We start from the raw sequence: 72,089 nt of genomic DNA, 5'->3' as shown, positions 1-72,089 counted from the left end.
TATATTATTTGCCATGACTACAAGGTCCGGTAGGAATTCAGGGAACTCAGTGAGGAACGCTGTATACGGCCCAGGAGGCCTATAAACAGTAACTATAAAAAGTGATTGAGTAGTAGGCTACATAGATTTCATGACTAGAAGCTCAAAAGACGAAAACGCAGCCATTTTTTTTGTAAATTGAAATTTGCTATCGTAAATGTTAGCAACACCTCCGCCTTTGCGGGATGCGCAGGGGGTATGGTCACTAGTGTAACCAGGAGGAGAGGCCTCATTTAAAACAGTAAATTCATCAGGATTAAGCCATGTTTCAGTCAGGCCAATCACATCAAGATTATGATCAGCGATTAGTTCATTGACTATAACTGCCTTGGAAGTGAGGGATCTAACATTAAGTAGCCCTATTTTGAGATGTGAGATATCACAATCTCTCTCAATAATGACATTAATGGAGGTGGTTTCTATTCCAGTGAGATTGCTAAAGCGAACACCGCCATGTAAAGTTTTTCCCAACCAGACACTATCTCAATGGGGATAGCTGAGCTGACTACACTGACAATGCTGGTGGCAGACTCCACTAAACTGGCAGGGTGGCTAACAGCCTGCTGCCTGGCCTGCACCCTATTTCATTGTGGAGCTAGAGGAGTTAGAGCCCTGTCTATGTTGGTAGATAAGATGAGAGCACCCTTCCAGCTAGGATGGAGTCCGTCACTCCTCAGCACACCAGGCTTGGTCCTGTTTGTCGGTGAGTCCCAGAAAGACGGCCAATTATCTACAAATTCTATCTTTGGGGGCAGAAAACGGTTTTCAACCAGCGATTGAGTTGTGAGACTTTACTGTAGAGCACATCACCCCCCCCAGAGACAATTACTCGATGCCGACACATCTTTCTAGCTGATTTACACGCTGAAGCTATGTTGCGCTTGGTGACCTCTGACTGTTTCATCCTAACATCGTTGGTGCCGACATGGATAACAATATCTCTATACTCTCTACACTCGCCAGTTTTAGCTTTAGCCAGCACCACCTTCAGATTAGCCTTAACGTCGGTAGCCCTGCCCCTAGTAAACACTGTATGATCGCTGGATGATTCTTTTTAAGTCTAATACTATGGGTAATGGAGTAGCCAATGACTAGGGTGTTCAATTTGTCAGAGCTAATGGTGCGAGGCTTCGGCATCTCAGACCCCGTAATGGGAAGAGTAGAAACCAGAGAAGACTCTGATTCTGACTAGTTGCTTAATGGGGAGAACCGTTTGAAAGTTTCTGTCGGCTGAATGAGCGACAAGCATTCCTACAGCATATCCTTCCAGAAGCCATGAGAAAATTGCCCTGCTGCAGGGACTGTGTGAGAGGATTTATACTATCTGTACTTACTGGTGGCACAGACGCTGTTTCATCCTTTTCTACACTTAAATTACCCTTGCCTAACGTTTTCGTCTGAAGCTGGGCTTGCAGCACAGCTATCCTCGCCGTAAGGCGATCATTCTCCTGTATATTATAGAGTACAGCGACTGCAATTAGAAGGCATCATGTTAATGTTACTTCTTAGCTTCGGCTGGTGGAGGTCATGTAGAACCATGTCCAGATAAAGTGTCCGGGGTGAAAAAGTTGAATGAATAAAGTTGAGCGAGGGAAAAATAAAAAATATAAAATGGTCATTAAAGTTGGCAGGTAGCAAAGAACGTTAGCAACAAACCCCACAGCAGCACGTCAACAAGTTTCCCACCCAAACCGGATATTGAATGCGTTACTGTCTGTTACCTTGATTACTACAATTTTTCTCTTGTCCTGTGCACCTATGTTGTAAACTTGTATTATTATTGTAGCAACCTCATGATGGGTATAGGGAAAAATAGAGTATCATGTAGTAGCCTAAACCTATTAATGTTAGATTGACCTGGGTGAATGGAATATGAATGACAGTCATTCAATATGCTGTAATAGAAATGTGTGTGTGTGTGTGCGCGTGTGTGTGTCATCAGTCACTGATTCTTGCGAGACTAGAGACTGCCATTTTACCTTATATTTATATTATCAGCATGCCTTGTTATTTTGCCATCATCTCTATTTACATGAGCCTTTCACTCAAGTGAGCTGTGTGTTACAATGATTGCATCCACCTAATTTCTGACATCCTCACGTGTGAAATTGAATTGCATTAACTACTTGCTCACTCTCATGGTGTACTGTAATCTCCCAGATAGACATGAACTACATTGACTGGAGACAGCTTGTGCCAATTCCCTACGACCTCCTCCCTCCCCAAACAAATTGCTATACGGGCTCAGAACTAGAGTTAAAAGGAACTGGAACTTACCTTATGGCTACCAAGAGCTCCTCTTAACGCTCTCCATAGCACTACTAAAGGAGAGTGCATGTTTCCAGTGGCCAGTAAGTCCTCTAATTGTATGTTTTGTGTCCCCGCGACTACACACTACATGCCCGACGCAGCTGCGAGAGGTTACACCCAACGCTACCACGCAGCCGGGCTAGTGTTGAGCGAGAGACAGCCGGCGACCTGCCATTGACCACCGAACTTAATGACCCCTGTTCGGAAGGAAGAACCGAACCCTGTTCGGGTAGAGCTGAACAAACGAACCCTGCTCAGAAAGAGACAAATGAACGAACATTGGCCTCCGCTCTGTGAGTGAATTGACAACTATTGCATCAATTTTCCCCCAGTGCTCATAGTTACCCTATAGCCCTAAATCCTAGCCCTTCGCCGACGCAACACAGAGTGCCTGGATACAGCCCTTAGCCGTGGTATATTGGCCATATACCACAAACCCCCGAGGTACCTTATTGCTATTATAAAGTGGTTACCAACGTAATTAGAGCAGTAAAAAGAAAAGTTGTCATATCCGTGGTATATGGTCTGATATACCACGGCTGTCAGCCAATCAGAGTTCAGGGCTCGAACCCCCCAGTTTACAATTGTATACAGTGCCTTCACAAAGTATGCACACTCCTTGACTATTTCCACTTTTTGTTGTTACAACCAGAATTTAAAATTGATTACATTTGGAATTGTGTTTGTTCGTAGAAATGTTTATAAATTCTGCTGAAATGTCTTGAGTCAATAGGTATTCAACCCCTTTGTTAAGGCAAAATAAGTTAAGGAGTAAAAAGTCACATAAGTTGCATGTGCAATAATAGTGTTTAACATGATTTTTGAAAGACTACCTCATCCCTGTACACCACACATACAATTATCTGTAAGCTACCTCAGTCGAGCAGTGAATTTCAAACACAGATTCAACCACAAAGACCAGGGAGGTTTTCATATGCCTTGCAAAGAAGGGCACCTATTGGGAGATGGGTAAAAAAAAAAGCAGACATTGAATATCCCTTGCATGGTGAAGTTATTAATTACACTTTGGATGGTGTATCAATACACCCAGTCACTACAAAGCTAAAGGTGTCCTTCATAACTCAGTTGCCGGAGAGAAAGGAAACCGCTCCGAGATTTCACCATGAGGCCAATGGTGACTTTAAAACAGTTAGAGTTTAATGGCTGTGATAGCAAAACTGAGGATGGATCAACAACATTGTAGTTACTCCATAATACTAACCTTATTGACAGTTAAAAGAAGGAAGGCATTAAAGTAATACTGCAAAAAAATTGACAAAGCAATTCACTTTTTGTCCTGAATACAAAGTGTTATGTTTGGCGCAAAGCCAATACAACACATTACTGAGTACCCCTTTCCATATTTTCAAGTATAGTGGTGGCTGCATCATGTTATGTGTATGCTTGTAATCGTTAAGGACTGGGGAGTTTTTCAGGATTAAAAAGAAATGGTGTAAGGGGTGTGTACTGGCGGCAGAGAAGTCAGACGCAGGAGAACAAACACTGTGTTTCCAACGGCACAGTTTAATAATAAAAGCCCACCGGAAAACAGAACAATCAATAAATGGGTACATAACCCGACGCACACCAGACATAACGTGCACAAGCACTTACAATAAATAATACCGGACAAGGACATGGGGGGGAACAGAGGGTTAAATACACAACATGTAATGATGGAATTGAAACCAGGTGTGTGGGAAGACAAAAACAAATGGAAAATGAAAGGTGGATCGGCGATGGCTAGAAGACCGGTGACGTCGACCGCCGAACGTTGCCACAACAAGGAGAGGGACCGACTTCGGAGGAAGTCGTGACAAATGGAATGGAGCTAAGCGCAGGCAAACCTGGTTTAATGTGCTTTCCACTAGACAGTTAAATTCACCTTTCAGCAAGACAGTAAACTAAAACACGAGGCCAAATCTAGACAAGTTGCTTACCAAAAAGACAGTGGATGTTCCTGGGAGGCCGAGTAACATTTTTGACTTAAATCTACCTCAATCTATGGCAAGATCTGAAAATGGTTGTCTAGCAATGATCAACAACCAATTTGACAGAGTTTGATGAACTTGGAAGAGAATAATGGGCAAATGTAGGAAAGTTCTTACCCAGAAAGACTCAAAGAAGGTGCTTCTACAAAGCATTGACTTAGGGGTGTGAATAATTATGTAAATGAGATTTCTGTATATAATTTTCAATAAATGTGCTAAAATTATTATGGGGTATTGTGAAAAGAAATCCTCTATTTAATCCATTTTGAATTCAGACCGTAACACAATGTGGAATAAGTCTAGGTGTGTGAATACTTTCTGAAGGCACTGTAAGTGTGTGGCTGCCTGCATGCTGAAATGGGGAGACAGAAGACAGTTTGGGGGTCAGTGCACACCGCTCCCATCTCGCTGCAGGGCAGGTGGAGGGGGCAGCGAGCGGCTTTTTGGGGTTGACAGTTGCCAGCGAGCGTGAGCCTAATCTCCTCCATCAGCTGTCAGAGCACGGGACGTCAGGGCCAGGGAGGCTCCACTCCTCGCCTCCTCTCCTCGCTCTCTCACTCCACCGGCAATGTCATGTTGTCATCCCACATATGCTCATCTGCACTGGGGGAGATGTGGGGGAGACATGGGGACACGGGCAGCTTCCGTCTTTTTCCTGTCGCTCCGAACTCATCTCCTCTATGCTCCAACGCGGCTGCTCGCGCTCGCCTTTAACCCCTACTACTCTCCCCTCTCATGTTCTATCTCTCCCTCTTTCCCTCTCTATTTGTCCAAAAACACTTAAATTCATGCTAGAATAGTTCCTCTGCCATTCAGTTTACAGTACTTAGGTAAAAAAAAAACATTTCAAAATCACACTGATACCAGCTTTTCTGATATTAGTCCTAGGTTTTTAAAACAACGTGAATAAATGGTAAGTCTGTGTCCTAAATAACAGGAAGACCCATATACCAATGACAGCTGAAGGGCATATGTCTGAGTTATTTAACTAAGGCTGAGGCTGCCCCAGTGAACTGTCCCCCAGCACCAACCACAGGGGGGTAAAGGAAGCAGTGTCCATCATACAGAACACATGCAGAGCCCGTCCTTCAGTGTACAGGGCATTGGTAACTCATTACATATGAGCCTGGGATAGAGACACACATATGCCCTGATAATGTGTTTGTAGCCGCATGTAGCATATATGTGCCTACCGGAGCGCACAACATCTCTGTCTCAACATGCATGTTGAAATAAATGAGCCCATGCATCATGCATGTTGGAAAGGTGCAGTGTAGCGTGTCACTGTACATGCTGTTATCATGCTCCTCTGCAGCAATGCATGGGTCACGTCCTTGTCTAGGACAATTCACATTCATGTGGTGTTTTAGATGTTAACCAATATTTGGTCAACTATCACACCACCAAGCCTAGACAGCTCAGGGTATTCTGTGGCAGAAATGTGCATCTTCTGGAAAGGAGGGGAGGAGAGGTCTTCATTCTAGACCTCATTCTACTGCGTCTACCCATCTAACTTTCATATTGTGATATGGTTGACAGAGGGTTTATTCATGTACTGTTAATCTCATACAGCTTTTCATCAATAACCACACACACACACACACACACACACACACACACACACACACACACACACACACACACACACACACCACACACACACACACACACACACACACACACACACACACACACACACACACACACACACACACACACACACACACAAAGCAAGGTTATTATTTTAATATTTATATATATTTTTTCTTCTTATAGTTTGAAGATTTGTATTGGAAACGTATCATTATTATTTATTTTTTGGTATATATTACGAATCCAATTCATACAAAATGTTACAAGTTTTTTGTGCCTAAGATGCCAGACGTCATCTTAAAAGGATCGCCCACCTCAAAGGAAGTTACTGCCACTATTTCAACATAATTTCCTGTCCTAGAGATGAAATGCACATTTAGGTTCTGCCTCTCTGATGAATGACAAAGGCTACTTATACATATTCACCAATTGGGTCTAAGAATTTCCACATGGCGTTGATAAACATCAACAAATAGGGCGCTGTCAGTACAGCTAGCTATCTTGCTAACCTTATCTAACTAGCAAATGTTATCTGCAGTTGCTGTTGTACACCGCATTCAAAAAGATTAGCCAGCTGGCTATGGCTGATTCTGGAGCTGGATTTGTCATAAGCATTGATTTGGGGAAAACTTCGACACAGATGTATAAGGGCACAAGGCCAGACCCAAATGCAGACACAGGAGGCAGATGGTTGAGCTCCCAATATTTATTACACCAACAAAAGGTGTAGGCAAAAGGCAGGTTGGGGACAGGCGAGAGTTCATAAACCAGGTCAGAGTCCAAACAGTGCCAGGCGATAGGCAGGCTCGAGGTCAGAACAGGTAGAGTGGGCAGGCAGGCATATTCAGCGTCAGGACAGACAAGGGTCAAAACCAGGAGGGCTAAGAAAAAAACTGAGACTGGGAAAATAGGAGCTAGGAGAAACACTGGTTGACTTGGCAAAACAAGACGAACTGGCAAAGAGAGACAGGGAACACAGGGATAAATGCACCGGGGACTAATGGGGAAAACAGGAGACACTTGGAGGTGGGTGGAGACAATCACCAAGACAGGTGAAACAGATCAGGGCATGACATGATGGAAACCACTGGCCTATCTTTGACTTCGCCATCTATTGTTATCTCAAGTTTTGGAATCTTCCATAAATTGCGGCCGCAAATCCGGCATAGAAATAGTTAGAAAGAATAAGGTGAAGCTCCGCTAATGTGGATAAGAATAACTATTGAAAGATGGCTGGTATGTGTTTTTTTACATTGTAATGGGCAGGGTGCAACCTTTGGTAGGCTGCTGGCAGGCTTCGGCTGCTGTACAGCAAAGCCAAGTCAGCCCGTGCTCATGGTTTTCATAGGGGAAGTGAAATGATAGACTACAATGACTTTGCTCATGATCATGACATAAGCAGTGGTGTAAAGAACTTAAGTAAAAATACTTTAAAGTACTACTTAAGTCGTTTTGGGGGTGTCTGTACTTTACTTTACTATTTATATTGTTGGCAACTTTTTACTTCACTACATTCCTAAAGAAAATAAATAATGTACTTTCTACTCCATACATTTTCCCTGACACCCAAAAGTACTCATTACATTTTGACAGGAAAATGGTCCAATTCACATACTTATCAAGAGAACATCCCTGGTCATCCCTACTGCCTCTGATCTGGCGGACTCACGAAACACAAATGCTTCATTTGTAAGTGTGCCCCTGGCTATCCTTAAATTAAATTAAAAACAATAAAATTGTACCGTCTGGTTTGCGATATATAAGGAAGTTGAAATGATTTTTACTTTTGATACTTAAGTATATTTAAAACCAAATACTTTTAGACTTACTCAAGTAGTATTTTACTGGGTGACTTTCACTCTTGAGTCATTTTCTATTAATCTTTACTTTTACTCAAGTATGACAAGTTCCTTGAATTTACGCAGTACTTTTTCTTTATCAGGTTTCTAACTAACGTATTCACACGGAGTTACACGGAGTGGGCAGTTCGGATTTGTCAGTTCGAGCCCAAATATATCATACTTTGACGAAAACGATGACTTATTGACTTAAAGCAACATCATGGGTAAACTCTGGCCATCGTCTTTCAACTTGAAAAAGTGGTTTTCTACTGGCGTGTGCATTTAAGTTTAATAAAACATTTCAGTTGTTTTTATATTATTTACATTAGTTTCAGTTTTACAACCATGTTGTTGTCATGTTGTGTTGCTACCATGCTGTGTGGTCATGTGTCGTTCTGTCCATCAACAAGGCAGTTAACCCACTGTTCTTAGGTCGTCATTGAAAATAAGAATTTGTTCTTAACTGACTTGCCTAGTTATATAAAGGTAAAATAAATGTAGCGATGTGTGTTTTGTCCTATATTTTTTTATTTTTTTAAAAACCCTAGACCCCATCCCCGCTGGAGGCCTTTTTGCCTTTGGGTAGGTCGTCATTGTAAATAAGAATTTGTTCTTAACTGACTTGCCTAGTTAAATAAAGGTTAGATTAAAATAAAATTAAAATAAATTCAGTTTTATACTGAACAAAAATATAAATGCAACAATTTCAAAGATTTTGCTGAGTTACAGTCCATATAAGGAAATGTCATTTGAAATAAATTCATTAGGCCCTAATCTATGGATTTCACATGACTGGGCAGAGGCGCAGCGATGGGTGGGCCTGGGTGGGCATAGGCTCACCCACTTGGAGCCAGGCCCCACATCTGTGGTATTGTGTTGTGACAAAACTGCAAATTTTAGAGTGGCCTTTAATTGTCCCCAGCACAAGGTGCTTCTTGATATGTCACACCTGTCGGGTGGATGGATTATCTTGACAAATAATAAAATGCTCACAAACAGGGATGTAATCAAATGTGCAGTGGTGGAAAAAGTACCCAATTGTGATACTTGAGTGAAAGTATAGATTACATAATAGAAAGTTAAGTAAAAGTCAAAGTCACCCAGTAAAACCCTACTTGAGTAAAAGTCTAAAAGTATTTGGTTTTAAATATACTTAATTATCAAAAGTAAATGTAATTGCTAAATTATACTTCAAAAGTAAAAGTATAAATCATTTCAAATTCCTTCCGATTAAGCAAAGCAGACTGCACCATTTTCTTGTATTAATAATGTATGGATAGCCAGGGTTTTTGTGTTTAGTGAGTCCGTCAGATCAGAGGCACTAGGGATGACCTCGTGTTATCTTGATACAGTGCCTTGCGAAAGTATTCGGCCCCCTTGAACTTTGCGACCTTTTGCCACATTTCAGGCTTCAAACATAAAGATATAAAACTGTATTTTTTTGTGAAGAATCAACAACAAGTGGGACACAATCATGAAGTGGAACGACATTTATTGGATATTTCAAACTTTTTAACAAATCAAAAACTGAAAAATTGGGCGTGCAAAATTATTCAGCCCCTTTACTTTCAGTGCAGCAAACTCTCTCCAGAAGTTCAGTGAGGATCTCTGAATGATCCAATGTTGACCTAAATTACTAATGATGATAAATACAATCAACCTGTGTGTAATCAAGTCTCCGTATAAATGCACCTGCACTGTGATAGTCTCAGAGGTCCGTTAAAAGCGCAGAGAGCATCATGAAGAACAAGGAACACACCAGGCAGGTCTGAGATACTGTTGTGAAGAAGTTTAAAGCCGGATTTGGATACAAAAAGATTTCCCAAGCTTTAAACATCCCAAGGAGCACTGTGCAAGCGATAATATTGAAATGGAAGGAGTATCAGACCACTGCAAATCTACCAAGACCTGGCCGTCCCTCTAAACTTTCAGCTCATAAAAGGAGAAGACTGATCAGAGATGCAGCCAAGAGGCCCATGATCACTCTGGATGAACTGCAGAGATCTACAGCTGAGGTGGGAGACTCTGTCCATAGGACAACAATCAGTCGTATATTGCACAAATCTGGCCTTTATGGAAGAGTGGCAAGAAGAAAGCCATTTCTTAAAGATATCCATAAAAAGTGTCGTTTAAAGTTTGCCACAAGTCACCTGGGAGACACACCAAACATGTGGAAGAAGGTGCTCTGGTCAGATGAAACCAAAATTGAACTTTTTGGCAACAATGCAAAACGTTATGTTTTGCGTAAAAGCAACACAGTTCATCACCCTGAACACACCATCCCCACTGTCAAACATGGTGGTGGCAGCATCATGGTTTGGGCCTGCTTTTCTTCAGCAGGGACAGGGAAGATGGTTAAAATTGATGGGAAGATGGATGGAGCCAAATACAGGACCATTCTGGAAGAAAACCTGATGGAGTCTGCAAAAGACCTGAGACTGGGATGGAGATTTGTCTTCCAACAAGACAATGATCCAAAACATAAAGCAAAATCTACAATGGAATGGTTAAAAAATAAACATATCCAGGTGTTAGAATGGCCAAGTCAAAGTCCAGACCTGAATCCAATCGAGAATCTGTGGAAAGAACTGAAAACTGCTGTTCACAAATGCTCTCCATCCAACCTCACTGAGCTCGAGCTGTTTTGCAAGGAGGAATGGGAAAAAATTTCAGTCTCTCGATGTGCAAAACTGATAGACATACCCCAAGTGACTTGCAGCTGTAATCGCAGCAAAAGGTGGTGCTACAAAGTATTAACTTAAGGGGGCTGAATAATTTTGCACGCCCAATTTTTCAGTTTTTGATTTGTTAAAAAAGTTTGAAATATCCAATAAATGTCGTTCCACTTCATGATTGTGTCCCACTTGTTGTTGATTCTTCACAAAAAAATACAGTTTTATATCTTTATGTTTGAAGCCTGAAATGTGGCAAAAGGTCGCAAAGTTCAAGGGGGCCGAATACTTTCGCAAGGCACTGTATCAAGATAACACGAGGTCATCCCTAGTGCCTCTGATCTGACGGACTCACTAAACACAAAAACCCTGGCTATCCATACATTATTAATACAAGAAATTGCACCATTTTCCTGTCCTGCTAAGCATTCAAAATGTATGAGTAATTTTGGGTGTCAGGGAAAATGTATGGAGTACATTATTTTCTTTAGGAATGTAGTAAAGTAAAAATTGTCATAAAAATAAATAGTAAAGTACAGATACCCCCCCCCCAAAAAAAATGTAAAAGTAGTACTTTTAAATATTTTTACTTAAGTACTTTACACCACTCCAAATTTGTACCCAGCATTTTAGAGAAATAAGCTTTTTGTGTGTATGAAAAATTCCTGGGATCTTTTATTTTGGCTCATGAAACATGGGACCAGCACTTTATGTTGCGTTTATATTTTTGTTCAGTGTAGTTTTAGTATTAGGGACAGAAGGAAACCTATGCGTGGGAAGCTAGGAGACAGTTTTTGTGTTTTTTGGAATGTCACTTTTTGCCACTGTGGGGCAGTAATGCATAAGATGGGTCAGGCCATAGGATAGGATAGGTTAGGTTTAAAGAGTGACTGCCCCTAACAACCAACTAATCCCTTTGAAAACGGCCCATGTGGCATCGATATGAGTCAGAAACATTTATTCTATTGTCAAAATGGAGTACAAAGTGTAAATTTGATCGTTTTGGTCACAAAGTCAGTCTCGTCTAAAATAGAATTTGGAACCTGAGTGCGTCACAATTAGTAAATTAAGGTTGCGTTTGGTTACAGTTATGTTAACCAATCGCTCCTTCACATGCAAATCTCCCCCTCCGCGTCCCTGAATGGGACATGATCACGGCCGTTTGAGATCACGGCCATTTGAAACTGAAAAGCCCTCTATACGGATTGATCATGCAGTGCATGCTTCCAGAAGGATACATATCCAAGAACTATGGCATGCCCTGCCGAAGGAACCTATCACATGGAATAGGTGGTTGGAGTTTGTTGGTTCCTAGTGGTGGTGAATATAGCAGTAGTTAGACCATAGACTGCTGATAATCATGATCACTAACATCACTAGCATAGCTGACATTAGCTAGCTAGCTACCTAACTAGTTCGCTACCAGCTAGCTAGCTGACTGGTAGCCTACCTCAATAAAACTCGGATTTGGCTTGGAAACACGATACCATTTCAAAAGAAGGCAAATAGGAAAACCTTTTGTCATGATTGTGCTATGGTGGTACTAGATAACTCATGTCTGGCTACAAGTGTACTACTACCTAGCAGCAACAAACTCAACCCAACCCAGGGCCATAGCAAAACATGTCACATGTCACAATCTAATCCAATCTGGAACAAATCGGTCTACATCTGTAAAGCATAGAATTAGCTTCCAAACGAGGTTACATTATTTCTCGAGCTATGTTTATAACTGAGGGATGATGACAATCATCAACCCTGTTTTTCTGTGAAACAAAGTGCACAGTTGGGTGCCAGATCGATCTCCTGGTCATGAACTGATCCCAGAGGAAGCAAAGGTGGGCATCATAACATGTCCGGCAATGTGATTGCAATGGTTTAGCAACCTCCGAAACTTCTTTAATTTACTGTTCACTTGCTATTTTCACAGCTTGTTGGGCCAGACCTCAAAATAAAAGTTTGTCAGTACCCTTAACTCCTATGAAAGTCTCCCTCGACTTCTATTAAAAGGACACGCAATCATGAGGCCTCTGATAGTGACCCGAGTTAATGCCCTGATTACACAGATGGCTTCATCAACAATGAAAGGTAATGTGTGTTAAAATAGTAGGCTAATTCCCCAGCCAAGCGGCTACAAATGACTAGAGTCATTTTGGTTGGGAAGTGCATTAGCAAAAAGCTTTGTCCTTTCTTTAGAACAAAATGCAATTTACCACTTGGCTGCCTATTATATCACCTTGTCACAGGCCCTCCCAGTCAACACCACCTTTGTTAGATTGCCTGCTGCAGGGCCTCCCGAGTGGCGCAGCGGTCTAAGGCACTGCATCACAGTGCTAGAGGTGTCACTACAGATCTGGGTTCAATCCCGGGCTGTGTCGCAGCCGTCCGTGACCGGGGAGACCTGGTGTTTCCTACCACACATTGGTGTGGCTGGTTTCCGGGTTAAGCAGTGCGGCTTGTCAGAGTCGTGTTTCACCTCTCCTGAGTCCGTACGGGAGTTGCAGCGATGGAACAAGGCTGTAACTACCAATTGGATTTCACAAGGATTGGGGAGAAAAAGGGTTAAAAAAATGTAATAATAAAAGATTGCCTGCTGCAGTTGTTTGTTGGATGTCCAGTTTGCAGCCGAACATGCAGCATAGAGATGACCCGCAAGGGGGCCCTCATCAGCATCATGCAGACATGCCCTCACTGTGAGGATTCCTATGAATGGAACAGTCAGCCACATGTCAGTGGCAACAGCTTTCACAGGTTCACCATTTGTTCAAATACAGAAGGTAACCGTCTTCATTACTTTGATACATTTGATAGCCCAATCGTGGATTTTAAATGATGTAACCTGACATTATTAGTTGCTTATTTTCTACTTCTTAGATGCATATAATGTCCAGGGCATAACCTAGCCTGGCGGATCCAGTCTGATCGCTGTGTTCACCATTCTATTTCACTTCACATTTTATGACATCTGAAGTTAAATAGAAAGGTGAATGCAGCGATCAGGTTGGTTCCATCAGGCCAATCATAACCACCATTGATAATGTAATCAGTGCTCTCTGTGTGTGTGTGTGTGTGTGTGTGTGTGTGTGTGTGTGTGTGTGTGTGTGTGTGTGTGTGTGTGTGTGTGTGTGTGTGTGTGTGTGTGTGTGTGTGTGTGTGTGTGTGTGTGTGTGTGTGTGTGTGTGTGTGTGTGTGTGTGTGTGTGTGTGTGTGTGTGTGTGTGTGTGTGTGTGTGTGTGTGTGTGTGTGTGTGTGTGTGTGTGAGTGTGAGTGACATACAGAGAGAGAGTGTGTGTGACAGTGTGAGAGAGAGAGACCAGTAGTATCTTTGATGAGGGGCCAGGAGCTGATTTACGCTTCTATGGCTCTGGCAAAGACCTCACCAATTTCCTGCTTACAAACGATCGTCGAATAGGAGAACAGAATTAGGTAGGTTTAGTCTGACCTGTTCAAACTTCAATATAGCACCTGTTTGTGTGTCAGATATGACCGTACCTATCCTAACTGCCAATGGTAATAGAACAGTGACTGTGTTCACAGAAACATGTATAGAGCCAGCACAGACAAACTTGCAAGATGAAGTCCAGACTGACAGACAGGCTTGATACTGATGTCTCTGAATGGAGAGAGAGCTCTCACTCTGCATTAAAATTTTACGGGACACAACTTATTATTATTGAATGGTATCAGTCAATGTGGGGAGGGAGAAACCCTGTGTATACTGAATCAGGGAACTGCGGTTATATATGGGACTCAACACAGGTACAGTTGAAGTCGGAAGTTTACATACACCTTAGCCAAATATATTTAAACTCAGTTTTTCACAATTCCTGACATTTAATCCTAGTAAACATTCCCTCGTCTTAGGTCAGTTAGGATCACCACTTTATGTTAAGAATGTGAAATGTCAGAATAATAGTAGAGAGAATGATTTATTTCAGCTTTTCTTTCTTTCATCGCATTCCCAGTGGGTCAGAAGTTTACATACACTCAATTAGTATTTGATAGCATTGTCTTTAAATTGTTTAATGTTTCAGGTAGCCTTCCACAAGCTTCCCACAATAAGTTGTGTGAATTTTGGCCCATTCCTCCTGACAGAGCTGGTGTAACTGAGTCAGGTTTGTTGACCTCCTTGCTCACACACGCTTTTTCAGTTCTGCCCACAAATTTTCTATAAGATTGAGGTCAGGGCTTTGTGATGGCCACTCCAACACCTTGACTTTGTTGTCCTTAAGCCATTTTGCCACAACTTTGGAAGTATGCTTGGGGTCATTGTCCATTTGGAAGACCCATTTGTGACCAAGCTTTAACTTCCTGACTGATGTCTTGAGATGTTGCTTCAATATATCCACATAATTTTCCATCCTCATGACTCCATCTATTTTGTGAAGTGCACCAGTCCCTCCTGCAGCAAAGCACCCCCACAACATGATGCTGCCACCCCCGTGCTTCATGGTTGGGATGGTGTTCTTCGGCTTACAAGTCTCCCCCTTTTTCCTCCAAACATAACAATGGTCATTATGGCCAAACAGTTGTATTTTTGTTTCATCAGACCAGAGGACATTTCTCCAAAAAGTACGATCTTTGTCCCCATGTGCAGTTGCAAACCGTAGTCTGGCTTTTTATGGCAGTTTTGGAGCAGTGGCTTCTGCCTTACTGAGCGGCCTTTCAGGTTATGTCGATATAGGACTTGTTTTACTGTGGATATAGATACTTTTGTACCAGTTTCCTCCAGCATCTTCACAAGGTCTTTTGCTGTTGTTCTGGGATTGATTTGCACTTTTCGCACCAAAGTACTTTCAGCTCTAGGAGACAGAACGCGTCTCCTTCCTGAGCGGTATGACGGCTGCGTGGTCCCATGGTGTTTATACTTGCGTACTATTGTTTGTACAGATGAACGTGGTACCTTTAGGCGTTTGGAAATTGCTCCCGAGGATGAACCAGACTTGTGGATGTCAACAATTAATTTTCTGAGGTCTTGGCTGATATCTTTTGATTTCCCCGTGATGTCAAGCTAATTGACATCATTTGAGTTTGAAGATAGGCCTTGAAATACATCCACAGGTACACCTCCAATTGACTCAAATGATGTCAATTAGCCTATCAGAAGCTTCTAAAGCCATTACATCATATTCTGGAATTTTCCAAGCTGTTTAAAGGCACAGTCAACTTAGTGTATGTAAACTTCTGACCCACTGGAATTGTGATACAGTGAGTTATAAGTGAAATAATCTGCCTGTTAACAATTGTGCCATGTACAAAGTAGATGTCCTAACCGACTTGCCAAAACTATAGTTTGTTAACAAGAAATTTGTGGAGTGGTTGAAAAACGAGTTTTAATGGCTCCAACCTAAGTTTATGTAAACTTCCGACTTCAACTGTAGGTATGACCACTCTGACATGTTTGCCCTGCCTGGTCTCAAAGACTAGACATAAATTAGTAAACGTAAATCCGGGACACTCAAATTAGTGTGATTTGGTATGGTTACATAAAACAGAAGGTTACCTAATTTAAGGCAAAAATGAACGGGGGGTGGTTGGTCAGGGAGGGTGGGTGGGTATATAAAGCGAACGCATAGCAACCCAAAGGTTGCATGTTAGAATCTCGTCACGGACAACTTTAGCATTTTAGCTAACCCTTCCCTAACTTTATCCTAACTCCTAACATTAACCCTAACCCCTCGCCTAGGTAATGTTAGCCACCTAGCTAGAGTTAAGAACAACAAATTGGAATTCGTAACACGTGATACGTTTAGAAAAATCGTAACATATTGTAGAAATTGTAATTAGTAACATATTATACGAAATGGATGTTGGACATCCACAAATTAATACATACCATACGAAATGTAACATATCATACTAAATGGGATATCTCAGATTTATGTACAGAATAACATAAAATATTTTGAGACCAAGTTGGTTTTCCAAGGTAGCCCCGTTACCACCAGAACAAATGCAGACAAGCACAGTACCTGTATCGGCTGGGAATGACAATGAAAGATGAACGGTGCACATTGTTATATTAGCAGAACACTGCGTCTATGGTATTATGTAAAGGGTTGTTTATTTTATATGGACCTGTTAATACATTTAGTTATCATAACACTTAGTTTGGATATCTACAGTACCAGTCAATAGTTTGGACACACCTACTCATTCAAGGATTTTTCGTTATTTGTTATATATTCTACATAAGTTATTTTGAACACCGCATTCATCCTGCAGCCATTTCCTGCATTGTGGGAGGTTCTGTTATCCACCAATCATTAGGGTGTGTTTGACCTACGTGAAGGTGGCCTAAGACATGACAGAAACAGGAACTTTGTTGTGATTTATGTGCAGTGGTGGAAAAAGCACTCAATTCTCATAAATGACTCAAGTAAAAGTGAAAGTCACCCAGTAAAATACTATGCAAGTACACGTTTTAAAGTATTTGGTTTTAAATACACTTAAGTATTAAAAGTAAATGTAGTTGCTAAAATAGACTAAGTATCAAAATTTAAAAAATGAAACATTTACAATTCCTTATATTAAGCAAAACAGACTGCACACATTTTTTTGTTTAGTGAGCCAGATCAGAGGCAGTAGGGATGACCAGGGATGTTATCTTGATAAGTGTGTGAATTGGACCATTTTCTGTCCTGCTAAGCATTCAAAATGTAATGAGTACTTTTGGGTGTCAGGGAAAATGTAGTAAAACGCACACAACTTTCTGTAGGAATGTAGTGAAGTAAAAATAAAAGTTGTCAAAAATATAAATAGTTAAGTGAAATACAGATACAGACAAAAACTACTTAAGTAGTACTTTAAAGTATTTTTACTTAAGTACTTTACACCACTGTTTGTGTACAGCTTGTCTGATTTATGTGCAATTTAAGAGACCTCATGGGCCTAATCATAGAACTACATATAGAACCCCTATTCATTCAATAGCATCTCTCTGGGCCTAATCATAGAACTACATATAGAACCCCTATTCATTCAATAGCATCTCTCTGGGCCTAATCATAGAACTACATATAGAACCCCTATTCATTCAATAGCATCTCTCTGGGCTTAATCATAGAACTACATATAGAACCCCTATTCATTCAATAGCATCTCTCTGGGCCTAATCATAGAACTACATATAGAACCCCTATTCATTCAATAGCATCTCTCTGGGCTTAATCATAGAACTACATATAGAACCCCTATTCATTCAATAGCATCTCTCTGGGCCTAATCATAGAACTACATATAGAACGTTCACACACTCACAACATATTTCCAGCCTCCAAACAGTGGTGAATGGAAAGAGACATACATAAAACACCAAAAAGTGTAATGACATTTGGTTATTGTCATTAGGCCAGAATTTATGCGTCAACTGCTGTCTCTCTGTCGCCACTCGTCTCTGCCTTGGAAAAATGTCAGTGTTCTCGCGGAACCACATCTTATTTTGGAGCTTAGGCAATTCCACCTGTTTTCAAGTCCATTTCCACATTTTTCATGCATCTGACATGCGGTATTGATAAAACGTGGTGTAATAGCCTACAGTTTTCGAGACCTTTTATTTTAAGAATGTGAAATGTCAGAATAATAGTAGAGAGAATGATTTATTTCAGCTTTTACTTCTTTCAACACATTCCCAGTGGGTCAGAAGTTTACATACACTCAATGAGTATTTGGTTGCATTGCCTTTAAATGGTTTAACTTGGGTCAAACGTTTCGGGTCCTGACAGAGCTGGTGTAACAGTCAGGTTTGTTGACCTTGCTCGCACACGCTTTTTCAGTTCTGCCCACAAATAACCAATTCGATTTTTGTCCCACCCCAAAAACATGACATAAACATAATTCATGATTTTTGTTCGTTTTGGAGTCAAAGTTCATAGTTTCAGTACAGTTTTTCAAACAGGTTGTCCATTATTTTATTTCAGTTTACTAAATAGTCATGATTCGTTTTCCTTTCAGTTTTTGTTTTTGATTACTATAGCAACCTTAACACACAGACAGAAACACACAGCGACAGAAACGCACACACACGGATGGGCCCTGACTATGAGTGCCCTTGCCCTGGGCCTGAAAACACTTCCTGCTACCTCCTGCAGCCCTTCTGCTCCCAGAGATAGTGGTCTCATTGGTAGGGAGGCTGTCTAAATGCTTTATGTGTGCTATAACAGAGTAATCATTGTCAAAGTGAAAAAGATTTGTCAACATGGTGATACCCAAAGCAATTTTCCAGTATATATGGATATTGGCCCATCCTGGGCCTATTTGTGGTTTCCTTTCTTTCCCCCCCTCCCCCCCCTCTTAGATTGCCTCGGCTCTGTTTTATCCTCCTCCATGTGGTTTGAAAACAATCAAAGAAAAGTGATGTGTCTTGTTCAGTCACTAAATAGCTGTCTCGTTTCCCCACCTGAGGTGGCTGCACATCACTGCCTGCCCCATTTATCAGGTCCACGCAGGGCCCTCAAACTTCCAGGAATAAAGATGATAAATACCTCACCCACTTCTGCCTGTACAGAGGTAAAGGGCAAGGAGAGATGGAAGGAGAGTGGGAGGAAAGAGAAATGGAGAGAGACCCTGAAAGTGGAACTAAAATGTCCTTAAAGCACACCTGCCTCCCCAGCGCTCAGCCTCCCTCTTCCTCCCCCTTCTGATTAAATAGCATTTTCTCCCTCCTTATCTGTCGCTGTTCTTGCATGAGCGAGCTATCTGCAGCCTGACTGACAGGCGCCTGGCTGCTTGCTCTGATAGGATTCCACTTTGGTTAGATAAATAGGAACTTAACTGAACTGAAACAATTTAAACAGTCTAAATGCAGAGATTAAAACTGGTCAAACAGTGACTGAGCACACGGCAGCATCATTTTCAGCGCAGTTGCAGCATTGCCCGAGAGAAACACAAACATAGATACACTCTGACAGAACCAACACCAGAATAGCCTGGGAGACCTTGGATGTTTTTGAGGCCCTAGTGACCCCTGATCCGGGTCCACTCCAGTTCATCCCCATGCCTGTCCATGTCCACCATCCCCATTCCCAAACACATAAAGGGAGAGGGGCAGGCAGGATGAACCGCAGGACAAGTTTCCGCTTGGACGCCCCACCACAGCCAGCTCTGCCCAGAGGCCTTCCCAGACAGGCCGCTCGAGTGAGCGGCCTACCCTGAATCTAACGCTGTGTGACAGGGGGACCGAAAGACAGATGTTCTCTGCCACTGGCATGGTACTGGAGAGGAGATTTCAGCATGTGTGAGTGTGTGTGTGTACATGTGTGTGTTGCTTGGCTTTGTGCTTGAATGGCAGTGTGGTGAAGAAGGGGGATGGTGGTGGTATAAGAAGGAGAAATAAATCAAGTCAAAGCAATTTGCGCCCAGGACGGCTGCAGTGTCATTAGAAATCCTGTCACGCAGCCTTACTGACAGATCACGCTGCTTACGCAGGTCGACAGTGGGCCAAAGAGGAATTTTAATTTCCCCTCCAACACCACCATTCCTGCATTAAAGATGTCCTGGGCTAGATGGAGGGGGTTGTGGAGACAGTGTTATGTAGAGATATACATCGGTATATCAAAGATTGATCTATTATATATAACGCTTACTTACAAAAAACAACAAACACACACACTCTCCCATACAGATACAGGAATGCACATGCACACAAACAGTATCAAAACACAGGAGATGAGAGTGACCAAAACGTTTGTTCCATCAGTGCTCTGGTACTGTGTGTGCGTGCGTGCGCTCGTCCTGCATTGTGGAGAGGAGATTGTGGTAATGATCCTGGCTATTGCAGCACAATGCTGCATATTTCTCCTCCCAGCTGCCACTTTAATGAGCAGATAAAATGGGCGCCGCTGAATAATTAATACCCAGACCCATTAACGAGGCATTAGAATGCATTTTACCTCTTATTGATTTTCCTTTTCTTCTTATTGAAAAATAAAAACCGTTGACGTGGTCCGTGGTACACTTTGGGTCTGGTGCTGGAGAGGAGAGGGATGAAATATGGCTGGTCCTGTTTAAATGTCAGCTTTGTAATTACACATAGAGTGCCAGTGTGGCGATCTCAATGCCCCCTCTGATTTATGATCAGGACTAAACGACAACCCACCCGGCTCGGCACAGACACTCAGCTCAGCCTTAGTGGAGAGAACAGGCATGACATTACACATTAAGAGGCACAGCCCATGACTCATAACCATGGACAGTCACACAGCCAATCTGCACTAAGGCCTTTGACATTGTGAGACCCACATAATATCCTTGCAGTTTTCTCTGGAAGATAATAATACTCAATCACATGCACCAATCCTCCATGTATCCCTTATCCCAGGCCTGCCTGAGCACCTTACTGAAGAGACTGTCCTGCCCCTGGCCTTACTGGCTGGATGTCTGAGGAACAGAACAAGACTAAAAAGGACTGGGGCTCCTGTATCATGCTCTGAGAGCAGGACCCATCAGTCAGATACCCCGCACAGATAGCTGCACAGAAAATCAATTCATATCTGGATGGATGAGGACGAGAGGCTAGATCAATGTACAGATATTGATACACGCACCCATGCAAGGAGCTGCTACCTACATCTCCTCTACTCATTCTCCCTCAAATACAGATTGTGAATCTAGATAAACTGCTGAGTAAGGGAGGAACGGGTGTTGTGAGAGAAGTAGAGAGAGAGAGTTGTGGGAGATAGATGTTACCAACACAGAGTTTAGTATCAGTGCAAACGGGTCAATAATGAAAAGCTCCCTCCCATTTCTCCAGTCAGTGTGTGCGGCGTTACTCCAGCACCTGCTGACTCCCAGATTTACCAGCAGATTTGTCCTGTATCTATTCATCAGCCGACAATGATCCTCACAGTGGGCGCCTCTTCTACACAGCAGCACACCCAGAGACACAGCCACACAGCAGTCTAGATTAACCACTAGAGAGAGAAACAAAATGACCATTTCTTTCACACACTAAAGGGATTCCACACCACAGCCATCTGCCCAGCAGGTTGGTCTGATAGAGACGCCTGTTTGTGAGGTTTTTTGATTGGACTGAAGAGGATACTGAGAGGACAGGAGCGTCTCTGACCAGGCTAGCTCACCTTGGGGCTGGGGATGACGGGACAGCCAGGTGTTTTATAGTATTTGTGGATGTGATCATCCATCAGAGCGATCGATCACGCTCCCAGCAGCTTTTATTAATGATCTTGTCAGCCGCCCAGCTCCTGGGTGCCTGCGCTTGTCCAGAATGATAGATCATTAGCTAGTCTGCCTGCTATTTATTCTCCCATGACCTTGTCTTTCCCCATTGTTGAGTAGACCAAGTTATGAGTGCTGGAACATGATAATTCGATATTGATCCGTTTTGCTCCTCAAAAAGTTTGCAGCCCAGATCCTCTGTCCATTACAGATAAAAACTGCAAACCCACACAGACGCATTCGGGCACAGAGGCACTTGCATACACACACCCTCTTGAATGCTCACATATGCAGAAAGGAGAAGTATGGAACTGGAAACAATTAACCTCTAGAGCCGGATGATGAAGAAAACATAAAAAACCAGATAATACAATTGTATTATGTATATTTGTATATATTTTGTTGCAGTATGTATATTTTGTTACAGTATGTGTATTTCCTTTACAGTATGTATATTTTGTTACAGTATATGTATTTCCTTGTCCAGGACACTTTATTCTTGTAATAAAGTATACTTCACAGCCAATCCCCATGAGAGCTGAGCCTGTTGTAACATTGTGTCAGTGGTGACGAAGAGTCGATCGCTCTCTGTCCCTTTAAAAGAGATCCCAAGTCAGCAGGAGTTGAATGAAAACCAAGCCTTGGGCAGAGCCACAGAGGTAGAACAGAATAAACATTAGCATGCAAACAGCAGCACTGTACTGCCTGAGTGAGCTGGCTTCCACAGCACATAGCCCAAGAAGACACTGGGGGGTGAGCGGGGAGGTGAGGGGTGTGTGCCCCCAACCATGTCCCGTGGCTGGAAAGCGGCTGAGAGATAACATGAGGCCTGTCATCCTTCCATCCCTCACTCCACTACGTTTTATTAGCTCTGTCACATTAATCAATTAGCCACCGGCTTGGCACTCGGGCACTGCAATGTTCATTTGAACACAGCCTTTTGTTATTGTCAAAAGTGTGTACGTGTGCACGTTTGACTGTATATGTTTGCAGGCTGTTGTTTTCGCCTCCTCTCCCTCCCTCTCTCCCAGTACATACCATTTATGTATCATGTTTTTAATACATTTCATTCCCTGTATCTCGCAATTACTTCAAACAGTCAGACCTGTTTACTCTGCAGTAGGAGTGTTCAAAGAGGATCCAGCATGAACCTCTCTCTCTCTCTGAATCATTTATGATGGATCCCTTTCATGTGCCGAGTGACTTAGAAGACTCAAAAGAGAGAAGTTTGAAAAAAGAAACATGGAGAGAAAAATGAAGAAACACCTTGAGCTGAGTGGAAATACAAAAGCTCTCAATTAGCCAGGTATCCATACAAAGCAGCAGGGCATTCTCTTTGAAAGCCCACACCCTTTCAAATATTAAACCCCCCTCGCTCATTTCAATTCAGTGTTAGATTGCGATGACATTTGGCTTGCTCTAGTCTCCTCCCTCTCTTTCTTCTCCCCGTGTGTTAGGGGAGAGGCTGTCTGTCTTTCTGCATGCAGCTATAGCATCATTCATTGCGGGCAGGCAGGCGTGCAGGAGGCAAGATGAGCCCAGTGAAACGCGGCAGAGGCGGGCAGCGCTTGCCCTTCTCTCTGCCTCCTCTCCCTGGTGGCCCCTCTGGGCCCTGGGGCCCAATAAGCAGCCATCTGCAGACAACCTCCACCACCACGCTCCAGCGGCTACACAGCCAGTGGGGTGGGGGTGTGTGTATCTGTGTGTGTGTTTGGGTGAGCAGGGGGGAAAAGAGGAGGAAGTAGTCCAAGGGCACAAGCACTCCATCACGAGTCCTGGAAGTGACCTCCCACCACCTGAATGTTGGGCCCACCCTGAGTGACTGCCATGCCGGCCAGGCCCAGCCACAGTGTGGGCGCTGCGAGCACAGAGCCTGTCCACTGGTGCCCCAGCAATCCTCCCAGCACATCCATCCTGCCCTGCCAGCCCACAGATCGATAGACCTGCTCTTTTAATCAGGTCTCTGGTGACTGTGGGTGGAGGAGGAAGAGGAGGGGGCTCATTCCTTCCACTCTCTCTCCCCACCTCTTTACCACTCTCTTGTTTTCCTCCCTTCCTGTCCATTTACTCCATACTTGTTTTATTCCTATTTCTCTCCTTCTCGTCCTCCCTCTCTCCATCCTGTACTGTAGGTGTGTGTTGTCTTCCTCTCTCTACTGTACCTCTCTCTCCATGCTGCACTGTAGGTGTGTGTCTGTGTTAGCAGGTTGCCAGGTTTCAGGGAGCCAGTATCCCAGGTTGGCCCAGCAGCACCACTGGCTCCCAGCCTGATGCTGCCAGGCTCCAGCCCTGCCTTGACACACACGCTGTAATTGTGCTGATTTATTGATATGGAGCTGCGCCATACCGTAACATCATTTATACAAGATTACTCCCAAAGATGCAAACACAAAGAGAAGCAACGTTGGGGCTCTGATACATCGGCTAACTACACAGATCTCCCCCTGCCTCCGACACCTCCAACTGAATTTTACTCTGCTATTTTCAAGGGTGTGTACAGACTAACAAATTGTATATTAAATGATACACAAACTCTATATTCAAATTGAACAGGATGTTGCCTCTGGCTGCTCTTAACAAGCCAACACATCAATGGTAGGAGTACTATAGAGTCTGTCTTTCTCAGAATCCATGGAGTCATTATGTGTACTTGTATTACTATAGACAAAAATATAAACGCAACATGCAAAATTTCAATGTTATTAAGTTACAGTTCATATAAGGAAATTAGTCAATTGAAATAAATAAATGATGCCCAAATCTATGGATTTCACGTGACTGGGAATACAGATATGCATCTGTTGTTCACAGATACCTTAAAAAAGGTAGGGGCGTAGATCAGAAAACCAGTCAGTATCCGGTGTGACCACCATTTGGCCCCATACAGCACGACACATCACATTGTCCCACTCTTCAATGGCTGTGCAAAGTTGCTGGATAATGGCGGGAACTGGAACACGCTGTCGTACACGTTGATCCAGAGCATCCCAAACATGCTCAATGGGTGATGTCTGGCGAGTATGCAGGCCATTGATGAACTGGGACATTTTCAGCTTCCAGGAATTGTGTACAGATCATTGTAACATGGGGCTGTGCATTATCATGCTGAAACATGAGGTGATGGCGGCGGATGAATGGCACAACAATGGGCCTCAGGATCTCGTCACGGTATCTCTGTGCATTGAAATTGACATAGATAAAATGCAATTGTGTTCATTGTCCGTTGCTTATGCCTGCCCATACCATAACCCCACCGCCACCATGGGGCACTCTGTTCACAACGTTGACATCAGTAAACCGCTCGCCCACACAATGCCATACACGCTGTCTACCATCTGCCCGGTACAGTCAAAACCAGGATTCATCCCTGAAGAGCACACTTCTCCAGCGTGCCAGTGGCCATCGTAGATGAGCATTTGCCCACTGAAGTCGGTTACGACACCGAACTGCAGTCGTTCAAGACCCTGGTGAGGACGAAGAGCACACAGATGAGCTTCCCTGAGACGGTTTCTGACAGTTTGCAGAAAATCTAGATGAAGGGAGAGGCGGTTAATGGAGAAGAGAGGGAGGAGGGTGGAGGATTCCCAGCTGTGGGACACTTCTCTATCTAGACCCCTTCCTCTCTGCCTCTAGGCTCTCATCACACCTGTGTAACCACAGCTGCACACACCTACCTGCACACACACACACACTCGATATGTCACCCCTTACACAGTAGCTGAATATTAAGCAAGGCTGCAATCAATAAACCAAACACCAAAAACGGCCTTTCCATACATCATCCATTTTATTACATTAAAATAAACTTCATTGCCAATTCAAGGGTATCCATCTGGATTGTAATTATAAGCAATTTAAGAATGCACTGTACTCCCCTCTCTTCTACTGTGTATAATGTCAAGGATCTCTTGCTGCTCTTATCATTTTCACGGTTTCTTAATGTACTTGTGTGTTGGCATAATTATTCATGCCATGATCCCCAGTCATGCTAATGATCGCAGCACTCAGTCTTTAAAGAAGGCACCGCAGCCTTATCGTATTAAATCAGTTCTCTGTCATAGCAGCCAAACTAAATATATCTCCACAGCAGTTTAATCACGTGTAAGACAGCACTGTTGAGCTCAGTGCCTCCAGGCCCAGCAGTGAACAGTCCTACGGTAACTCAGAGCTGAGTGGGGTCAGTGGTGTAGTTAGTGGGATCCTCAATGAGGTCTCTTCATTCTTCCCCAGACCACTGTCTGGTGAGTCAGTCACTTGGAGCTCATCTCGATGGTTTACTGTAGTATGAGGAGGGTCTCTGCTCCTGCTGGAAGGAGGTGTCGTGGAGGAGGTGGGCCGTGAAGGAGGTGCAGGCTTCTCTACTAGTTAGCTGGGGAAGAAGTGCTTGAGTAGGTCCTTCTTGTTGACCTTCCCCATCTGGTTCCTTGGCATCTCCTCCACAAGGACCAGGCCTGTAGGGATGGTATATGGAGCCATGTGCTCTCTGAAACACAACACATGACAATTAACACACAGGACTGAAACACCACACATGACAATTAACACACAGGACTGAAACACCACACATGACAATTAACACACAGGACTGAAACACCACACATGACAATTAACACACAGGACTGAAACACCACACATGACAATTAACACACAGGACTGAAACACCACACATGACAATTAACACACAGGACTGAAACACCACACATGACAATTAACACACAGGACTGAAACACCACACATGACAATTAACACAGGACTGAAACACAACACATGACAATTAACACACAGGACTGAAACACCACACATGACAATTAACACACAGACTGAAACACATATAAAAGACATGCACATATTAACTCTTCTACTGCTTAACACACAGGCAAGCACACACAGGCACGCACACACAGGCACGCACACACAGGCAGGCACACACAGGCAGGCACACACAGGCACGCACACACAGGCACAAAGCCACGAGACACTACTTGAGTGTACACACAATAACAATTACAGTGGAACAAAGGCTGAGCCTCTGGTGTTGCAGTCAGTTTGAGAGATAAGAGAACGTCCTTCATACGCACTAGAGCGTCTCTCTCCCACGGTAATATCCCCCAGACTGCTTCAAGACATTTCCTATTTGGTTAATACAAAACAATGTAATCAGTATGAAATAAAAACAAAATAGTCAAGGCAAAAACACAAGGCTGAGCTAATTAAATGTCTGCCATTTTGAATGCATGGTTGTTATGTCGAGCCGTGTAGCCTGAAGCGTTTTTATTATCTAATGGCTGTGTTGTGGCGATAGACAGAGAATAGTCAATCAATAAATCATACTTCTGTCCCTCGCAGCAGATGGGTCTGTCTCTCTCTCTCTGCATTACTCGCTATACATATGACTTCATGACTGTGTCACACAACTATATATGTGTGTGTGTCTGTCTAATGGGGCTTGTTCACACACCCATCTCTTGGAAGCTCTGCCTGTTGTGTATGTATGTGTGTGTTAGTGTGTGTCTGCACTAGCCAGTGAGGAACACAGCGATTGACAGAGATACAGGGTGACAGCTGAAGCCGGGGCACTGAGGAGTGAGCATCCATGCACTTTTTTTTGCCTGGCCTTGGCCCTGTTCTTGCCCGTCCGCAGGCAGCACCTGTGGGTGGGGGGGCAGGGTCATTGGCAGACAGGCAGCGCTGCTAATCCACCATGCAGGACCAGCAGGGCACAGCAGTAGGGCCTGCACACCCCCACACCATATGGAGCCCACAGCACACACACACGGGCACACACACTCGAGCACACACACACGGGGTGGGCAGAGAGTGATAGAGAGAAAGACAAAGACAGATGGAGGGAGACAGACAGAGAGGGAGACAAAAAGAAAGAATATAGACAGCGAGTGAAAGAGGGGGGGGCACAAGGAGAGAGAGAGAGAGAGAGATGCCCTGAGCCACTCCACAGAAAGGGACATGTGTCTTCTGCCAGTGTTGGGGGGCAAAATAAACCACAGTGACATTTAGAGAAAAAAGAAGCCAAGACCGAAACAGCAACGGCTTGCCTGCCAGACAGACAGTCCTCCATCAAAATCCCTCATTTCCTCATCCTCCCACTCTCTCTATTCTCTCCTCAGCTCCCTTCATCAGTCCACATCTGCCCTTGGCCCCTTCAGTTAAATGAGAGTGGTCTCTCTCTCTCTCTCTCTCTCTGTCTCTCCAGTAGTTAGATTGCTATTGATTTTGAGGCTTCAGCAGCAGTTACTATAAACAGGTCTGGATGACTCCCCGGGGGACTGAGCAGTGAAGTCTTCCTCTAATTCAATAAATGCGGTGGACGCAATTCTATTTTCAAAAACACACAATTTAAGGTTTGTCACATGTTCCCAAAGAGTAAAGCCACAGAACCCTGAACACCAAATGTTTGATGGAATGGAGCAGCATGACAAAGCACAGCTAGCTAGCAGACATACCAATAAATGGAATATCTATTAGAATTTGGTCTGGCACACGTCTGTAATACAGTGGATCTACAATTTATAAGCACCTTTATGTACGTGGTACAATGAATGGTTTTGAAATAAATACTTCTACAGTTATTGGGAGTTATAGTGTTTATAAATGGTTTTAATAACGCTGCTTTACGGTGCTATAAAACTAGTGTGACATTAATGTCCTTCGTGTTGCCTGTTACCTGGCCCAGGTCTTCAGCTCTGACAGGGTCATGCTCCGCCCCCTCTTCAGCTGCACCACCGCTGTCACCTTCTGTCCCCAGGTGGCGTCCCGAGCACCAATCACAGCCACATCTGAGAGGTCAAGGGTCACCACACATCAGCATAACACCCAGAAATGAGATACATCCTGAAAGCTAGTGTAATATTTCAACGAGTAAAATGATGAATGTTGTTTAAACCCAACCAGTCTAATGGTGCCAACCATGGGAACACAAAAGCCTGAGTCTTCAGGCCAAGCGCCGGTGTAAGTCCCTGCAGTGGAAAAGCACCATAAAGGAGCCAATAGAGGGTGTGTTTACCTGTGATATCAGGGTGGGCTAGCAGGTGTCGCTCCACCTCCAGAGCACTGATCTTATAGCCTCCACTCTTTATGATGTCCACTGAGGTGCGGCCCATGATCCAGTACACTCCATTCTTATAGACCGCTGTGTCCCCTGCAGGACACCATACAAGCACAGGGAGACTGGGCTTCAACGTAGGAGAAACACAGCAAAACAAAAACAAAAATTGCCTAACAGTCCTCGTCTATCATAGGTATGCACATCTACCACGCACGGAAAAACACACACTCCATCATTCATCCCCTACTCCCACCGGGTTGTCACATGACTTGGCATATTGTGTGTAACACAGGCTTGTGTGTGGAGGAGGGAGAGAGGGTGGGTGGCATAGTGAAGCAGGCCTGCTCAGTGTTTCAGAGAGTCACAGTACCACAACACAGGCCTGCTTCATTAGTGTGTCAGAGACTCAGAGGAACCACAGTAAACAGACCACAGTCCACAGACCACAGCAGAACAGCTGAGACGGAGAGCTCCATCAATCAGCAGGTGAAAAGCAATATACTGGATGCTACACACATAGGCTGCTGAGGCATTCAACCTGCTTTGCCTCTATCTCTTGGGCAAATAGCTGAGAGGAGAGAGAGAGAGAGTGAGAGAGAGAGAGAGAAGCTCAGCTGGAGTTCCCCTTAATTACCTCCCCCATGCCCACCACTGATTAGCAGCACAACGCCAAGACTCAGGTGTGCCGGGCCGTCTCTGTGGCACTGTAAAAACAGCAGCCTATATAATATAGGAAAACACAAACATCCGTGGACCATATCTGGGAGCTGGCTGACATCCAGGCCACCTGACACCTCATCACTAGGTAACACTTTATCTCAGTGGAAACGCCACACCTACCAGCCAGGGCTCAGAGAGAGGCTGAGGAGAGGAACACTGACTGACTGGCATACTGTGACCTCAGACAGAAGAGCCATGATAGACACCTACTGGTGTGACCACAGGGGAGTACTGGAGGGGTGTGTGTGTGTGCCTGTTTGGGAGTGGTGTGTGGAAGGGGGAGTTTATGTGTGTGTGTGAAGTGTGGGGGCTGGTTATTGAGTGTGATACGGGGCTGGTTATTGGGTGTGAAAAGGGGCTGTTATTGAGTGTGATAAGGGGCTGGTTATTGGGTGTGATAAGGGGCTGTTATTGAGTGTGATAAGGGGCTGGTTATTGGGTGTGATAAGGGGCTGTTATTGAGTGTGATAAGGGGCTGGTTATTGAGTGTGAGGGCTCAGCTGGGGCTGGGGGGTGATGAGGAGGGGAAGTGGGTCATTGTGGAGGATGAGTGTGGGACTGAGATGTGGTGAGGGGGAGGTGTGGAGAGAAGGTGAGAGTTCTGGTGGATCATTACAGAGTCCCCAGCTGAGGCAGGGAGAGGGAAATGAAGGCTGTGTGAGAGGTGTGGGGGTGTATTGGGGTATGTGAGAGTTGTGGGGGTGTATTGGGGTGTGTGAGAGGTGTAGGGCTGTATTGGGGTGTGTGAGAGGTGTAGGGCTGTATTGGGGTGTGTGAGAGGTGTAGGGCTGTATTGGGGTGTGTGGGTGTATGTGAGAGGTGTATTGGGCAGTGTGAGAGGTGTAGTGGTGTATGTGAGAGATGTGGGTGGGGTGTATGTGAGAGGTGTGGGGGTGTATTGGGGTATGTGAGAGGTGTAGCGGTGTATTGGGGTGTATGTGAGAGATGTCGGGGTGTATTGGGGTATGTGTGAGAGATGTCGGGGTGTATTGGGGTATGTGAGAGGTGTGGGGGTGTATTGGGGTATGTGAGAGGTGTGGGGGTGTATTGGGGTGTATGTGAGAGATGTCGGGGTGTATTGGGGTATGTGAGAGGTGTGGGGGTGTATTGGGGTATGTGAGAGGTGTCCGGGTGTATTGGGGTATGTGAGAGATGTCGGGGTGTACTGGGGTATGTGAGAGGTGTGGGGGTGTATTGGGGTATGTGAGAGGTGTAGGTGTTTTGGGGGGGGCTGGCCCAGGGCTGGTGGGTGGTGACTGGTAGAGGACAAGTGGAAGGTGCAGCTGTTGACACATCCACAAGGTCACCCAGCCTCTCTCTGTCTCAAGGTCACCCCTCCTTCATTAGAGATACAGCATCAGGAGAAGAGAACTACGACATTACCATCTATTCAATCTCACTTCTACCAGACGATATAGTCACCTCTACATTCTATAACTTATGTCAGTGTACATTATCATATGCATAGTACACACTTGCCATCGTATATGGTATCAAGGTAAGGAGATACTAGATAAAGACTTAAGCATAAATCAAAACCAGTTTAGTTACAGTCTCATCTCCTCTCTATCACTCACGCACTTAATCATCTCAACCTCCCAAAATACATTCATCTATCCTCTCAACTCTTCTCTACATCCCTCTATCCCATCCTGCCTCTTTCAGCACGCTCCTCTTTCAGTACTGCGACTCCTCCATCCCCTCCTCTCCATCTCCCCTTTCTCTCTCTCTCCTCTTGCTCTCTCTCTCCCCTCCTTCATACAGTGTCTCTTCCTCTCCCATTGCCTGCCCTCCTCTCTCTCTCTCTCTCTCTCTCTCTCTCTCTCCACCCTGCCTCCGCCGAGCACAGCATCAATAGAGGGCCCATCTGTTCCCATACATCACGCACTTCATTTCAGTTTATTAGCCGGGATAAATCATAAATATTTCATTATACATCACGGGCGGCTGTCGCAGGGACGCCGCAATTTATCACCGCTGCCCTCTCTCCCGGCTCCACGCCGGAGCAATAAGCTTTCCAGTCTATTAAACAAGATTGATACAGTGTGTAAATTTAGATATTGGGAATTTCTTCACAGACCACTGCTCTGCACTGATAGACCGGGGCAACGGGGGAGGAGAGGAGGATTGGGGGAGGAAGGGGGGAGCAGAGGAACTGGATGGGTGTTAACATCAGTAATAGTGTATTTACAGTTTCCCCTTCCTTCCCTTCGGTTTTAAGGAAGAAAACCCCAAAAGCCAGGAATAATTTAGTCACAGGCGTGTAGCCCCGTTCTCATGTAAATAGAAAGTAGAATGAGAACATGTTTTACATGACTACAGATAAGTGGGATGCCATGGGGTTGGAGGGGAATATATGCAAAGCTTTTCACTTCACCCTTCTTTACGGCTCCAGGATGTCTGAGGGGAAAGGGGACTACACAACACAGCAGACAGACACATTACTAACATTCAGTACAGTCAAACACTCTTCAGCTGACTTTGACACACTTGGTGCTCACTTGACGATGGCGGTTGTGACCTTATATCTTTGAGGAACGGGAAAATAAGGAGAGAGAAACAGCGCCTGTTTGGAATGAGGGACCAGTGGGAATAGTGATTGGAGAAGACACTGATAAAAATGGAGAGGGCGGCTTTTGGACACACTGAAGAATACTTGTGATTTGACATCCCAGTCTCAGTCTCTGTACTGTTGTGGAGGACAAGTGGAGGAGGAGTGGAGATATGGACGATTAAAACGATAATCGCTAAGAAGCCTACTTGCGCCGGGCTTTCATCTCCTTCGTAGGCATGGGGGAAAAAACGATGGATGGCACGGAAGAAATTTAAAAACGTGGAATAGAATAGAAGATGGTGGCGCAGAGAAAGTCTCCTGGTCTGCAGTGACGTGTCTCCTCTCAGCACCTTGCCAGTGTCTGTCTCCCCCTGCCTGCCACCATGATCTCAAGCCAGGCTGGAAGTCAGACAGGGAAAAGACAGGGAAGTGACAGTCAGCACCACCCAAAGCCAAAACAAAAAACGCAGAGGCACAAACATACACTGACACTTGTCTTTCGGTGCTCTGGGCACACCCAGTGGTAAGGTTACACTGTGGGAGGTTTTGGTGAGGGGGGGACTCTAGAAAGGGCAGAGTGAGACAAATGACAAAGGCCACGCTCAGCGTCACACACACTTCCTGTCAACTCCAGGCGCCGCTGCTCTAGGTGTTAAGAGAGAGACACATGGAACACGTGGTACATTTTCTGTGCCAGTTGCAAGTTTAAAGACGTCAAGTTGGTCTTGTATCAGTCAGTCAGCATTTTCACCTCACACAAGACACCATCAACTAACTAAGTAACGCAGTGATGAAGATAAGCCAGTAGCCATGTTCTCAGTGAGAACATCCAGCATCACAGCAAGAGGAGAAGGCCTTATCGGCGCTGGATGAATGGGGGGTCTGCTACTCTGTTCACAGCCATCTCTCTTTAAGAACAACAGTCAACACAAAGCAGGGAGACATTAATATTAATGCCAACATTAAAACCCAGGCGGCTAAATGGAACAGCTAATGAGGATGAATAACAGACAACCGCCGACAAAAATCACCAGCTCTGATGTTATTTATCATCCTTAACTTTTGTCACAGCTCCTTTTTTTTGCGTAATTAATATCGTACAAGAAAGCGGCTTGGCACTCGGATGAGTGATCTCATTTGTATAGTACAATGCAATTAAAGGGAGAGAATTGCTTTATGTTAATGTTCCTGACTACGTTGCTCGCGGTTGATATGGCGAGATAGCGAGCAAACTTTTACGATTGATAACCTCTCCCGGGAGATCTGGCGTGTACTTACACTAACTACTTGACTACAGTTTGCATGGAACTGTTCACCATGTTTGACACACAGAGCCGGTGCAGTAGCTCCCTAGAATCTAAAAAGTATCTATTTATGCCAAGACATAGCAGAGATCAACATGGCAGCACTCTGCCTACACTGTAGCGGTAATGCTGGTATGCCAATCAATGTACTGTAGGCATTTTCCTGCCTTATCAGTGAGTCTAAAAATACTTACAGCCTGTTCCTTCCATCCTACCTATACCTCCACCCTCTCCTCTCATATCATGGCCAACTCTAGCAGAACAGCACAGAGGTCCCTCCATCCCCTTCCATCTGCCATCAGCCACAGCATGTCTACAGTTGACAGCCAGCTCAGAAAATATTCACTATTTATCTATCAGTCTTTCCGCTAAAAAGAGAAAATCAATGCCAAGACAAAAGTAGAGTAGGTCAATAAATCTAATGTGGGCTGTCTTTGTTTCTTCTTGGGGCACACAGAATGTTTATAGCATTTCAATGTAGAACTGGTGGTTTACCACATATCCTGCTCCACATGTCAACACCTTGATTGGAACATTTCATTGGAATGGAAGTGTAGCCTTACCATAGGGGAAATGGAACAAGGGGAGGCTGGGTGGTAGAGCCGTGTGGGGAATGTGACATTGGCGGGGCGCCGCGTTGTGACCGGAGGTGAAATGTGACATTGGGGAGGGTGGGAGGGGAGAGGGAGGAAGGGAGAGGGAGGTAAAGAACACTGCTGGGAGCAATGGAGGAATGCTTAAATCACTAGTGATGGCTGCCTGCCTGGAAAATAAGGCTGCTGACTGTCCTGCAGACACTAGTTTCACCTCAGCTGAGAGGTTAAAACTGACAAAACTTTTTAAACCTAACACGCACTGAGCACACACACACAAATGTAAAAAATATTTGCAGATTGAATGCAAAATCCGGCCACAGTACAAACTACACACAACATCAACGGCCCACAGACTTGTGATCGGGGGTAAAAAAAAAATGACACGAGAGTATTGCAATACTATTTTTGATTATATTATATTGTATATACTCCAAGTATCATAAAACAAATATACAGTATATAAAGTGCATGAGGAAAGTTTCAGACCCCTTGACTTTTTCCACATTTTGATACGTTACAGCCTTATTTAAAAATGGATTAAATCATTTTTACCGTTCATCAATCTACACACAATACCCCATAATGACAAAGCAAAAACTTGTTTTATTTTTTAGATATTTTTGTAAAAAAAAAAAAATGTTTACATAAGTATTCAGACACTTCACTCAGTACTTTGATGAAGCACCTTTGGCAGCGATTACAACCTTGGGTCTTCTTGGGTATGACGCTACAAGCTTGGCACACCTGTATTAGGGGACTTTCTCCCATTCTTCACTACAGATACTCTGAAGCTCTGTGCAGAGAGGTTCTGCTCTCCTCTCAGCTGAGATGAGCTCCACTCCTCTCCTCTCACCCTAGTTAGCATTCTCCCCACTCCCTTCAGTGGCCTGCACACCCACATCCAAGCCTGCCTGTTATTACGAGCACAGCAAGGCTAATGTGCAGTCCCCAAACAGTGCTTACCTGAGAACTGGCAACTTTTAGGACCCCTCCATTATTCATAGGTATGTGCACGCAGCATTAGGAAAATTGCTAATGCTTTCCCTCCCAGTCATCTTTATTTATTGATAGGTATAATTATTTATTGTTTTTCAGCGTATAATCCATTCCCGGGGAAAAAGAGTCAGCTGTCCTGCTAGAGTGCTGGAGACCAGCTGATCCCCACTTCTCCCAGTCGTTCCCTCTTTCTTCCTCTACCTCTCCCCCTTTCCATTTCTATCTCCGAAGCGCTACAGCTAATAAAATGAATGGTCTTGTTTACGAGGGACAGTCTTAAGGTCTGCACTGGCACAATGGAGAAACCTTATTCGTTAGAGCCTAACCACACAGGCAGGCAGCCTGCACACAAACACCAGAGGCAGAAGAAATCTGACCACAGTCAATATTTTATGGAGGGAGTCGAAGATAACGATCCATCCACAACGCTGGTTATGAATTCATGATGGCGTTAGGCCTTGGCAGCATTCCTCACACCGTCTGGGTGCTTGTGTGTCACCATGGTTGTCCCGAGGTTGAAATGATGTTAATATCCTGATAGAGGGATGTGGAGGCAGGTTTCAGTTACTATGTCCAGAGACTGGCTCATCATTAGTGCTGTATACTTGGGAGGCCATTGGCATGGTAGAACCCAGTCAAACAGTCAGTAACTCTAAACCAGTGTGAATGATATGCTCAATAGGTGGCCTGGAGCCCCTGGCCAGTTAAGGAGACTGACACACACTCTGTCCCCCTCCCTGGTAGGTAATCTAGCAGACACAGACAGCTGAAAGGGAGCTACTGAGGAGTACGTTTAAAAGCAGGGCAGATTGGAGGAGAGAGGAGAGGCCGAGCGAGTGAGTTGACACAAAGAGAAGTGAGGAAAATCAATGGGAACAAACGTGGTGTGGAGATGGGCGCAAAGTGAGCGCTCAACAGAGTGACAGCTTATCCATAGAGGTGCCAGTCAGGCTGCAGCAGGGCCACACTTACCCAATTAAAGAGACCGCCAGGCAAACAGAAACCATGTCGAGCTCTTGGCTCTCCCTGTTCTTTTCTCTTCATCTCCCTCGTCCTCTTTCCTTACCCCTCTCTCTCTGAGGGAGACTGTGTGTATGGTAAAGGGTGAGCACACGGGGTAAAATCCCGAGTGGCGCAGCGGTCTAAGGCACTGCACTGTGCTAGAGGCATCACTACAGACTAGAGGTCGACCGATTCTGATTTTTCAACGCCGATACCGATAAAAAAAAGATGATACCGATTAATCGATTTATTTGTAATAATGACAATTACAACAATACTGAATGAACACTTATTTTAACTTAATATAATACATCAATAAAATCAATTTAGCCTCAAGTAAATAATGAAACGTGGTTTAAATAATGCAAAAACAAAGTGTTGGAGAAGAAAGTAAAAGTGCAATATGTGCTATGTAAGAAAGCTAACGTTTCAGTTCCTTGCTCAGAACATGAGAACATATGAAAGCTGGTGGTTCCTTTTAACATGAGTCTTCAATATTCACAGGTAAGAAGTTTTAGGTTGTAGTTATTATAGGAATTATAGGACTATTTCGCTCTATACCATTTGTATTTCATTAACCTTTGACTATTGGATGTTCTTATATGCACTTTAGTATTGCCAGTGTAACAGTATAGCTTCTGTGCTCCTCCCTGGGCTCGAACCAGCAACACAACGACAACAGCCACCCTCGAAGCAGTGTTACCCATGCAGAGCAAGGGGAACAACTACTAGAAGGCTCAGAGCGAGTAACGTTTGAAACGCTATTAGCGTGCGCTAACTAGCTAGCCATTTCACTTTGGTTACACCAGCCTCATCTCGGGAGTTGATAGGCTTGAAGTCATAAACAGCACAATGCTTGACGCACAACAAAGAGCTGCTGGCAAAACACACGCAAGTGCTGTTTGAATGAATGTTTACGGGCCTGCTTCTGCCTACCACCGCTCAGTCAGATACTTAGATACTTGTATGCTCAGTCACATTATATGCAACGCAGGAGACGCTAGATAATATCTAGTAATATCATCAACCATGTGTAGTTAACTAGTGATTATGATTGATTGTTTTTTAATAAGATAAGTTTAATGCTAGCTAGCAACTTACCTTGGCTTACTGCATTTGCGTAACAGGCAGTCTCCTTGTGGAGTGCAACGAGAGAGAGGCAGGTCGTTATTGCGTTGGACTAGTTGTAAGGTTGTAAACTGTAAGGTTGCAAGATTGGGTCCCCCGAGCTGACAAGGTGAAAATCTGTCGTTCTGCCCCTGAACAAGGCAGTTAACCCACCGTTCCTAGGCCGTCATTGAAAATAAGAATGTGTTCTTAACTGACTTGCCTAGTTAAATAAAGGTATTTATAAAGGTTAAAAAAATATTTTAAAAATCTGCAAATCGGCGCCCGATTTCCGATTGTTAAGAAAACTTGAAATCGGCCCTAATTAATCAGCCATTCCGATTAATCGGTCGACCTCTACTACAGACACCCTGGTTCAAATCCAGGCTGTATCACAACCGGCCGTGATTGGGAGTCCCATAGGGCGGCGCACAATTGGTCCAGCGTCGTCTGGGTTTGGCCGTTGTAGGCCGTCATTGTAAATAAGAATTTGTTCTTAACTGACTTGCCTAGTCAAATAAAAAATAAAGAAAATCCAATAGGAAGATGAGAGGGTTAAAAATGGAGATGGTGAGAGACAGACAGCTAGTTCAGGTGAGGGTAAAGAAAGGGAGCGAGGGAGGGAGAGAGGGAGGAGTGTTAGATGGACACGTGAGCAGGCGGAGAGGGGGAGAGTGTAAGAGGGGGAGCAGGTGTGAGGGTGAAAAGGGTATGAGTGTGAGAGGAAGTCGGTGGAAGTGAGGGAGAGTGTAAGTAGTACTCGTCTTGAAACTCACACCTTTTCACCCTGCCTACCAACAGAGCCAAGATCACACACAGTGACAAACAAAGAACCAGACACTGGACAGGAAATAGCACTGTGAAAACTGACACTGTGTCATGAGTTGATCATTACAGTAAGGCCCTCCGCGCACATTCTCCAGCCTACCTATTCAACTATATGAACTGGCCACAAGCCTTCAGATGAGGTGACAACAGATCTGACACTCCTAACACCTCCAGTGTCAAGGGGGGGCAGCAGAATATAGTGAATAGGCCTGGGCATATAAGGTATGTCAAAGTAAAGGTAAAGTAGTGCTGTAGTGAGCAGAGGAGGCTGCTGGGACAAGCTATAGGAGGACAGGCTCATTGTAATGGCTGGAATGGAATAAATGAAACGGTACCAAACAAATCCAACATATGTTTGACTCCGTTCCATGAATTCCAGTCCAGCCATTACAATGAGCCTGTCCTCCTATAGCTTGTCCCACCAACCTCGGCTGGTAGTGAGGATATAGCTGCTTTTGGAGCTGGTGGATGCAGGGTCGCCATGGCAAGCAGGCTGCCTGAGGTGATGGTGAGTGTGACTGTGTGTATGTGCATTTGTATGTAGGATGGAGCAGGCAGTCAGGCGGGTGGGGCAAGCAGGCAGGGTGCTTGGCAGTAGCAGTGGCTGGCTATGGGACTGACTGGCTGGCTGGTTTGTCTGCTGGGAGCTGATTGTGCTGGCTCTCATTATCCGGCCAGTGGGCCTAATGGAGTGTGACAGCAGCGTGCGGCGCACTGGAACTCTGTCCTTCCAGCCCTAAAAGCCAATTAAACCCACTCCACCCTGCCAGCTCTCCCTGACTCTCTCCCTCTATGCCCCTGCAGCCCCCTCTCCTTCCTTCCTGCCAGCTCTCCCTGACTCTCTCACTCTCTCCCCCTGCAGCCCCCTCTCCATCTGTACCTCCTCCACTCTTTCTTGCCCACTTCTCTCCATCCTTTATCCCTGCCCATCTCTCTCTCTCTCTCTCTCTCTCTCTCTGAGCAGCTCCTCTCTCCCTGTAGCCCTCTACTAAAGCGGGACTCCTTGGGGGAATGCACTGGGCCAGAGAGGGCCTAGTCGGCCTCTGCACCACTGACAGCTCTGCTCTTCCTCTCCCCAACCCACAGAGGAGTCACAACCACTTAGAGAGAAGAAATGCCTCCCAGCACCAAAAACACACATCCTCCATTTATCACAAGCCAGTCACTGAAGGGGAGCGAGACGCCTTCTTCCTAAATGTTTAAAAACAGCTCCTGGAGAAAGAGAGGTCATGACAAACATAGTTCTGACAACGTGCCTCATCCAGTGTTCTGGGTGTAATTGGCGAAGTAGAGAGAACATGGTGAACCCCAGCCACCACAGACCTGGTGGTCATGTGAAACATTCACTAGTCTCAAGTTATGAGCCTGTTTAGCTGCATACCAGTCAATAAATCATCAGATGACGGTGTGTTCCTGACAGACAGTGTACTGTACCCGTTTTGAACCAGCCATCCTCAGTGAAAGACTCCCTGGTGGCCTCTGGTTTGTTCCAGTACTCTGTGAAGACCTGGTCTCCTCGCACCATCAGCTCCCCCTCCTTCCCCTCCAACCCTGGACGCACCTAAAGACAGACACACACACTACAGTGGGTGGCTAAGACAGACAGGGTCCTGGACGTGCTAACTGTATATGTTTTTTAACAACATGAATACACTCTTTAGACAGATATTTTTCCACAAAATCTGGGAGTCCTACTGTATCTCTGGATGTGAGTGTTTCGGACTGCTGAATACCTGAGTTTCTCTGCTGTTGCCCTCGGCGATGGTGGTGCTGGTTGCGTTCGTCATGACAATGCGAACCTCCACTCCTGGAAGAGGGACACCGACTGCACCTACACACACACACACACACACACACACACACACACACACAAACAACGGTAAATACTCACATCATGTATACAAAATGGAACTAATTACACTATCACAATTAATGTTAATGGTTGTAAATAAAACCATTTTCACCCCCAAAATATTTGCATCAACAAATACAAATAAAAATAGTGATTTAATGACAATCCTTCTCCTACATGTGACCACCAACACATATGAATGCACACAGATTCCCCTCTCCTGAGGCATTTTCTCCTTCTGTCTGTGTGACCTATAGAGAGATAAGCTCTAATGACTGCCACCGCCAAAAGAGAAGGAAACCTTTGTGCAGCCTGCTCTCTCTCTCGGTGTGTGACACTGTGGGCCATGTCATTTCACAGGCCACTGCTCTCCCAATAAAGAACAGGGCAGACAGGCCATAATTACAAAATAACTCCCTGCTTCAAATTTATCTAATCAACTTTAGCCCTGATTGGCAATGCCAATCAAACACACTCCATTTCCACTTCATCAGCAGAGCGAGAAACACAGAGATACAAACTATCCTCCCATTGTTTCAAAACCAGACCAGCCTAGTTTATATCTGTCTTCTCTCGAAAGTCACTTCCTGTCCCTCCTGTCCCCTTCATTTGAGTTGTTTTTGTGTGAGAGGATGACGTCCATCTTGGTCCCTGTCTTTTAGTTTTTCTCCCAGGGTTGTTTCCCAGTGTGCTGGGTAATCGTCAGCGTGTCCTCATTCCTCCTCACCCTCCAAACACAGCAGAAAGCTGCCAACGACGGGGTGATAAAAAGAGCTTTCTCTCCTCAATCACAAAACTAACCAAAATCCATTTATACTTGAGCCTGAGCAATCTCTCTCTCTTCCCCTCTCTGTCTCCCTCGCTTTTTCTCTCCATTCAGGAGGGTGGCCAGACATATTTTGGAGCCATGTAACATTCAGGTCACTGTTACTTTACTGAGAATTGAGATTGACTGCCACTTCAAAGGCTACAGGCAGAACAGAAAGACTGGAGGGGAATTACAAAAAGGGGACGAGGGCTAAACGAGTGACTAGAAACTCTAAATAGAAGACAGGAATATTACAGAGCTGTGTTCTACCCACATTCCACACAGGGTACAATTACTAACCATGCAGGGGAATGAGGACAGCACTGAGAGGGACATAAGGTCGTTGAGTGACAGCTGGAAACGACTAATGAAATGATACGCCCAACAGCAGCCCTCAAAAATAATCAATTCAAACAATAACAACAACAACATTCCAGTGGTATTAGGAATAAGATAACATCTTATTATGCTGACGTCCTCATTACTGCCCTTTTCTTCACGCCTATTAAAGCAGAGTTGAATTAATATAGCTTTATAGATATACAGTAGGAGTGTGTGTGCGCGCGTGTGTGTGTGTGTGTGTGTGTAGTGGAATGTAGCCGGCCCTGTGGCGACAGCCCTGTCAGAAACACAATGGCTCCCCTGACTGCACAGAGGCCCATTAACAAGGCTCCATCAGTGGGCCCATCTGAACCTCTAATTACGACTGCAGCATCAGCCATGCCAGCCAGCCAGGCAGCCACACACACAACCTGCCAGCTAGAGTTTTCAAATGAGACCAGCCAGGCAGAGAGGAGGAGGAAAAGGAGAGGATGGAGGAAGGGAGAGGAGCAGAGAGCTGTGTGCGGTGCAGCTCCACGCCTGCCTTCCCCATGCATAATTCAGCAGCCTTCCTTCACACTGTGCTCTCTCTGGACTGCCCTGGGGAGCTGACAGCCCTGCGCCCCCTGGTGCCCTGCTGGAGCACTGCTGCTCAAACCCCCTAACAACCTCCCCACAACCTCCCCTAAACACAAAGCACAGGGAAGGGAGAAAGTGGGATGGAGAGGGGAGAGGAGAGAAGGGGGAGGGGGGAAAGGGTGTGAAGTGAAAGGGTGGAGGTTGAGATGCTCAAAGTCATTCTGCTGAAAGGGGACATGTGTCTCCTGCCAGGGCTGGTGTTAGATGGGGAAACAAAAGAAGGGGGGGGGCAGGATGAAAGAAAAAATACAAATGAGATGGAGATGAATAGCTTAAGAGAGAGATAGCTTTAGGGTATAGCCTGCTCCTCAGTGTGAAGCCAAACATGAATCAAATTACAACCACCAACACGATACAAATATGACCATTATTTGTGTATTATTACACAACTGTGTGTATACTCACTCATAAAATAACAAATACATGTCTTCAATAGATTGTCATAAATAAATTCATAATAAAACACAATTTGATTGGTTAACAGTTGACAGTTGTTTTGAAGGGGCGGTGTGCCGTGGAGGAAAAGTGTTCTTTTCTGAGAGCTCTGTGGTCGTTATTGATTTGTTTAACCTACTTTAAAAAGGCGACAGCATCACATGCGCTCTTCCACAAGCGTCTCATAGACTGCTGCTGGAAAGACGTCGATGCGACCGCAGCGTCTCAGAGCTGGTCTTAATAACCACCTCCCAGGATTAAATAGAGCCTGCCTCTTTATTTCAAACAGGCGCTCACAACAACAGAGACCGCATTAGCTGGGCTACAGACAGTCAAATTAGCCTGCCTTGTCATACCGCTGCTTTCAAGATCCTCCACTCAAAAGACTAGAAGGGGAATGGAAAGACTGAAGAAAGGAACACAGCCCTCCAGTCACCGGAGGATCGAACCAGAAACAACAACAACAGCAGCATAGAGCTTTGATACTAAACCACCTGGAATAAGAACATAGGTAAACCAGACAGAAATAGTCTGATCAACACCATGTTCCTCAGACAACTGAGACAACTGTCAGACAGGACAAAAAGACAGCGCTCCAACAGAGCCTAACGACTGTCTGCATGTTGTAATATGAATTAAAGACAGTCTCACTGTCATACAGTTTCTGGATGTGTGTGAGGTTATGACATCACTGTACAAAGGAAAATGGTGGTGGTCAATGGTGTGTGTGTGTGTGTGTGTGTGTGTGTGTACCTGGGATGCGAGGACCCTTCAGGGGGTTGGACAGGGCCATGCCTATCTCTGTCATGCCGTAGCGTTCCAACAGGGTGTGTCCTGTGATCTCCTCCCAGCGTAGCAGGGTGGGCTGGGGCAGGGCGGACGAGCCAGACACCATCAGCCTGGGGACAGAGGGGCCAGTCTGGGTCACACTCAGTAAAAGCCCCAGGCTCTGATGAAGCCATCTCTTTTCAATGCCCTTAGCATTGACTGGAGTAGCTTCAGGTTGGCGTAGGGTTGCAAAGGGAGGGTATATTACTGTAAACTTTCTAAGTTTACTAGTCAACTACCAGAATGTTGGTGACTTTCAAGTTTTTGGGTGAATTTTACAAGATGACATCTAGTGGCCTTTTGGAGTACTTCACATCATTACAGGTGTCTAATGATCTCTGGCCCTCTGTGTGGCCTTATCACATGTCAAATAAACAAATAAGATGATTAACAACAAACATTTGACAAAGCTGTAAAACTTTATCCCAGGATTCCCCATCTGGCGGCCTATTTTTTTGGATGAAAAAGCCATTACCCTTAAACGCTTTGAAAACAGCCCAAGTGGCATCGATGAGTCAGAAACATATATTCCAGTGTCAAGATTGACTACAAAGTGTAAATAGGATCATTTTGGTCATAAAGTCAGTCTCATCCAAAACAGAGATTTGCGAGATGATGGGATAAAATGGTATGTCACGGAATGAAGGCTACTATACCAGTTTTCCTTAGGTTTATTTGAATCTTGCCCAAATGCCCACAGCACGCAAGTAATCATTCATTCGGAGAGCAGCTGCACGCGACCCAATCCTAATGCCCATTGCCAATTTGGTTTGACGTTCCCTATGGGGCTAGTGAAGGACCATCAGTAAATTACACAATGTACATTGGACAATATTTTAAAATGACAAAACCTCAAACCAACTTTAATTGTAGAAGTTCATATACAATATTGAAAGCATTTAATGTGCAATATGATCATTTTGTCCTACTCACATTGTGTAATTTATTTTAAGGTCCCTAACTAGCCCCACAGATAGGCTATCCAATGTCAAACCTACTTTGCCACGGTCGCACACCAGCCGGCTGAAGCTAATTGGAGAAAGAAGTTGTCTAGTACAAGCTAACCTATGTGACTTCAAGACCTGGTTTGACTGTTTCAAGTTATCTAGAAAGGTGAGTGACTGCAACTGTGTACTGTTTTGGCAGAGTGAATGTACAAACACTTGTCACCTGCAAACACACAAAGACACCTCCATTAAATCACACCCCTTGACACTTCCATAAAACCACACCCCTTGACACCTCCATTAAACCACACCCCTTGACACCTCCATTAAACCACACCCCTTGACACCTCCATTAAACCACACCCCTTGACACCTCCATTAAACCACACCCCTTGACACCTCCATTAAACCACACCCCTTGACACCTCCATTAAACCACACCCCTTGACACCTCCATTAAACCACACCCCTTGACACCTCCATTAAACCACACCCCTTGACACCTCCATTAAACCACACCCCTTGACACCTCCATTAAACCACACCCCTTGACACCTCCATTAAACCACACCCCTTGACACCTCCATTAAACCACACCCCTTGACACCTCCATTAAACCACACCCCTTGACACCTCCATTAAACCACACCCCTTGACACCTCCATTAAACCACACCCCTTGACACCTCCATTAAACCACACCCCTTGACACCTCCATTAAACCACACCCCTTGACACCTCCATTAAACCACACCCCTTGACACCTCCATTAAACCACACCCCTTGACACCTCCATTAAACCACACCCCTTGACACCTCCATTAAACCACACCTAACCCTTGTTTGGCTTGTTTCAGTCAGTGCCGCTGCATTTCTTATCGAAAATCGAGGCCAAATCAGAGGGGGGTTTCAGCATGAATATTTATTTATTTTACTATGTCAATATGTCTTTGTTGTAAATGTTTTGGCGCCAAACTGGTGGCAATTGTGAAAAAAGTAAATAGTTTCAAGAGTTGCAGAGTTCATTAAAAACAATGCCATTGTTGATTAGATGCTTTTTTCATTAATTAGGCCATTTTCTCTGGAACTAAATGGTCTATCTGCTAGAAGCATAAAAACATGTATACTTTATATGAACATTAAAAAAAAAAAGTTATTCAATTATACATGATCAAAGTTACCTTAAATGTTCTGTTAATTACCGAAATCACAGAAGATTCAGGTCACTTTGGTAAATGACCGGTAGCTTTGCAACTTTAGGTTGAGGTAACATAAGTGCTGGGCTTTATATAGAGTTTATAACTCTATTCTATTTACCGCGTCCCACTGCTTTCTTCACTTCGCCCTCTTGAGCATAAGCCCTGGTACATTTGGAGAAAGCATCTGTCACATCTCACTACAAAGCCCCGTCTCTTTTTAAAAACCCATCCCTTTGATCTCTGACACATATCCCTTCCCCTTCAAACTATCGCTTCACTCTCTGAAGGAATGAGAAACCACTGTCCAGATTCATGAGAACCCATTCGCTCTGAAGATGTCTTGTAAGAATGCAATTTCATCACAATAGATAAGCAATGAGCTTGTTAAAGATAATCGTCCACTTATATGAATATTATGATACTGCTACTGATGGCGATCTACTCCTTTCCTGTGGTATTGACACTAGTATAAGTAGACTACAAGGTTCTTGTTACCTGATTCTCTCCTTGCAGGCAGCCCTGACAAAGTCCTGGACGCGTGGCTGGGTGAAGTGCTGCTCATAGTGCTGGATCAGCTTGGAGTAGATGGTTGGAACAGCCATGAACACAGTCACCATAGGAGCCTTGGAGCTGAGCAGGACCTCCCATACCTGAGGGGGAGGGAGGGGGTCAGAAACAGTCTCTTACATTGTGCGTAGATTGATTAGCCACCCCATATTAATACCAACAAAACCATCACATCCAGATCACAATATGTAAAGCAGATAGATAGGGTGCCATGGTATTGTGGGTACATTATTTACAGTGAATGAAGAGCGAGGCGAGGGCCTGGCTAAAGATGAAAACTGTCAACAGGCGAGTTTATTACAAAAACGTTGACAGGATCGGCAAAGGTCAGTCTAACAGCTTAGAGAGGAATTCAACAGGAATGTTATTGAGGTCAGTCGTAACGCTGGGTCACGTTTGCCTTTTAAAAATACCCTTTACATGTATTTTTTTATATATATTTTTTTTACAAATGTGTTCCAAGAGCATTTGTGAAGGAGCCCAGGGGCAGTCGCCCTCCTCCTCCTCCTCCTCCTCTTTCGTACACAGAGACAGATGCACATAAACAGAGAATAACTGATATATGGCTACACATTTATACATAAGCGCCTCGCATACACTCACGCAAGGACAAAGCTACTTACACAGTATGCACACATACAAACACATACACACAGATATTACGAGTCCCTCATACACACCCCCGGCACGCCTGGCTGCACCCCCAACACACAGTGGGAGGACAGTGTGAATTAATTGAAGGTGAACGACAGATTCTCCTTGGCTCTGTCCCCCTTGGGAGGCACGTGCACGTCTCTCCCTCCTAGAACCTCCTCCCTCATTCTTCCTCATTCTCCCTCCCTCTCTCACACACTCTCACTCTCTCCATTTCATAATTTCCTGCTTCACTGCCCCTACTCTTATCAGTCTTCCTCTGTCTGTCCCTCACTCCATCACCCCCCCACACAGATTCCCTCCTCATCTGCCACCAATTTCTCAACTTCCCCTCCTCCCTGTCCTCTTAACTCACCCTCTTCTACTTCCTACTCCCTTAAGCTTTCTCCCCCTTCTCAACTTACCTGCTTCGTCGCTCCTCTTCCCTTCATCAAGCTCTAAATATTGCAATATCAAAATAGATGAAGGTTTAAAAATGATGTATTAAATAAACAGGCAGAAGTGTGGACTATCCCACAGAGACCCATCTATTCACACAAACTCACAAAACTTTATCTATCTGCTCAGCCACACACATCCACAACCACGCGCACACACGGACAGACTAGATAGCTGGGTTCAGAGGGGAATATTATTTCCTGTGTCTGTTCTGGGCATTCTGGGCCGTGTCTATCAAGCGCAGTGGAGCGTTTCCCCCAGCAGCCACTCAGGAGGGGGGGAAAAGCCAATTTATGTCCGTCAAAGAGCTGCCCTCCACCTGGGGGAGTGTATGTTGGAGACCCTCAGCTGCAGCCTGCATCCCAAACAGCCATTAACCCAGCAGCACCCAGCTACTCTCTACTAGCCCTGTAGTCAATACCTTTTCTCCACCACCACGTAATGCTGCAGTCAGTTCAGTTGTGTGAGGATGGATCATGAACTCTCAGCCATTAACCTCAAGTCCTCTGCTCTCCTGGCCTCTGGTCCATGATTCCAGTCCTGGTATGTTCTGTTATCTCTCCTACTGTACTCATGGCTGGAGCCCACTGACATTACAACCAGTAGATAGTGCTAGCACTGACGTCATCCACGTATTCCTATGGAAATCTCCCGATGGCGCACGAAGCCGGAAGTATTTGAAGCGCGCCATATTGCTGAATGAGGCTGAATGGCACCCCCCCAAAAAATCGCTAAGAATCATGGTTAAAGTGACCATAACTAGCAAAGGATCATGGTCGATGTAATCCTTTTAATCCTGCCTGAGAGAGTCAACCTTAACGTCTATGGCATTTAAAAAAAAAATGTTTTACCTTTATTTAACTAGGCAAGTCAGTGAAGAACAAATTCTTATTTTCAATGACGGCCTAGGAACATTGAGTTAACAGATTTGACAGATTTTTACCTTGTCAGCTCAGGGATTTGATCTTGCAACCTTTTGGTTACTAGTCCAACGCTCTAACCACTAGGCTACCTGCCGCGAGCCTCCTCATAGCCTGTCGGACCATAATTGGTCTGTGTCAGCCCGCAGTGTTGCCAACTCCTCAGTAAGGAAAGTAGCTATTGGCTGTCCTAAAAGTCGCTCAATAACATTTTCACCTAATTTGCATAATTGGCCAGGTGCATGTAATTGTGATGGACACTGTAGGAGAGAGGAATAACGTCGTGGGAGAGACAAAAAGTGAGTAAAAAACACCCTAAATATGTTTAGAACTACAAATGAACTTTCTTCTGTCGATTCTTGTTTTTTTTAATGTCACAATTCCAACCCTCCTCGTTTATCCGGGCTTGGGACCGGCAAAAGTGATCCAAAAGAGACACTCTGGCGGAGTTACTTAGTTTTTTTATTTAATTTGTTATTTAATTACATTTTTTTTTTTCTGTTTTTTTGTTTAGTTTTCTTAATTTGGTTTGGTTTTTAACCTTATGGTCCGCTTAGGAGCCTACAACAAGTCACAGTAAAACATTAACATTTTTAACCATAACATTTTTTACATTTTTTTGTATAAAATCTACATTAACAATCTAAATGGACCAAAAAGAGACAATAGAAAAAACTGTCAATGGCAATGTGAGAAAATTAGTTTAACTAATCTGGCCCTAATTCAGGTTAATTGTTTGTTTTTTCCAGACCCCCCTCCACACACACACAGGCTGTGCTGGCTCACAGAAAGAGTGGGCCATCGTCATTTTGGTCAAGGCTCTCAATGGCAGGTTCAGCAACTGAGGGAGCTGACTTAAATGAGTAAGCAGCTGATGTGCCAAAAAGCTGCAAAACATTATCAGGCAGCTGGTGCTCATCATAGCAAGCCTCACCAGACAGCTTCGGTCCATATCGAATGTACAGGATGGAGTTAAGGGTCTGCAAGGACATCGGATTTCTAAGTTTGCTTTCTACCACTCTCATCTGGCTGAATACTCTCTCGACTTCAGCATTCGAGTGTGGCAATGACAACACAGACACGGCAGCCATGGCAAGTTCTTGAAACGGGTTGATTTCAGCTGCATCCCTGAACTTCCAAATCTCACTCCAGAAGCCCAGTGTGTTTTTTGTCTCATTCAATTTACTAAGATGGATGGCAAGCCATTGCTGGACAATCTTGTCTATCTCTGTAGGGGAGTAGCCAAGGAGCTTGGCTATTTTTTTCTATTTCTCCAGGGCTCTTATTGTGCTTTAGAGTTTCCTCCACATTGAAAACTGACATGTACTGCAATGCTTCGATGTTGTCCTGCAGTCTCACCCTCAACTCATTAGTGAGGGAGATGGTGAAGGCTACTCACCGCTTTTGGATATTGTTTCATCCTCAGGCGCAAGGTGGAGCTCAGCTGCCTTAGACTCCAAAAGGTAACCAAGGTATGGTTTGGGACTGATGTATCCATCTATTGGCCCTTTGAGTACATCAACATTTGTCAGTGTATTCAGCACCTTGTTGCTCAAAGACTTGATCAGGCTAACCAAGCTGACAAGTTGCTTAAGAGGAGCTACATGCTCTCCCTCAAAAGCCTTGATGGCCAACTGTACCTCACCCAGCACTACTGTACCTCACCCAGCACTACTGTACCTCACCCAGCACTACTGTACCTCACCCAGCACTACTGTACCTCACCCAGCACTGACTTCAAAAAAGTCATATACAATATGTTTTGAGGATCACTGTACATGGAGTATAAAACCTCAGCTATGTTGCAGTGTTCACTGGACTTGGAGTATAAAACCTCAGCCACGTTGCAGTGTTCACTGGACTTGGTGACTGTTCAAAAATAAAACAGCCTTGGTGACTGAAAAATACAGCCTAAGCTCCTCCCACTGGTCCAAAATGCGTGAAACCGCGGGTTCAATGGAGAGCCAACATGTGGCACACACCCTGGTTATCTGTAAAGGTTTCCCCCCACAGTTGATGGTCTCATATATGGCCTTGTAGGCCTCCCTGCGCTTTGGAGACACTGAAAACCAGTTATAAGTCTCTCGTACCAAGTACTCCACACTACAGGGATGGTGTCATTGGAAGCATGACTTACAGCGAGCTGCAGAGAGTGGCACACACAGCGAATAAGAACCAGATATTTGAGGCCATACTCCTTTAGCACTTTATGGACCCCATTGTTAATCCCCGTCATAATAGAGACATTGTCAGTCCCTATCCCCAGGAGTTTCTCTTTTTTAAGACAACACTTCGAGGAAAGCCACAACAGCACGGGCTATAGATTTGGCATCTCCTCCCTCCAACTCGACAAGCCCCAGAAATGTTGATACAATTGTCTGCTTGGTGTCACTAAAGTACCTTATCACAACCCCCAGGTACTTAGAAACACTTAACATCCGTGGACTCATCGAGGAGGAGGCTGAAACGCTGGTCACCCACATCTGTGGACTCATCGAGGAGGCTGAAACGCTGGTCAACCACATCTGTGGACTCATCGAGGAGGCTGAAACGCTGGTCAACCACATCTGTGGACTCATCGAGGAGGCTGAAACGCTGGTCAACCACATCTGTGGACTCATCGAGGAGGCTGAAACGCTGCTCACCCACATCCGCGAACAACTTTTTCAGAAAGTATGGTGCTAGAACACCATTTCTGTGCACTTTGAAGTGGGTAGCAGCAGTAGAGTCTGTGAAAGCAGGGGTGAACATCTCCTGCTCTGACTGCAGCTGGGAGGGACTGCTGCGCAAGGACTGGGCAGCCTGTGGGTGCTTTGGGACAGGGGTGGGGCCCACGGCAGCACCCGCTGCTCGTTGAGAAGAGTAAGAACGATACATGCTTTCACCTGAGTCTCCTAAAATCTCCAATAACACCACAAAAAGTTGCAGATTTGTCGATAGTCGATTTTTTGAAAATGTGTCGCTAGAGGGGTCTGAATACTCGCTAAATATACCGACAAAGTCGCTAAGATGGCAACACTGTCAGCACGTGATCCTATGTGATGACAAATGTAGTAGTCAAAATATGAAAATATCTTGATTTGTTGCGAATTTGCGAAAAATAATTCCCCGTAGGGGCGATCATAATTTACATAGGCTTTTTAAGGCAGACCAGGGCTTTTGGTACCGACCAGCAGAGCTCGACATTTCACGCTCCAGACCGGACACTGGGGGCCTGCTGGAGCCACACACCCACTCCTCTGCTTGATCGACCGAGCAGAGCACTCCTTCCTTCCTCTGGGGTCAGAGACAGTCATGCACAGGGACCTCCAACCATCCCTCCATCCACTCACACAGACACACCAGGGTTTCTGTTAGGAACATGTTGCGCCGGACAACGTGACCGGGAAGATTTTAATTTACAGGCCATTTGAGAAATTTACCGGACCCATATGAATTGGTTGTGTAACCAATTAGGGTGTCTACCCACTGTGCTCAGAACAAAATAAATCACATTTAGATTATGGTAATTCATCTGAACAGAACATGCAACTCCTGTAATGAAGAAGCCAATAAAATATTTGCCAAAATGCAATTAGTGGGAAAACACCATTCTAAACAGTTCACCTGATGAGAGATGTTCCATATGTGACAGGAATGGAAATATCAGTTAGAAACTTAGAGGGGGAAATCTAACGATGCAACAACGAAGATGGGTTGTTAATATGACTGGGATTGTGCTTTTTACTTCTGCATGGACAAGAAAATAAAGATGATATGAAAACCAGTAGAACAGGAAAGAAATGGCAAATACATTAGCCAAAATGAGGCTATATAGGCCTATTTACAGTCTATACAGAAATAAATCAAATCATTCAAAATACTTCACCAGAAAGCATGACTTAGCCACAGAAGCGTCGAGGATCATTAGCTTCCTCATTTTTTTTTGCTGTGGATCGTTTCAAATCATAAGCTTTTATAGGCCTCTGCCTATTTGGGAAGCCTGCAATTTGGGCAGTGCACATGGCAATAGGCCTAGTTGATTAATGAGTTGTGGCTGTTAGTGAAAAGCAACTACAATATGTGTGAAGATAATGTGACTTGAGTATGATTTAAAATGTTGAGACAAGAAGGGAGAAGTGTGTGGCGAAGACATGGGCGAGATCCTTTTAACACGTACATTTGGATAGCCACGCTTGCTTTGCCCTCATGTTGGTGCTAGCAAGCAGGCTAGGTAACCCAATCCAATAGTGGCTGGAAACTATAGAGAGCTTCGATTGATCAATAGCAACACGATTTCTCTGAGTATTAGTATAAAGTTCAACTTTCCCCAACTGTGGTTCTGGCCCTGTTCACATCCCATGCTCGCATCGCCCAACGGTCCTCATGCCCACTTCGCTTCCTTAATTCAAAATGAGTGCACTTCCGTTGTTTCATCGCCCCCAACGTGATAGAAGTACCTGGCCTGCTGCGGGGAAATGTAGGAAAGTGCCCATTTGGGGTTGTCTGATTGTCTTAACTCACCAGGTCAACCACTATTAAGTTGAGCTTCAAATTAATTTTTTCTTCACACAGTAAGTTAATTAAGTCCGTTTTTTTAATATACCCATTGCTAATGATAATATATTAAAACCAGGGGCGCAACGGTCACTGGGGACGGGGCGGGGGGACGGGGGGGTCATGTCCCCCCTACATTGACTTGTTTTAAGGACATTATATCAAAGTTGGATCAGCCTGTAGTGTGGTTTTCCACTTTAATTTTGAGTGACTCCAAATCCAAATTTCCATTGATAATATTTGTGTGATTTTGTTGTCAGCACATTCAACTATGTAAAGAAAAAAGTATTTAAGATCTAGGATGTGTTATTTTAGTGTTCCCTTTATTTTTTTGAGCAGTGTATATATATATATATATATATATATATATATATATATATATATATATATATATATATATATATATATATATATATATATACATACATACACTACCATACTACCATTCAAAAGTTTGGGGTCACTTAATAATGTCCTTGTTTTTGAAAGAAAAGCACATTTTCTGTCCATTAAAATAACATCAAATTGATCAGAAATACAGTGTAGACATTGTTAATGTTGTAAATAACTATTGTAGCTGGAAACGGCAGATTTTTTTGTGGAATTTCTACATAGGCGTACAGAAGCCCACTATCAACAACCATCACTCCTGTGTTTCAATGGCACATTGTGTTAACTCATCCAAGATTATCATTTTAAAAGGCTAATTGATCATTAGAAAACCCTTTTACAATATGTTAGCCCAGCTGAAAACTGTTGTGCTGATTAAAGAAGCAATACAACTGGCCTTCTTTAGACGTGTTGAGTATCTGGAGCATCAGCATTTGTGGCTTCGATTACAGGCTCATTAGAGTGTCTAGTTTGAGAAACAGAAGCCTCACAAGTCCTCAACTGGCAGCTTCATTAAATAGTACCCGCAAAACACCGGTCTCAATGTCAACAGTGAAGAGGCGACTCCAGGATGCTGGCCTTCTAGGCAGAGTTGCAAAGAAAAGCCATATCTCAGACTGGCCGATAAAAATAAAAAATTAAGATGGGCAAAAGAACACAGACTCTGGACAGAGGAAGATTGGAAAAAAATGTTATGGACAGACAAATCTAAGTTTGAGGTGTTTGGATCACAAAGAAGAACATTCGTGAAAAGATGCTGGAGGAGTGCTTGGCGCCATCTGTCAAGCATGGTGGAGGCAATGTGATAGTCTGGGGGTGCTTTGGTGGTGGTAAAGTCAGAGATTTGTACAGGGTAAAAGGGATTTTCCTCCTACAACAGGACAATGACCCAAAGCACAGCTCCAAACTATGCAAGAACTATTTAGGGAAGAAGCAGTCAGCTGGTATTCTGTCTATAATGGAGTGGTCAGCACAGTCACTGGATCTCAAAACTATTGAGCTGTTGTGGGAGCATCTTGACCGTATGAAGTGGCCATCAAGCCAATCCAACTTGTGGTAGGTGCTTCAGGAAGCATGGGGTGAAATCTCTTCAGATTACCTCAACAAATATAATGCCAAAGGTCTGCAAAGCTGTAATTGCTGCAAATGGAGGATTCTTTGACGAAAGCAAAGTTTGAAGGACACAATTATTGTTTCAATAAAAACTTTTGAAGGGTAACACTCACACTTCCGGTCAAACGTTTTAGAACACCTACTCATTCAAGGGTTTTTCTTTATTTTTACTATTTTCTACATTGTAGAATAATAGTGAAGACATCAAAACTATGAAATAACACATATGGAATCATGTAGTAACCAAAAACGTGTGAAACAAATCAAAATAGATTTTATATTTGAGATTCTTTAAATAGCCACCGTTTGCCTTGATGACAGCTTTTCACACTCTTGGCACTCTCTCAAGCAGCTTCCAACAGTCTTGAAGGAGTTCCCACATATGCTGGCTGCTTTTCCTTCACTCTGCTCATCCCTAACCATCTCAATTTGGTTGAGGTCAGGGGATTGTGGAGGCCAGGTCATCTGATGCAGCACTCCATCACTCTCCTTCTTGGTAAAATAGCCCTTACACAGCCTGGAGGTGTGTTGTGTCATTGTCCTGTTGAAAAACAAATGATAGTCCCACTAAGCCCAAACCAGATGGGATGGTGTGTCGCTGCAGAATGCTATGGTAGCCATGTTGGTTAAGTGCCCCTTGAATTCTAAATAAATCACAGACAGTGTCACCAGCAAATCACCCCCACATCATAACACCTCCTCCTCCATGCTTTACGGTGGGAAACACATGCGGAAATCATCCGTTTACCCACACCGCGTCTCACAAAGACATGTTTCTTTTGGACTCCAGACCAAAAGAAACATTTCCACCGGTCTAATGTTCATTGCTCGTGTTTTTTGGCCCAAGCAATTCTCTTATTATTAGTGGTGTTCTTTAGTAGTGGGTTCTTTGCAGCAATTTGACCATGAAAGTTTGATTCACAGTCTCCTCTGAACAGTTGCTGTTGAGATATGGCTGTTACTTGAACTCTGTGAAGCATTTATTTGGCCGATTTCTGAGGCTGGTAACACTAATGAACTTATCCTCAACAGGAGAGGTAACTCTGGGTCTTCCATTCATGTGGAGGTTGAAGGTTTTTGCGACTGCACTTGAAGAAACTTTCAAAGTACCTTGAAATGTTCCGTATTGACTGACCTTCATGTCTTAAAGTAATGATGGACTGTCGTTTCTCTTTGCTTATTTGAGCTGTTCTTGCCATAATATGGACTTGGTCTTTTACCAAATAGGGCTATCATCTGTATTCCCACCCACCTTGTCACAACACAACTGATTGACTCAAACGCATTAAGAGGGAAAGAAATTAACAGGCTCACCTAACAGGCACACCTGTTAAGGAGTATTGTTATTGACCAAATACTTAGTTTCCACCATAATTTGCAAATAAATTCATTAAAAATCCTACAATGTGATTTTCTGTATTTTTTTTTCTCATTTTGTCTGTCATAGTTGAAGTGTACCTATGATGAAAATTACAGGCCTCACTCGTCTTTTTAAGTGGGAGAACTTGCACAATTGGTGGCTGACTAAATACTTTTTTGCCCCACTGTAGATACTTTTGTACCCGTTTCCTCCAGCATCTTCACAAGGTCCGTTGCTGTTGTTCTGGGATTGATGTGCACTTTTCACACCAAAGCACGTTGATCTCTAGGAGACAGAATGCATCTCCTTCCTGAGTGGTATGACGGCTGCGTGGTCCCATGGTATTTATACTTGCGTACTATTGTTTGTACAGATGAATGTGGTACCTTCAGGCATTTGGAAATTGCTACCAAGGATAAACCAGACTTGTGGAGGTCTACAATTATTTTTCTGAAGTCTTGGGAGATTTCTTTGATTTTCTCATGATGTCAAGCAAAGAGGCACTGAGTTTGAAGGTAGGCCTTGAAATACATCCACAGGTACACCTCCAATTGACTCAAATTATGTCAATTAGCCTATCAGATACTTAAACAACTAAAACCAGATATAAAGAATGTAGAAAAGACAGACCTATATATTTTTAAATAAGATCATCTTTGAGAACTAACAATCACCAAAATAAAAGCTAGACAGTCAGGGAGAATCAAAAATGTTATGCAATGATGCATTCAGGAGTGTTTTTTTCATGGCATGGGGCCCCCATTGATTTTGTTATAATGTTTGAGTCACTCAGATAGCATTAGCTATGGTGAAATGTGTAGAATTGCAGGAAATTAGCTTTAAAACCTCAAATGTTCTCTCAGCCCAAAGGTAAGATGTGTAGAATTGCTGGAAATGTGCTTTAATTCTCAGCCTCATGGCAAAATGTGTAGAATATCCGGAAATTAGCTTTAAACAGATACATTTTGTCACTGCGGCCTACAAGAGGGCCTCTAAAATTTCCGGATAGCAACCACACCCACCAGCTATGCCCCATTATGATCCAGAAAAAGCCCTGCACACACAAACACACACTACCTCAGTCAGTCAGCACTCAATGTCCATGTCTAGCCTCCCTTCTCTGTCTCCTGGTCTGTACTGGTTATCCTTCATCTAGTTCCAACCACAGGTATGTCCATTAGAGGCAATAATGCATGTATTTTTCACAATTATCATACACTACATGACCAAAAGTCTGTGGACACCTGCTCGTCGAACATCTCATTCCAAGATCATGGGCATTAATATGGAGTTGGTCCCCCCTTTGCTGCTATAACAGCCTCCACTCTTCTAAGAAGGCTTCCAACTAGATGTTGGAACATTGCTGTGGGAACTTGCTTCCATTCAGTCACAAGACCATTAGCGAGGTCAGGCACTGATGTTGGGCGATTAGGCCTGGCTCGCAATCAGCATTCCAATTCATCCCAAAGGTGTTCGATGGGGTTAAGATCAGGGCTCTGTGCAGGCCAGTCAAGTTCTTCCACACCGATCTCGACAAACCATTTCTGTAGGGATCTCGGGCGCATTGTCAGGCTGAAACAGGAAAGGGCCTTCCCCAAACTGTTACCACAAAGTTGGAAGCACAGAACCGTCTGGAATGTCATCAAACTTTACATTTGGCACTATGTATTGGGCAGTTAGTGTTCTCCTGGTATCCGCCAAACCCAGATTCGTCTGTCGGACTGCCAGATTGTGAAGTGTGATTCATCACTCCAGAGAATGCGCTTCCACTGCTCAAGAGTCCAATGGCGGCGAGCGTTTACCTTTCCAGCCGACGCTTCGCATTGCGCATGGTGATCTTAGGCTTGTGTACGTACAGCTGCTCGACCATGGAAACCCATTTCATGAAAGTCCATACTAACATTTCTTGTGCTGATGTTGCTTCCAGAGGCAGTGTGGAACGCTGTAGTGAGTGTTGCAACAAAGGACAGACAATTTTTACACGCTACAGTACATGTTTCAGCGGTCCTGTTCTGTGAGCTTGTGTGGCCTACCACTTTGTGGCTGAGCCGTTGTTGCTCTTAGATGTTTCCACTTCACAATAACAGCACTTACAGTTGACTGGGACAGCTCTAGCAGGGCAGAAATTTGATGACTTGTTGGAAAGGTGGCATCCTATGATGGTGCCAGGTTGAAAGACACTGAGCTCTTTAGTAAGGCCATTCCACTGCCAATGTTTGTCTATGGAGATTGCATGGCTGTGTGCCCGATTTTATACACCTATCAGCAACGGGTGCGGGTGAAATAGTCAAATCCACTCATTTGAAGGGGTGTCTACAAGGTTTGTAAATATAGTGTACTCTCAGTAAAATGTCAAACCGGTCTATTAGACAGTCACTCAGAAAAAGCCTGGAGCTACATTAATATATTACAGTATATTGATTTGTATCTCATCATGACTTCAAGAAAATGAAAGAAAAATCTACAAGGCGTCCTTAGGGATGAGAGCAAAGCGTATGCTGTCTATTTTGTACACAAGGTCAGGTGAGGTACAAAGAAAGTGAAATGCTCTGATACTACAGTAAACCTCCTCTTTATTGGTTGTCCTCTACAGCCCTTACCTGTCAATCATACCCTTGACTCCCATTAAGTTCTCCTAGACCTTAAATCCCTCTGACACCACCCCCCTTACCTACTCCACCACCACCCCTCCAAACAAGCACTACCATCCTTCAATGTCACCTCATCGATTGATCTGGCTCTAAAGCCTGTGCTGTGAGTTGGCGTGGTCAGATACAAAGCCACACAGGGCAATCCATCACCCAGCCCCAAACGCTTAGTGTGACAGTCTGGGGGGGAGCACTGCCTGCCTGGCTGCCTCTACTCCTGACCCCCAGCGGCCCGGCGGGATGAGGCAGAGGGGGCATCATGGACCTGTCCATGTCATCTCAGCTCCAGGCTCTGTTATTGACACTACCGGCCCGGTGCTTTCAGCACAGCAACCCTGCTACAATTAGCGCCAATTGCTGACAACTAGCTGATAAGGTTGAACAGCAGCCCCCGTCTACTCCCCACCCGCCTCCCACCCCGGTGTGTCTCCATTGGTCTGTGGAGTGGATCCCCGCAAGTCCCTTACAGAGCACTACTTATTGCTAACACACACAAGGCAGACTGCAGTAGAATACCTGACAGCACACAGACAGGACATGAGGTGGGAGTCAACTGAAACAACATGTTAGAAGTAGTAGTACCAGTAGTAGTGTACTATAGTTGCAATGTACCTTCTGAGGCTGGAAGGTAGGCAGCATGACGGTGGTGGCACCCACCCAGAGAGGGCAGAGCAGCTTGTTGACGATGCCGTGGACGTGGTGCAGGGGCAAGGTGTGAAGGATGACATCATCTCTGGACCAGCCCCACTCTGACACCAGACCCTGAACCTGGGAGAGAGGGAGACATGAGAGATCCACTGAGCTATTAGGTCATACAATGTTTTCCTTCCAGTTCTTTGGACATTTCCTTTCTATATAATGATGGGTAGCTCACTCAAAAGCGTTCATGGTGGTCCTGCCTGAAGGTTTTTTCACTCCTTATCAAACATAATTATGAATGTAACCACCGTGCAAGAAGAGAGTAAACCCCTGTCTTTAGTGAGCAGGGCCAGATAGCTGGAAGGAGCAGAGGGAATGGATAGTGTCCCTAAGCGCTCAACCTTCCAGGAACCATCTCTTCCGTGTTCCCTCACCGAGCTCCCTCCCTGGGCTTGTCATTTCCAAATGAAGCTCCTTAATTGAGGGTGATCTAATTTTCCACTCTATTGGACATGCAGGTCAATTTTGGTTGAAAATGTACCAAAATAAATCCTCCACAGCCTGAAGTGCCCCATGTAATGAAATAATTTGGCAGATTATTCAGAAAGCTCATGTGGAACAAAAGCAAAACGACACTGTGTCCGTCGTATGTGTAACCCCCGACAACCCACCCTTACGTACTACCAAACGGCTACAGAAAAATGTCTCAGCAGAAACCCTATTAATACTTCAAGAGAAAAAGACTTCTCTGAAGTTCGCAGTACCGACACCAGGAAATAAAACATTTAAAAAAGACTAACATTAACTTCGTTTCCATCCAATTGGCGACAGGTGTTCATGCGAATATATTAAAAAATACTTATATAAAAAAACAATATGAGTTGTGTTTCCATCTAATTGACTTGTTGCAGATAAAAGGCTGTGCGTGATGACAAAGTACATATAAACATGTTTTTTTGCGGTTAAATTTCCATGTACCAAAAAAATATAAAGTTAAATGGGTTACCATTGCATTTTCAACTCTACTGACAGTTGTCTCAAAACATTTTGCGTTATAGCCTACACGATGAGATTATGGAAAAAAGAGCGATATTTATTTTGATTTGTCAAACGGCAGCCAAGCTCCGGTGATCATGTCAGAAGAATAAGACCCTCGATATTTAGCATTGAAAGCAGCATCAAGCTCATCACCTTGCACTTTCACCACCCTGTGAAGTTAATCATAACTTATTTCACCTGAAGCTTTATAAACTGCATGGTTTCCCAACGAGTTGTAGTGGGAGGACCACACAACATGTCCTCACGTGACTCTAAGTTTACTTTGATATGATGATTATTATATCAATATTTAATCAGCGTTTCCACCTACATTTGTTGCATTATTCATTTTACCGACACCTTGTCTAGCGTATTTTGTTTTGTCGATGTTTGGAAGGTTTCCCGAAAAATATTATGTTTCCATCAGGACTGTCATGACATTCTTTTATCCGATACGTACTTTACTCTAAATTGTTATTTTATTTAACTAAGCAAGTCAGTTAAGAACAAATTCTTATTTACAATGACGGCCTACACCGGCCAAACCCATACGACGCTGGGCCAAATGTGCGCCGCCCTATGGGACTCCCAATCACGGCCGGTTGTAATACAGCCTGGATTCGAACCAGGGTGTCTGTAGTGACGCCTCAAGCACTGAGATGCAGTGCCTTAGACTGCTGCACCACTCAGGAGCCCTGAAAAGGTTGGATCGAAACCTGGTTAGTATCAGTAATTTTAAAAAAGCTGAAGTTTAACTTTCAAAATTCAGTCCAACCTTCAGACTGATCAAATATTCAACATGCCTCAGTACATCATTATGATAAAAAGCAGTGTACAGAATAACAATAGTATTCATCTTATGCTCACAATTCATGCATATAACAACTGAATAATCAATTTACCATGGCCTGAATGTTGCTGTGAGTGTGGAGAACCCCTTTGGGCCTGCCTGTGGTGCCGCTGGTGTAGATGATCATGGCAGGACGCTGGGCCCAGTCTGTGATGCCAGGCTCAGGCTGGTTCTCTGGGGCTTCCAGCAGGGAGCTGAGGCTGGAGGTGGGGGGCAGCTGCAGGTAGGGCAGTCCCAGTCTGTGGGCGAGGGGCTCCATGGTGTCTGCGTACGGCTGCCCAGCCACCAGCAGGGAGCTCTGGGAGTCAGAGATGATGTACTCCAGCTCAGACGGAGGGTGCTCCCTGTAGAGAGGCACGGCCGTGCCGCCACACATCCAGGATGCCCACTGGGCTACCGTGTACGAGGCATCGTTGGCGCACAGGAAGGAGATGCGCTTCCCTTGCAGGTCCCCAGAGGGACAGTCCAGAGCTGCCTTGATACGCCCAGCCAGGCCCCTACTACTGCCGTACAAGTCCCTATAGCTGTGGCTCCCACTGTCGTCCACTATGGCCAGCTTGTCCCGGTACACTTGGGCTCTGGAAAACACAGGGGCACTGTCCCCTGCTGCAGCCTGCCTTGCTCTTGTGGAGGTGTAGGCTCTCCTCAGGACCTGTCTCAGCAGCCATCTCCCTGGCCCTGCCTCACACTGCAAGCAGCCAGAGGCCAAAGCAGAGCGCCACAGAGGGACTGAGTGACGTACTTCCCCTGGCAACATGATGGGACACTATGCTGCTCAAAGCTACCAATGTTATTCTCATAAAAAGTCCATCCTCATGATGTCAAGCCACACAATGGTCACATTGGAATACCTGTTCATTTTGAGAGAGATTCATAATTAACATAGGCTAAGTGAAATTGTTTTCATAAGAATAGACGCTATCCCTGCTATAGTGATAAGACTGTATTTCTGACATTTCTGATATCTTGCTATGCCAAGCTGTTTATTTTGAAAGGACAAATCCTTCAGGGACAGGCAGTGGCACAGAATAATAATCCGTTTGTGGTGTGAGCACACTGTTGGTTTTTGCTTGAATCACTTTGGTATACAGTTTAGCTTTTACAGATACAGTGACGTAACTCTGACTTGATCTTTGGACATGGGGGTAATGGTGCAGCTAACTGGCTAGCTAACGTAACACCACTCAATGAATATGCTCATAAATAGCAGCTAGCTAGATCATGCTGGTGAAGACTGTGATTTTTAGCGAGAAAACCCGACTGTGTTTTACATTCTAACATGCGATGTTAGTGTGTTTAAACGATATCCATTTTCTCAAAGAGCGCAATGTTGGCTAACCTGGTAATTCAAACCTACTGCTAATGTAAATATTCACCTTACCCAAACATCGGTTATTCTTGTGACGGTGCGTCACAATAAAACTCCGAATGGAAACTGGAGCTAGATTTTAGGGTTCTGGTTGTGAAACACGGAACAAAGCAATCTGAGACTGAAAATCCAGGTTTTGTTAAATTTGCAGGATATATAAACAATAGTACAAACAAGTCCTTTTCATTCTGCAATGCTTGACTACTTTAAAACACAGATGTATCTGTGCTTTATTTTGATGTTAGGCTACACTGTCCAGGAAAAGGTGTGGAGTTGTAGGAGATGCTACTCCACTTTAACACAAAAGAGCCAATAACCTTGTTGTACATTTAATTGAGTTATGTTTATGCAATTTGGTAATTTTATTTTCTTTTGGGGGGGATTTGTTTTCCTGGATTAAGAGTGGTGAGGAATCAAGTGGTAGAAGACTTCACTGACCTCTTAAAATAACCTCTATGACTATTGGTAACCCATTCATGAATGTGAACTATGTAAAATCTCAATGTTTGGAGTTTGCAAACTTGAATCTCTTTCCACCTCCTCTTGCCTCAACCTGGTGGCATCTGTTGTTGAGAATCTCACTAAGACTTCTGTTGTGAACACGTGTCAATTCAAACTGAGACATGGGCCATGAGGGAGATGGAAGAGGAGAGAAAGTGGGATATGCACCACACGGAGTTGTTTTGGCATTAGATCACTCTATGCCAGTTCTCCAGTGTGCCAACTAGCTTGGCATCATCTCACAGAGCCGGGCACATTCAGCCACCAGCTGGCAGTCGCGGGCCTCAGATAAGAATTGTTCAGACATGGCACTCATTCAAAAAGTTTTCACTTCCCTGAACCCCTACATTGCAAACGAGGATGGCATGTTCCTATGAAACTGGAGGCTTTGTCTCAGAAAAACTCCCCTCCAGTTTCAGAAGTAGTATCGTCAAAGGGAGAGCCATTCCATTCACAGAGGAAACGCCAGTCGAGAAGATGCCACCAGCAGCTATATCATCTTCATAGAGCATCCCTTTATCAGAATATTGGCTCAGTAATTGACACCGCTATACTGATACGACATAACCTGTCGAATGTGGACACATATTTTTGTTTTCTATGTTTGTACTTTGGTCACAAACAACATGTTTGTTTGGATTAAAACGGCTTATTTGCGACTGTCGAGGTCAGCCATGTTGCTGACACATACCATAAGGCAGATCTGGAATTCCAGCCACTCAGCACTACACATGGAGCTGCTCTGGAGAGACATACTGGGATGGACACAATGGGGGGCATGGTGACCTGGCGAACAGACGCTTGGCACTCCGCTCTCCTCTCAGGATACCAGCCAGCGCCTGCCGTTTTGACGGAGCTCCGGAGCGGGCATGCAACTTGGCCGGCAGCGGGCGCCAACTCCCCTTTCGGTTGGCACAGGACTGGCACAAGACTTCAGACAGGAGAGAGTGTGTGAGAGTGAGAGAGGACCCCCTCATATCTGAGGGAAGTAGAGGCGCGAGCTGGGAGAAGAAACCGTCGGGAGTGCCAGAACATGTGTCAGGTTGGCACCATGTGAGAATGATCTTGGCAAGCGCCTCTACTCTCCCCCTCTTGCCCCACTTGGAACACATGGTACGTCGGCAGCGGCATCTGGCCGCGTTGACTCTCAGCAGCTGCGCTTTGTCTTCGCCAGTTGGGACGCTTGGCACTGCCACTTCATCAACTACCTGTGGATCCTCCCGGGCGTGGAGGGGGCGATGAATTATTCTGAGCTGCAGCTGCAAACTTGACTTCCATCCAAGAGATGCAGCACTGTAAACATCTGACTATCTCACACCACCCACATACTAACCACCACGGCCGGGACCACTGCGTTTGGGCTATGCCCAAGCTTACTGGGATACGTCTCCTTGGGCGATGGTTTATTCTCGGCGAAAGACAGAGATACTGCTTTTTTTCTTGTTGGGAGAAGTTGTTGATGCTTTCAAAAGCCAGCTGAGGATTTTGCTGTACAAAGCGACAAAAATGCATTCAATCTTTTGCTAAGGAATGATTACGATTGAATGGATGACCTTTCCACTCTCTTTTGAGTCTTTTCAAAATAATCGATGCGGCGGCACCGAGGTCATTTGTTAGAAAAGCTCTTAGAAATATTTTCAACTCAGAGGAAATAAATAACAGAACAAGAGACACTCTCCTTGGTTAACACAGTGTTTATCTTCTTACAGAGCTGTCTGTAGAGGAATTGTATCACATGCTTTGCTATGACTGGATAGCTGTGCTCCATACACTCTTTGGGACTAGACTGGGACCTCACTGATGCCTAATGCTCCCCATCTGTGCAAAAACATGTTTGGTTTATGCTGAACCGTTAATTAAAATGTCTACTATGAAAGGCCCACATGCTAGCTTTCTGGGGCAATTCCCTGAGCTTTACTACTGTACCCTTTTCCAAACGTCAGCAGTTCCATCTCCTTCGGTGTTTACAGAGTCCTCACACCAGTTGTAAGGGATATACAGTGTCTCTTCTCAGGATAACTCTGTCATGTTCTTTCAAAGTAACATGAAAAGAAACCTCTCGAGTCTCGATTGAAGTGTAAAACAACTTTTTTTTTTGTGCATTAACCACATATGTGATTCCTGACATCAGGGAGAGAATTTTGACAAAAACACATCTTCTATTATATTTAAGCGATCCAGACATCCAGAGGACTTTGGAGCCTGGGGGTTCACCCCTAGCAAGCTACGTGACCTAATTTGGATTTCAAGTGCTTGTTTCGTTCTGGATGGGGTTTTTTTACACAGCGAATAATACTTTGTAGGCAAATAGATAATTTCTGTCAAGATTCAAAGGACGTTATTTTTCGTATTCTGCTGATAGTGACCCACTGGGAGTTTGGCTCCATCTGTGTCGCTCTGACCCAGTTTAGCCCTCGGCCACGTCCAACTGTTCCACATCCCAAACATGTGTGCTGTGGTGGGGGATAAGCAATCATCACCACTCGGGACTCTGAAACACACACTGCAGATATGACACTGGACCCATCTCCTGTCTGCCCATCTTCCCACAGCACATGTCATCAATGCTGGCCCCCAAGAATCCCACTCACTCTGGAGATGGATTTGGAAAAACCCTCCTGCTTCTGAGGGGTATTCCTTTGTGTGGCAACTGCTAAAATTAGGTTATGGGGGGCGTGTGGTGGGGGTGTATATGTCTCTCTCTTTATCTTTGTTTGCACTGTATGTGTTTGTATGTTTATGTGTGTGTGATGTTTTGCCAATCTAGTATCGGCTATAATATGTGCATCGTCATTGGCCCAGCTGCTCAGTGCCTGACCTCTGACACCCCCACCCACACCCACCCACTCTCCAGTACTGACCTGGCCAACAAACAACCATGGGGTTGGCAGACAAACCATGCAGCTCACTAGCCAGGGCAGAGACTTTAAAAATGCCCTTTGTTGGCAGACAGGCATGCAGACAGTATCATTGCACAGGGCTGAGGCCCACTGGGGACCTTGGTGTGTGAGGCACATATGGAGCACCAGGCTGGTGATGAGCTGCTGATGTGAGCTGCTGATGGCCTTGGAGAGCTGCTCCGTCTGCATGGGGGATTAATGGCTCTGTAGCCTACTACCTACTTACTGTATATGAGCTTGGACTCATTCAAAGTGACCAAACTCAGGCCAGGCCAGGCCAGGGCTGAGATGATGGCCTTGTGGCAGGTGGGAGCTGCTTCCTCCAGGTCACACAGTGACAGTATGTTGACTGTACAGTTAGGCACCAGGTAGAAACAGTAAGACGTCTGATGAATAGGAGTGTGATAACTAGTGAAGGTTCCTCCAGCAGGTATCCTCAACCACTCAGACACCGAGGGGCTTGCTCCACTGGCTTTATTATAAACTTCATAGAGCAATGGACCGGCTGATGGTTTCCCACTAATGACTTATAGATTCCCTTCTTTCCCTTTCAACATCCTTCCAAGGAAATGGAAACAATGGAGCAGGACCGACAATCAGGACTTTTCCCAAATGTACTCCCAGACTAACTCTAACTTTCAGAGATATATGTCGTTTAGCAGACGGTTTTAGAGTTGAGGCATCACCGCAAGCCACCACACAAAATGTCTTGCTGTGTTTGGGGAGTGCACTTGGAAACGTTATATTACATCCAGATGTCAACTTTGATTCTTTAATCTAATCCATATACGTCCTCTTTCACAATATGTTCCTAATTTAAGGAAAATTGCCAAATTCCTTCCTAAATTCAAATGGAGGGATTGTGTTTATTATGTCTAAGGCATTGCATGTGTTTGCAATACATGACGTTTATGGTTTATGTGGACATGAGAGAAATAAATCACCTGAAACATACATCTCCCTCTTTTAACACGGAGCGCTGTTTTTATTTCCCCTATTTCTCTGCACAAAGCTTGACATCCGTCTGTCTTCCTCTTCACTCTTCTCTCATTACATTACCCACCTCCTCCCCTCTCTCTCTCCCCCTCTATCTGAGACTGGCACTCTGCTTGGGTGGTGTGTTCACAGAGAGACAGTGCCATATGCTGTCTAGCCTCCCAGGGAGAATGTAACAGTACCAGCTCTGCTGCAGTGCTGTGGCTGGGGCTGGGGCTGGGGCTGGGACTGGGGCTGTGGCTGGGGCTGTGGTTGTGGCTGGGGCTGGAGCTAGGGCTGGGGCTGGGGCTGGAGCTGGGGCTGTGGCTGGGGCTGTGGCTGGAGCTGGGGCTGTGGCTGGGGCTGGGGCTGTGGCTGTGGCTGGGGCTGGGGCTGTGGCTGGGGCTGGAGCTGGGGCTGGAGCTGGGGCTGGGGCTGTGGCTGGGGCTGGGGCTGGAGCTGGGGCTGGGGCTGGGGCTCATACATGCTTAACAAGGAATCAAGCATTATAACTTTTTACTGTGTAGTGTTAACCCAAGGGTATATTTGTTAGGGGAATAGTCTTATCAATATCCAGGATTTCTTGGTAATGATCTGACATAATCTGTCAGGCATATTTAACTTGTCCCGCCATCCAGAAACGTCACACACCGTATCTACAGAGCCTCTCTCTAATCCCACAGTGGATCTTCATCATTGTCCTCTAGTTTTGTGTCCTCACACAGACTCCTCTGTGTAGCTGTGCACTGTGACTGCACCCTCAGCTGTTATTGTCTTCATTCTGTGAGCTGCCAGCTCCTGACAGACCTGTCCCATATTTCAACAAGGGAGCCTCAGAAAGCCCTCCATACTAGTGAACACTTCACGCCTGTCGTAAACAACCAGAGAGCTGTTGGGATTGATTCTTGAAAATAGTCGACCTTGTAGAGAGTGGACCTGTCAATGCCTCCCCACAGCTGCAAATATGAAGTCTTCAAAAATTCATCACAGGCAGTGATGTGAAATGTGAAAATCTTTTGTTCAGAGGCGCCATATCTCAAGTCTTAAAGAGGCTCTGAACTTTTTTTCTCCCTCTGTGTACTTTGAGTGGTGGTAGTGGTGGGGGAGGAGGGTGTGTAGGTAGAGGATGTGAGTGTGTGTGTGTTGAGGGGGATGCGTGTTCAGAATTCATCTTGTCTGTGTATTCATTACCACTTTGCATTTCAAGCAGAGGGGTTCAGTGCTCCACTAAATCGCAGGAAGGATTGTTAGGCACGCGTGTTATTAATTTTTTCAAGTCCCGTGGCGTCTGTATGAATCTTAATGCTGCTGACTGGGTTGGTGCGCTATCGACTTTCTTTAAAATATGAGGAAGCTTGCTGGAAGCGCCCAGGGTCATTAGCTGAAGAGTGGGTGCAAATCCCTCTCTCAGGCAGTCTGGCTTCACCGTGTTAAATGTGCTCTTAAAATATTCATAATCATACTCGTGCGCACACACACAATGCACTGGGGAGAAAGGGGGCGGTGAAAATCAATATTAAAATGTATTCCTGTTTTCACGTCTGGTTAATTAGCTGTAGTTCTTAAGCCATGAAGTTTGTGAACAGATTAAGAGTATCTATTTCAGTGACAAGATAACATATTGCACCAGAGCCGACCCTGTTGAATTAGATAGCAGTAGTTGTGTTGATCAAAACAGATGATAATATAAACGGTATGAATGATATATTTTCTTATTTCACGTCTTTTTTGAAAGTCTCTTCAGATAATAGGTAAAAACAAATTGTTTTCAACAGAATTATGCGTGCACAGACACATTGGTGAGGTTTCTAATACACTCATGTTTGTTTATGTCTGTTTGTGTAATTTGTAATGTACTGTAAAACTGCATGAAGTAGTCACAGATTGAGTATTAACAGAAAGCTGAGCACACATTGCTTAAGTAACTGTCTGTGACAAGCCTACTTTATTATGTGTCCCTAGGAAATGCCATCACAAACTTAACCGAAAGGTATGTCATTCTAAAGAGGTGGAGACTGTTGTGTTGTCAGGTGAATGATCCTCTAATGCTGATATGCAGCATGCTCCCAAACTGTGCTGTAAATAATAACAATGAGGCTTTTACCATATGATGGTTATGATCCGTTGTTGTTGCGTCCTCCCCACATACATTTAGGAAAAAGGGCTCCATAGGGGTTCTTCAGCTGTCCCCATAGGAGAACACTTTTGGGTTCCAGGTAGAACCCTCTGTGGAAAGGGTTCCAACTGGAACCAAAAAAGGTTCTAGCTGGAATTAAAAAGGGTTCTAGCTGGAACCAAAAAGGGTTCTTCAAAGGGTTCTTCTATGGGGACAGCTGAAGAACCCTTTTAGGTTCCAAATGGCACCTTTTTTTTCTAAGAGTAGGTACAATAAATCCTTTGGTGATGGCCGATCTTATTACATATTAATTAAACTTATGATGCGACACAACAGTTGGATGGATATGGATATCTCTTAAAACTGTCTAACCCTGGTTCAGTTGTTTATTTATAGTCTCTAAAAGTACTGTGATGGCAAACAACAAGAAAACCCTTCGCTTTTCATGTGACATGCTTGTGTGTCAGCCACACGTTGTTACATCGCACGCACGCACGCACACTCACAAACAAACAAAAACACACACACACACAGAGAGAAATATGCTCCTATGAATTAACATGACATTCTTAGGCATGTCTTCCCCTCTATTTGCTATCTGTCTGGTTTTGTTAAAGGGCCAACATTCCAAAGTATCCCTTTTATCTACTTTCTCAAAGTCAGATGAACGCATGGATACCATTTTTATGTCTCTGCATCCAGTATGAAGGAAGTTAGAGGTAGTTTAGCGAGCCAATGCGAACGAGCGTTAGCACAATGACGAAGTCTATAGTATCTACTAGCATGCTAGCAGTTACCATATACTTCCAGTCATTGTGCTAATGCTAGTTAGCAATCACGCTAATGCTAGTTAGCAACTTCCTTCAAAAGGCACTCAGAGACATAAAAATGGTATCCACGACCACAAGTTCATCTGACTCTGGGGAAGTAGATCAAGGGCTTCATTGCCAAAATCCTGAAATATCCCTTTTAAGACATTTGTGGTGGTGAGATGCTTGAAAGGGCCTAATGAATTGGCCATTAATGGATCTTTGATGGGCTGGGTTAATGAGGTCATTGGTTTCATCTCACCACCCTACAGGCAACAGGGTCCCATGGTAACGGCCTGGTCACAGCACCGTGACATGTAGCATCAACTGAGGGATCAGGGGTCATAGATTCAGTCCTACTGGTGAGGAAAGGGTTCCAGCAGTGACTAACAGGCAGGGAGAGCTCATAGGTTCCCATATAGAGGTACATAATGACATTGCAATTCAACAGTGTAGCATGTATAATGTACTATTGTGTGTGAGTGCACATGACCGTTTCTGTGAGTTTGTAATCAATCAATCTGTGTGTGTGTGTGTGTGTGTGTGTGTGTGTGTGTGTGTGTGTGTGTGTGTGTGTGTGTGTGTGTGTGTGTGTGTGTGTGTGTGTGTGTGTGTGTGTGTGTGTGTGTGTGTGTGTGTGTTATTGTATATATGCATGTGTGCTTTTCCCTTAGTGGATTTGTGTTTGAGGAAGGTACTACCACATGGTTCCTCTTTAAGAAGATTGGATCCAGCCCACTGCCTGGCTTTCATTATGCAATCACCGCTCTGTACTTCCTGCATCCAACCCACAGACTGACTAACTAGCCGTTGGGGACTTCCAGCCACAGGACACCCGTTGGACCCAGAGATGGACCGGCCACAGCCTGAACAACAATGCTCTTTTCTGGGATACAAACTTGGGGTGTAAGGCATGATGCTCCAGTAGTGCCCTCTCTCATTAAAGATCCTCATTGAGGATATAGAATGTCAAACACAACAAAAGAGAGGGTGCCATTTCCATTTTTCGATCTAACTATTCATTTTAAGTATTCATGAGATGAGTCATTTTTTCTAGGAACTAGACATGTGCAGCTATTTATATCGTAATAATTTGAGAGGGGGGAAGTTATGGACCCATCAGTGGGCTGAACATGTGTGAGACAGGTGCTTCGATGGAGATCTGCCCAAAACAATCTTGTTGCTACAGAAAGGACGTCTGCCTAATTGAGCTCTGTTTGTGTGGCATGGCGCTGAACAATGGCTCATGGCTCGCAGATGCAAAGCCCACAGAACAATACCAGCAGGAGAACAATGGAGGGTTACTGCAGAGAGCAGAGATGACAGGAGCAGAGGAAACGATACAAGAATTAAATATGATATGACATTTCTAGTTTTTCACGACTGGCTTATCTCCAGTGATGGCCTGAAAATGGAAATCGACTAACAAAATTAAAAGCGAGAGTTTTGTCTGGACACCTCCCTGCAGCAATATCTGAGATACTGGTATTCTGAGTTGATGTACCTGTCTGGCTCAAGGGGGAAAGTCGTGCCCTAGTTCTATACTGTAATCACAGACTATGGAGGAAACATGTTCTGATTCATTTCACGAAAAAGAAAAAGAATGCAACTCTGGTATGCTCCCATGGTGACTGTAACAGATGCCCAAAAAAGACGACGTTTTGATCCGAGTTGGATCTTCGTCAGGTCATTTGCCACTGTAAAACAAACCTACTTAAATAACCTCTAGAGGCATGTACATCCAGTCATTTGAATACATATAGTACATTAACGTAACAATGCATTTTACACAGTAGACATATACGGGAAAAACATGAATACATGTTGGTTTGTATATCCATGTCAAGTATTATAGGTGTGCAATAGACTAAAAACAGGTGAGACAAATGTGTCACTCATTTTGTATACCGTGTTTATATAGGGAAAATGGAAACCCTGTGAGCGGTTTTGACTAGAAGGGATACAGCTTATGTCAGATTTGGCTTTTCATAGCAGGTTAGGAGAACTTACGAAGCAGGTTAGGAGAATTAACGTAGCAGGCTAGGATATTTGGGTTAAGTTTAGGGTTAGCTAAAACATCCCCCAAATCTACTTTAGACGTCAAATTGACACAAGCTGTGTCTTATATAGCCATGAACCCTGTGAGTAGAACACATTTTATAGAAAAGGTTTTATATCTAGTTCCTCTTGGAAACAGTGTCGAGGGAATGTATCCCAAAGGACTCTTGTCTCCGCTAGAGGTTATTTAAGTAGGCGTGTTTCACAGTGGTGTATGACGAAGATCCAACTGGGATCGTGGTCTTTTTTGTGCGTCTGATTAAATCACCATGCCAGAGTTGTGGCCATTTCTTATTTTCTTTGATACGTTCCTCTGTCCTGCACCTGTTAAGTTCCCAATTTTTCTCTTTTTTTTTTCCTGCTGTTTCATTTGACCCCATCTACAGTATAGGACAATGCGACCCTAGCTTTCTGAAGTGTTATCCCCATGGTGGAGTGGTGAACATGAGCACTTTGTTAGAATTCTACTCCCTGAGGCCAGCACTTACACCCCCCTCAAATTGTTTTATCTCGCTGTGTATTGATCTCGGTGTATTTTTTATGTTAGTCGTTATGGCGAGTTGCGGTCAGGCAGGCTTGTGAAGGACTACTTACTTACTCCTGGGCACTGCCTTAACAACTTTATCAATCCATTACTTTAGATGTGTACTGAAACTGTGGTCACTTGCCCCCTAATGATTATATATGGCTGTAGATTGAACAATTTAATTTGGAAGGCAGTTATGGGATCATGTAAACCCCAGATAGAGATGAATGTCTCTTCTAGTCATTATGTGTTACTTCCATACATTAACATGAAAATGGAGCATTAGTCTATGAGTCAATTCAAGACCATCCAAAACAGCCATGGTGCGGAAGTTGGTGAGTGGGTGTGTACGTGCGTGCCTGCCTGCCTGGCTGGCTGTACGTGCATACTTGCGTGCGTGCATGCGTGTGTGTGTGTGTGTGTGCGTTCGTTCTCACACACAACAGGCTCAGAGCCTGGGAAAGAGGGAGCATGTTTGGTTTGGCCTCCTGTCTTCTGTTCCGGGGGACTGTGAAATCTGAAATGAAACGCATCGCCATCGTGAAGCAATTCAGCCTTATAAGTCATCCTCTCTGGTAATTGTTTATTTATTGGAGCTTGTTCAAAAGCAATATTGTTGAGGGAGCCAGTGTGTGAGTGTGCTGGTGGGAGGTCACGCTGTTTCAGATAGAAAGAGGGGGATAGAGAGCAGGGATAGAGAGAGAGGACGTGAGACTGAACTAGACAGGCAGACGGTCAGGGATGGAAGCAGGGGGAGATGGGGAGTGCTGGGCGATGGGGGTGGGGGGCTGGTAGTCTAGTGGTTAAGAGTGTTGGGCCAGTAAACGAAAGGTCACTGGTTCAAATTCCTGAGCCAACTAGGT

The 72,089-nt window shown here is 44.5% G+C and overlaps 1 protein-coding gene across 2 annotated transcripts; it reads right to left on the bottom strand.

Annotated features, from left to right (window-relative positions):
• Nucleotides 1-25,385: 25,385 nt before the first annotated feature.
• Nucleotides 25,386-61,501, bottom strand: acsf3 (acyl-CoA synthetase family member 3). 2 transcript variants are annotated; one of them, XM_024439994.2, is made up of 10 exons: nt 61,354-61,501; nt 60,025-60,823; nt 58,058-58,213; nt 45,315-45,469; nt 42,600-42,745; nt 39,525-39,622; nt 39,226-39,352; nt 28,643-28,777; nt 28,304-28,415; nt 25,386-26,104 (listed from the first exon to the last, which is right to left on the bottom strand). In XM_024439994.2, exons 2-10 carry the CDS (start codon nt 60,727-60,729, stop codon nt 25,987-25,989), a joined length of 1,752 nt encoding a protein of 583 aa, XP_024295762.1. In that variant the 5' UTR covers nt 60,730-60,823; nt 61,354-61,501; the 3' UTR covers nt 25,386-25,986. The 2 variants fall into 2 exon arrangements, with proteins under 2 accessions (XP_024295762.1, XP_024295763.1); XM_024439995.2 differs by having other exon boundaries at nt 61,349-61,370.
• Nucleotides 61,502-72,089: the final 10,588 nt, after the last annotated feature.

Source organism: Oncorhynchus tshawytscha, linkage group LG12 (assembly GCF_018296145.1).
Source record: "Oncorhynchus tshawytscha isolate Ot180627B linkage group LG12, Otsh_v2.0, whole genome shotgun sequence".
Lineage (NCBI taxonomy): Eukaryota > Metazoa > Chordata > Actinopteri > Salmoniformes > Salmonidae > Oncorhynchus > Oncorhynchus tshawytscha.
Note: the sequence above shows the minus strand (reverse complement) of the source record. Positions and strands in the feature narration are given on the sequence as shown.

Excerpts from the sequence above, each read along its gene's own strand:
- acsf3 (XM_024439994.2), bottom strand. The coding sequence starts at position 60,729 with ATGTTGCCAGGGGAAGTACGTCACTCAGTCCCTCTGTGGCGCTCTGCT. Across the intron at positions 39,353-39,524 it reads GCAACAGCAGAGAAACTCAG|GTGCGTCCAGGGTTGGAGGG; the intron begins GTATTCAGCAGT and ends GTCTGTCTTTAG. Across the intron at positions 26,105-28,303 it reads GAGCTGAAGACCTGGGCCAG|AGAGCACATGGCTCCATATA; the intron begins GTAACAGGCAAC and ends GTTGTGTTTCAG.